The following is a 68,150-nucleotide window of genomic DNA, read 5'->3' as shown; positions in this document are numbered from 1 at the left end:
CTTATGCCTGAGTTAGGCAAATAAGCAATTACTCGCAATAGGACTAATTAAACTGCCGAATGCAGGGGGAGGCCACAAGTAGTGCGACAGGAGTAGCATCTATCAACGCTAGCAAACACACTATCCTCGTCCCCGGGCTCACAGCGCATAATATCCCTAGACGGCCCTTTGCCCCATGGAAGTAATCGTGGATTAACTAGGTAGTTGTAGGCGGATACGCTCTGATCCGTGAACCTGGGGTATTTGGGGGTTTTAAAACTGACCATCCCTCGGCCTTTATTCTTTAGGCAAGGGAGTGCCTTGGCTAGCAGGAAGGGGCCTGTCTAGCTCACGTGTATTGGCGATTTGAGTTTTTGCAGCTAGTCACCTCATCATTTCACGCAGCTCCTGACTAGTAATAGCGGAAGAATACAAGACGCATCATTCTTAAAAATAAAATCAATGAAACCCTAGCTTGTTTCTCCACCCACGCCAAGGGGTGAGCACAAGACCGTCCCGATGTCGTGAACGAGTAAGCTCGGCTCGTTGTCTAGCTTCAGTTATTATGGAATCCTAAGCAAGGAGTACGCATACCTGAGAAGCTAAAGGTTTTTGTCCCTCTCACCTTTGACTGCAGTATTGGAGAATTAAGATAAGGCTTTGCTTATTATTAGTTATTATGCTTCTATCATTCAGCGAATCAAACTTATAAGAAAGTATTTAACATAGGCTTATATAACTAACAGCTATTTTATACTAACCAAGCATATAAAAGAAGATAATAAAAGCCTTATTTTTCTATAAAGGAAAGTAACTAAAGAGCTAGTTTTATAAGCCACTAAGCGCTCTATAATAAGGGCGAGGTATTATATAATAGGTAATAATCTAGTAGCCTATCAATCATATATTCAACGACGGCTCAACTATTGCATATGTGACGGTCGTGTGTATTCCCAAGGGATAAACTGGTCGTACTGGGTTTATGTTGGCAGGGGATTAGGCGCGTTGTCTTGAACAGAGTGTAAGTCACGTCTGGTAATGTGCTCAAGGGTATTGAGTGTAACTAAGTTATATTGATAGCTGAGGTAGCTACTATATAAGAAAGTGCAATGAGTGTGTTTTATATACTTAGGGGTTTTCCTATGATCACTTGTTCCAAGGGGTTGATCAGAGTGATCGCGTAAGTGATCATAGGTGATCATGAAGTGATCACCGTGATCGTTCGGCTCCCAGGGGTGATCACGCCTTGATTGGTAGGTGATAGTGGGTCTTCCCTTGGTCACGTGACGAGTGTTTTGTTAGGTCGTGACAGCATATGCCTCTACCTAGATTATTATAAGAGTGCACCACGAGAGTCAGAGTGGTGTTATAGATCTATTGCAGGTTCGGCAGGTCTGGTATTATAGCCTCGCCTCGTTAAATATAATAAGGACGAGGAAGAAAGAAGACGACGGGATAGAGTTAAATTAATCACTAATTTATTCTCTATCTTAAGATTATTATTTATCTTAACTTACCACCCTCGTATCTGATACTAGCCTGTGCGCCGCATCTAGTTCGTCTGCAAGGCGAAAGATGCCAGTGTTAAATGGTCATATAGACTTATATGGCCACTCTGTATATCCCCCTAGCCTAGCACGCTTATTAGTAAACAGCTTCTGCGCAAGGTGCTTAACGGCATCAGGACTAGCCTATAGGGGAATGCTGCTGGGTAGAGAGCCATGATCGAGGTGGTTGTCGGTGATAATGAGCTATGTGTTGATAAGTCGGGCTTATCCTTGAACCTGTGTGTGTTGCTTATGTTGTTGTTCTTAAGGGAATCCCCTCTTTCCCTTTTGGGCCACGACGTGGCCTTCCTAATTGGGCCTAGTATACTAACGATCCGGAGATTACCCGGCCTAATATTAAAGGCATATAATTACCCTCTGAGCTATTATATAGGGTCTAATCTAATATACCCCTTTAGCATAAGGGCATTGCCCTAATGCTACTAAGGTTATCTTAAAATAGCTTTCTTTATTAAGATAGCCTTTAATTAAAGCCTAGATATCTTTATATATTCTCTTAGGCCTTTATGCTACTTAAGTATAAATAGAATTACCTTTATTTCCTTTATGCCTATAATAACTTATTTATTTTAATCTTTTACTAAGAGCTTAAAATACTTAAGCCTAAGTAGCTTTAATATTATAGGGGTTAGTTTTTAATTAGATATAACCTTTTTTTACTTTTTTCCTTTATTTAAATACTAATACTAACTTTTATTATATTTTTTCTTGCGATATATATTACTAAGCTAGCTTACTTTTCTTATAACCCTAATTATACCTTTATTAATTATATAATTAATAAGGTACTATGGTTTTATTATATTACTTAGGCTTATTAAGATCTTACTTTATTATATATAGTTAATAATAAGCTAAAGACTTATATTCTTTATAATTATAATTATAAGAGGTATAATATAATAAATAACTAAGATCCTTATCTCTCCTTATTCTTATTAATCTCTTATAAATACCCTTAGAGCTTTTAGGTATAGCTTAAGCTTATTAAATAGCTATAAAAAACCTCTAGTAATAATATAATAACTTAAATAGTAATTAGTCTTATTATTAAGTTAAGTAAGTAGCTATTACCTTAGTTAATTATAGTTCTGCCTAGAACTTAATCCTTAAGTGCCTAATTAAGCTAGCTCTAAGTGCCTTTATTAGAGCTACCTTAAAGAATAAGATAATACTCTAAGAGCTTACCTCCTCTTAGTAGTTATTAACCCTCCTTTTTTTATAGTTAATATATATCTTCTTTTCTCTCTTAAGTCTCTATAACTAACTTATATATCTTATAGGTAAGCGCTAAGCTTTCTCTCTCTAAGATCTAGTCTTATATAATAATTATTATACCCTTATATACTTTTAATAGTTTCTTTACTTATACTCTTAAAGAGGCTATTTTATAGCTTAATAATTATAAGAATACCTCTTATCCTAAGGAGGTTAGCGCTAATAAGTTAGCTCTAGGTATTAATACTAATTTTTTATAGCTTTTATTTTCTTATTATAATAACCTAGCCCTTAATTATATTATTTTATATACTAAGAAACCTCTAGTTTATAATACCTATAAGTAAATTACCCTAGGTTTAACTCTTAGAGGCTATTTTTCTTAATAGTAATATATTACTAATAGTAATAATAATTCCTTAAGTAGCGGTTTATCTAATAGTAATTAAGCTATTTATACTTATCTTCTTAACTTTTTCTTTATACTCGCTATTTTCCTCCTCTAGGCCTAGGGTCCTTTAATGCTATAGGCCTTTAGCTTTACTAAGGGGAATTTATTTTATTATTAGCTTTAATTATTATTAGTATAAATAAGCCTTATGCTCTTTTTATAATAAACTTATAGTATATCTTATATCTTTTATTTATTTACCTAATACCTTTTTTCTTAGTAACTTAATTTTAATAGCCCCTTTTAAGCTTTAATTTATTTACTTTTATTAAAGGTATATAATTATATAATTCCTCTTATTAAGGCCTTTAAGGCTAGTAGTCTAATAATTTAACTTTTTATTTCTTTATTTAGGCTTTAATTTAAGGGCTTTAATAGAGGTATTATATAATTATATATCTTTTTCTTTTTATTAGTTAAATAGTTCTTAGTTCCCTTTTTATTATAGCCTCGCTAAGATATCTTCTAGGCTAAGTTAAGTATAAGATTATTTAAACTTATCTAATAAGAGAACCTTTATTAAGCTATTAGCAATAAGCTTATTTAAGGGAATATATTTTACTTTAATTTTTCTTTCTTTAATCTCTTATCTTAGCTAATAATTATATATATCTATATAATAAAGCTTTATATATAATTAAATAAGCTCTACCTTAATAAAGTAAATTATTTATTAGTTATTATATTAAATTATAACTTTAGCTAGTATTACTAGACCTCGCTAGGCTATTAGCCCTATGAAGTTAACTCCTAGGGCAAATAATAATTAGCTTATAAAAATACCTTTCTTAGCGGCTTATAAGAGAGCTAAGAGCTTTACTTCTATAATAAATATAATAACTATATTTTACTTATTTACCCTCTAGGTAATTATTCCTCTAAATAGCCTTATAATAAATACTTAAGAGCTCTTTTAGTCCTTTATATTTATTTATAAAGCTTATATTAATAGCTATAAAGAATATATCCTCCTTAGATCCTTAATTTATTCTAAAGCTAAGGGCATAGTCCCTAGTTTAAAATAAATATTATAGGACCTAGTTAATAGCCTAATAATATTAAAGGCCTAAGTTTTAATTAAATCTTATAAGCTTACTTATAGTAAAGGCAATATCTAGCTAAATTATTACCGCGGTATATATAATTATGCCTATCTTTTTTAGGTATAAATTAATATTTCTTAGGGATATTAATTTATTATAAGAGAGGAATTCTTTTTATATTATTAAGATAATTATCTTAAACTAAGGTAAGGTATTAAGGAGAAGGTAATATATCTTATTAATATAAATAGCTTAAGAGAGTTATAACTAGTAGCTCTCTCGGTCTTATATAACCTTTATCCCTAAGAACTAATAGAGGGGTTTTTCTCCCTTAAGGTAATATAATTCTTATAGATTTTTTATTAGTATTATTACTTTCTTTTACTTATATTTTAGAAAGTAAAGAATATAATTATTTATATAAAAGAATAAGATAATATTATTAATTATTTAGTAATAATTCTTACCTAGTACTTTTTTTATATTATTACTTAAAGGACCTCTCTTAAAATAATATTATTATAATAAGGAGGACTTTCTTAATTTATATAGGGCTTTTTAGAGCTTTAATACTTTACTTAGCTTTTAATACCCCCTTAGTATTTTTATAAAGATATTCTTATTAAGTAAGATATATATAAAGGCATTAATTATATTATATTATAATATCTTATAGTTAAAGTAATTAATAATAACTATTAGGATTCTAAATAATATACCTATAAGTATAGCTATATATATATCTTAGTTATCTCTTATTTATTAGTCTCTATAGACTATAAGGTATACCTTAACCTTAAGGAACTTATTATATTTATCTAGTTTATAGGTATATACTTAATAATACTTTAAGACCTTATAGCCTCTTATTATTAGCCTTAAGACTTTTATCTATAAGTTTAATTACTTATAGCTTTAAAGGTATACTTCTTTAGCCTTATAGATTATATCTTAATATAAATAGCTCTTTATATTTATATATAAGCTAAGAAATTACTTTAATAGCCTCTAATATATATTAATATTAAGCTATTTTTTATTAATAAATATAAGGCTTTTTATATTACTCCTAGGGGCTTCTTATATACTTATATTTAAAGGGTAAGTTATATTTCCTCCTAGTAGTAATAAATTAGGGCTAATTAAGCCTCTAAGTACTTTTTAGCGGGTACTCTTATAATACTTTAGGGACTAAAGGGTCCCTAAGAGGAATATAGTATTAAAGGGGAGGTTTATATATACTTCGCTGGGAATATTTTTACCCTCCTTATATATATCCTCTTTATTATACCCCTTTATATCTAGGCTAATAGCCTAGGCATAGATAAATATTATTAGTAGGGAGTTAAGTAGTATAGGGAGGACTTTAAACTTAATTAATATATATTCTCTTAGTTTAAGAGGTCTTTCTTTATATAGTTTTTTTATTAGTTTTAAAAGGGGGTCTTAAGGCATTTTTCCCTCCTTATTATACTTTAACTTATTAACCTTATTTAGTTTTTTATCTAGGGCTTATATAGCCTATTAGCTTAATGCCTTTTACTTTACTATAAGCTCTTAGATTTACTTCTAGATTACCTTAAGGTCTTCTTTAAAGAGATTATCCCTTAAAGACTTAATTTAGCTATTAAAGAATTACTTCTTATTAAATATAATATCCTAGGTTATAATTACTTCCCTATAAAGTAAATTCTATATATAAAATAAGTTACTTAAGATATAGCTAATAAAGAATCTTATCTATCCCTAGGGAGCCTATCTCTATAAGTAGTTTTATTATAGCTAAGTATTAGCTATAAGGGTATATACCTTATAGCTAAATGCTTATAAATATAAGAAATCTAGTTTTAATATATTCTTAGAGTATTACTAAGAGTAAAGGATTTTATAAAGTAATTTCTTTTCTCTTTAAATTAAAGGCATATAGTTATATAAGTATATTATTACCTTTATTATCTCTAGCTAAAAGTACTTTAAGAGCTTAGCTCTTATTTTTATTACTTTGCTTTTTTAAATAATTATTACTTTAATCTTCTTAGCTTTATTATTTTATACTTAGATATTTAATATAAAGGGCTTATAATATATCTCTCTCTCTTAGAAATAAGTAGTTACTTAGAGGTAAATTTTTATAATCTTATTATTATACTTAAAGACCTTTATTACTAGGGAATATTAAACCTCTAAGAGCTTTAAAAACTCTTTTATTACTAAGAAAATAATACTTATATAATAATTAATAGCATAATAATCCTATAAGTAGCCTAAGGCTCTATCTATAAAGATTTAAATAGAGGTATAGCTATTATAGCCTTAAGTTATTAAGTAGAAATCTATAGTAATATATTCCCTTAGTTTTACTTCCTCTATTAATTCTCTAGGGGCTCTTTAGACTATTTATTAGGCCTTAGCTATATTATATATATTATAATTAATTATAATAATCCTCTTTAGGCCCTAGGGGTTATTTAGCCTTAATCTAATGCCCCTTGAGGTAATTATAAGGTATTAGAGAATATCTAGTCCTAAGTACCCTAGGCGCTAATATTATATAAAAGAGTCTCTCTTAAGTAATCTTTATATTATATAAGTTATATATTTATACCTTGCCCTAGGAGGGAGGGTTATTACCTTATTAACCGCGAGTATAGCTTAATTAGGCTAATTTTATTAGGCTACCTCTTAGTGCTCTAAGACCTATTATTTATAGATTTCCTTTATTTCTCTAAGAGGGCTATTATTTACCTTTCTTAGGTAATTCTTACTTAGCCTTATATCTTACTAAAAGCCTTACCTTTTTAGCTTAATAAAAAAGATAAGATTTATAATAAGATTAATATATAAGGTAATATTCTTAGAGCTTTAGCCTCTTTATTAAGCTATTAGTCCCTCTTAGGGTAATAATAATATCTTTATAGCTATTTATTAATATCTAGTTTATTCTTAATTAAAAGAAATCCCCTATTAAGGCAGCTTATAAGTTTTTAAGCCTTAAGGTATCTCTAAAAATATATAGCATAGCCCTAGAATTAAGTAATATATTATCCCTTAGAGAGTAATACTTAGTAGCTAATAAGGCTACCTCTTAACTATAAGAGCTAATAGGTTATAATTAAGCTAACCTTTCTAGCTTAATCTTTTATATCTAATTAACTAGGCTATTAATATTAAGGAGGATTTTTTTTTTTATTACCTTCTCTTAGAATATATTTAGTTTATATCCTTTATATTACTTCTTAGGGAATATATTATAATAATTAACTAAGAGGTATAAGTAGTTATATGCTAGGCATATTAGTTATATACCCTTATCTTTAGTCTCTTAGGCTTTTTTCTGCCCTCTTAGAGTTTCCTTAAGGTAGCCCTTTTATTATCTAGGTTTAAAAGCCTCCTCTAAGTTATCTCTATTAGCCGCTATAAAGGCGCTATATATTACTTTTCCCCTCTTTAGGGATTTTATTAGAAAAACAAAATATACTAACTATAGCTAAGTTTAAATGCTTTATAACTCTTCTTAGTAATTTTTAAAGAGGGATCTTATATACTTCTTAGTAAGGTAAATATAATATAAAATAATAAAGGCAAATAATTAATTAATAGTAATAAAAACCTAGCTAAAGAAAAAGCCTAAAAGCTACTTATTTCTTATTAATTATTATAAAGATAATAATAATAGTTAGAGGCATCTTAGCCTCTAACCCTTTTTTATATATAGGAAATTACCTAATAGCCTAAAACGACTTAATACCCTTCTCCCCTAACTTATAGCTCCCCACGAGGCTTTAATGCCTATCCTTATGGCTCCTAAGAAGCCTTATAAAAAAAACCCTTTAGTTGCTTCTTATATTACTTCTTACTTAGCTCTTTATTATTCTTATAACTCTTATTTATCTTAAATTAATTAATTAATTATTTTTACTCTTTTATTACTTCCTTATTCTTTTATCTTAGCTCTTCTTTACTATTATAATAGGCATTTATAGCTAGGTAGTAATAGCTAAAATCTTATCTTATTGCGAAGGTCTTACTAGGCTATCTAAAATATAAGTTATATAATTACTAGTTAATAAGTATTATATAGGTTAGCTATATACCTTGCTAAGTTAATCCTTTTCTCCTAGTTTAATTAATATAATCTATATAGCTAGCCTAATTAGCTTCCTTTTTAATATTAACTCTTTATTACTCTTATAATCTAAGTAAATAAAGTTCTTAGCCCTATAAATATTAAGTCCTTCTTTAATAATATAAGGCTACCTATCTCTAGCCTTACCCTAGCTATACTTATCTATTATTTAATTAGGCGCTCTTAATATTTTTTACTCCCTAGTTAGGTTACTTATACCCTCTAAGGAAGAAAGACTTTAAGACTATTAATATTTAGACCTATTATTTAATAAAGGCTATAGTCGCTTTAGAGTCCCTAGGGATAGCTTCTTAAGAGGCCTACTTAAGGTCTAAGGTTAACTTATCTTATTAGGGGGCACTAAGGTAAAAGACTTAGCCCCTTTATTTACTAGCTTTTTTTTCTTATTAGAATTATTTATATCTAATAAAATAATTTCTTCCTCTTAATAAATAAGTATATTATTCTTAACTTTTACTTCTTAGTTATTATATTATTTAATTAATTAGGTAAGTAAATTAAGGAAAGTAATTCTAAAGATTAAAATCATAAAAGGCCTTAAGCCTAATAAGAGCTTTTTTTTATTAATAAGAGTAATTTAAGGGGCTAGAATTAAGTAGTAAGTTTACTAATTACTAATATAGCTAATACCCCTTATATCTACTAATATATATCCTCCTTAGTTAATATAAAGCTAGTTCTTAGGTACTTCTTAAGATATTTTAACTAGCTAGTAATTAATCTTATTTATATATAAGGATTAGCGCTTTAAGGTAAGTTTATTATTTTTATTTTTATATTAAAAAAATCTATTTTTAATTTTAATCTTATTTATAATTATAATTTAATAAATACCTTAAACCCCATCTAGATTATTATTATATATAATATCTCTAGGCCTCCCTCCCTTAGTCTAAGAGTTTAGTAATTAATCTTAAATTAATAGATTAAATAGTTCTAAGGGTACCTCTTTATTCTTATTAATATTTAAGGTTATTAAAAGGCAAATTATAGTAAGCTTATTATTAGTTATTCTTATTAGCCCTCTAAGAGTTTAGAAGAGGTAAAGTATACTAAGGAGGCTATATTCCTAGGTTCTTTGCTATAGGGTTAAAGGGATAGAATAGAAATTAAAGTAGTATAGCTAATTAACTAGAGAGAAATACTCTCGCTAAGCTAGGGATATATTCTTTACCTAGACCTTTTAATTATATAATAAGGTATTAAAATAATATAAATCGCCTTTAATTCTATCTTATATAAAGGTAATAAAGTATTTATTATATATATATTTAAAAAAGCCTATAAAGAATCTTTTCTTATAGTAAGCTTTATATTACTTCTAAGCCCCTTTAAATCCTATATTAATATAAGTTTAGATTTTCTTATAGCTATTAGGGAGGAATAATATAGGCTATTCTTAGTTAGAATTATATTTTAATATCTTTCTTTTAATCTCAATTTTAAAGTAAGTAATAATTATAACCTTCTTAAGTTTATTCCTAAGTATCTATAATATAGCTAAGATTAAGTTATTAAAGAGTATTATATTATCTTTCTCTAGGTCTTAGTATATATACTAGAGGTATTATATATATTTTACTTATATTACTTTATAGGCAGGGTTATTAAAGTAATACCTCTAGAGCCTATTCTTTCTAAGCTTTAATTTAATTAAAAGGTTATTATTTAAAATATTAAGGTATTTAAAGGTTACTAGGTCTTAATAATCCTATTTATCTTATAGCTAAAAGAAAGGTAGCTATTTAGAATTATATAGCTCTTTAATTATATCTAAGAAGTCTTTATATTTCTTAAAGAAACTTCTTATTTCTTTAAAATAATTAACTTAGGCCACTAAGTAAGCTATCTTTCTTTTCTTTATAAATTATATATAATTAATAAGGGCAAAGAAAATAATTAGTTATATAGGTAGAGGTATCTTAAGGGTTTAAGATATACTTAAAGGTATAAAATTATTATTATTTAAAAGTCTTTTATCGCTTAGTATTTAATATTTATAATATATAGCTATAATACTATATTATTTTACTTAATTAAATAAAAAGGGATTAATTACTTTTTATACTTATTAGCTTATAAGAAGAGAAAATTAATTTTAGAAGTAATTATTAATTTATATTAATTAGGCTATTATTAGATAAAGGCTCTTATCTTCTTAAGAAAGAAAGATATATACTTTATAAATAAGTAAAAAGAAGGCTTTATATTTTAATTAAATAATTAGTATAAGTAATTATAGATAATAAGGCTTTATATCTTTATATCTTAAGGGAAATAAGTAAAGAGTTAATTTATATATAAAGTATAAAAGAGAGTAAATTTATTATTTTTCTCTTAAGAAGCTAATTAGCTTCTTTAATATACGCGAGGAATAACTATAAATTATAACCTCTTGCATAGAGGTTACTTAAATATGCTATTTTTCTTTTTTTATATATTTTTGCCTTATATATATATAACTTTTATATACTCCTTATTTTCTTATCTTCCTTTTTTTTAACCTTACCTCTTTCTTTTATACTTTTTAATTAATTAATTTATTATATCTATATAAACTCCCCTTAAGATTTTTATTAATAAGCAATAAAATATCCTCCCTAATATCTAAGCTATTACCTATTCTTAGATTTCTTATATTAACTTCTAGAAAGGTATCTCTTTTTAGTAAAATAACCGCGGCGGGTTTAAAGTAACTCTTATAGATACTTAGACTATTAACCTTCCTAAGGCTTATTCTTATATCCTTTTTACCCTTAAGTCTCTCTCTAATTAAATAATTAAATAAGTCTATAAGTATCTTAAGGTCTAGATTTACTTTTACTTTACCCTTAATCAAAATAGCTTCTTACTATATATTAAGCTCGCTTTTAATAACTTTAATAAGGAAAACCTAAAGGCTATTATAAAGCGCTTTTTTAAGTATTATAGCGCTCTTAATATAATTATAAAAAAGCTTATTTCGCTAATCCTAAGTTATTCTCTTTAGATTATTTATATCTCTATTAATTTTATTTACCCTTATAGGTAATTTTCTAAGTAATTAATTACTTACTTAGAGTATTAAAAAGCCCTTAGAATTACCTTTCTAGGTTTTTATAACCCTATTTTCTATTAATATTACTATTAGTTTTACTTAATTAATATTAGCTAAAATAAAAAATATATCTTTTATTTTTTTTTATCTTATATCTTAATTAAGGATTTTATAAGTAAGAAATATATTAATTATATTTAGTATTAAAAGCCTTATAAGTAAGAGTTTTTATTAGGGTATTAATTAAAGTCTATTAATAAGGGTCCTTTAAATTAGCCTCTATAAGGGAAAGATACCCTAAAGGATTTACTAAGTAAGGTTAAAATTAATTAATTAAACCTAGTGGCTTATCCTTATATTTCTTATTTATATCTTTTTATAGATAGTAATTAAGAGTAGGACTATAAGCTCCTTTAAGAGATATATAAGTTAGCTCTTAATAAGAAGGCTAATTTAAATAGGTTCTAAGAGGGATTAAGTTTTAAGTCTCTTTAATTAAGTAATAGATTTATATATAATAAAATATTTTTATTATTTTTACTTAATTAATAATAAGGTCTAATTTTATATTTATAATTACTTTTAATTAATTATTTACTTCTTATTTATTATTAATTTTCTTATACCTTATTATATTTTCTTTACTTAATTTTTTTATAATTATAAGTCTCTTATATTTTCGCTAATTAGTAATTTCTTAATAAGGTATTAAAATTATTATAAATAATATCGCGGCTATTTTTTATTATATCTTACTTATTTTAGATAATATCTTAGGTATCTTAGGTAAGGTCCTTAATATCTAATTAAATAATCCCTATATCTCTTATAAAATAAGTACCTATATTTATTAAAAATTATAGTAGTTATATTATAACCTAGAAAACTTTCTTTTATTTTCTCTTCCCCTATTAAAAACCTAAGGCTCCTTATAGGTTTTTAGTATTACTTTTTTATACTATTACGCTTAGAAGCTTTTATATTAAGTAGCTTACTTAGTAATTAAGCTAAGGAGCTATACTTCTATATATATTAGAGTTTTTTTTTTTAGGTATAATATCTCGCTTTTCTTATTAAGATCCTCCTTTTTATTATTTTTCTTTTTATTTTTCTTATTACTTTCTTAACTAATTATTTAATTAATTATTACTTTTATACTCCTTATAACTTATATATTCTCTTATTTTTTTTTATCCTTAAGAGCTTTATTTTTTATTTTTAATTTCTTAAGTATTTCTTTTTATTTAATTCTCTTTCTTATTAGCTATTTCTATCTTTTATAAATTTCTTTAAGTAATCCCTATAAACTAACTTTATAATTTTATAGCTATTAAGTATTTTAAGCTTATAATAGTTTACCTCTTTATAGTATTTAAAGATATAAAAAGGGCTATATTATTTATATACTATCTTTATATTTATAAATATATTATTTAATTATAATATATTAAACCTTAATATTAAGTCTTTAATTTTTAGAGGGATCTTTTTTAATCTATAGATATTCTTCTTATTTTACTTTCTTATTACTTTTACTTTAAATACTTTAATTTTCTCTTATATTATTATTATATTTATATTTTTTCTTTTAAGGACCTTAATTCTTATTAAGATAAGGTCTTTAGTTATTAATACTTTATCCTAATTAATTAATTACTAAGTTAGAATTTTAATCTTAAGGGGGTATATTAGCTCTTATTTATAAATAAGGTAAAAAGGAGAGTGCCTATATAGCGCTTTCGCGGTTATTTTATCCGTAAATAAGGCTCTTTCTAAGTTATTATATTACCTTAGTTTCTCTTTTTTTTTTTTTCCTTAGTGCTATAGAAATTAAGTAATATTCCCTTTTATTAATGCTATTAGCTTTAGGGTTATATAGGGATATAATAATATATAATACCTCTAATTCCTTAAGTAAGAGTAAGAATTCCTTTTTAAATTTAGGTCTATTATTTATAATTATTATAGAAATTATATTAAATTAATAGATAAGGTTAATTATAAAGCGCCTTAGTGTATTAGCTATAATCTTTTTTAAAGAAATTACTTTTATTTATCTTATTATATTATACCTTACTTTTATAAGATACTTAAACCCTTTATTTACTAATATATATTAATAATTAAAATAGACCTTAATTATTAGATTAAATAGTTATATATATTAGACGCGCTTTAATAGTCTCTAAGGAGTATAGGCTTAATAAGTAAGATAGTATTATATTACTTTAGAGATCTAGTTTTATATACTATTCTAGAAATATTTCTATTTTATAAGGTTATAAGTAATTTCCTTACCTTTATAACTATTATTAAAGTAATATAATTTAATTAGCTTCTTTTATATTTTATAATTATCTACTATAAGTAAGGGTATATTATAGTCTCTCTTTAGTTATTTTTAAAGGTATTATCTTTAAATAAAAAAAAAAGTATTTTCTTTTTAAATTATTATTATTATAAGTAATTTAGTCTTTTAAGCTTCTAAAAGGTATATAGGTATTTAGTAATATTTTTATACTCCTAAGAATAAACCCTATTAAGAATATTAGGTTTATTATTAATATAAACTATATTAAGGTAAAGATCTATAAAGTCTTTAGTATCTCTTTTAACTTATATATTTAATTAATTAGATAGTCTTATATGCTTTTATAATAATCTATTAGCTATATAATTCTTCTTTCTAGGTATATGCCTAATAGTAAAGTTAAAGAGAAGAAAGTAATTAATTTATCTTAAGATAAGAGATCTAAGTATATTATTTGCCTTATTATTAATTTAGTAAACTAATACTTATAAATTAGTTTTAAGGATAAAGGGAATATTATAAATTATACCCCTAAGGTAGCAAAAGGCATAGAGGATTACTTTATATTCTCTTTTTATTATATTATACTTAGATTTAGCTAGGTTTTATAGTCTAGACTTAAATTAAATTAGTTTTTATTTCTTATTAATTACTTATATTAAAATATACCCTTAGCCTAAGAGGCTTATATTAATTATTAGGATTACCTCCTTAGCCTCTTTTAAGTAATTAAAAGTAATAAGGATTAATAGAGCTATAACTTTTTTTTTTAATATCTCTATAGCCTCCTTTTAATCTAGTCCCTAGATAAACTTAGCGTCTTTTTTTAATAAGTCTATTAAGGCCTTTATAATTTATATAAACTATTTAATCTATTAGTAATAGTATTCTATAATGCTAAGAAAAGACTTTACCTCCCTAATATTAAGATAGACTTCTTACTTTAAAATCTTTATAACTTTTTTTTCTTTTAGCTTTTTCCTATAAGTCTTATAGAGATATTTAATTATTATTATTATCTTTCTATAAAATTAAGACTTTTAGCTTATAACTATATATCTTAATAGCTTAATATTTATTAATACCTTATTAAGGTTAATTAGGTATTTTAAGATAAAGTAATATATTCCTAGGATTATTTCCTTTTTATTATAATCTATTATAGGTCCTTTAATATAGATATTATTTAAGAATAATTAATATATATCTAAGATTAAATCTTTTAGAATTTAAAAAATATTCTAAGTAAACTAGGCGATAGAATTTATAGCTCTTTATAATAATATATATATCCTTAGTAACTTAATTAGTATTATAAAACTTATTAAATCTTTATTAACTTCTATAAGTTTTATTTAGTTATATCTTAAAAAAAAGTCTAAAAATAATAATATCTTATATATTATAAAGTCTATAAAAAACTTATTATAACTAAGAGAGATAAAGCTATCTTAGATTATATACTTATTTATTAATATTACTAAATTAATTAATTAAAACTAATTATCCTTTTTTTAAATAAGAAAAAATAAGTTCCTATAGGGGCTATAACCCTCTTTAAGGATTTCTCTTTCTATCTAGGTTCTTAAGAGTTTAATAACTTCTTTCTTATATCCTTTAGGAATAAATATACTTTTTGCCTATTAGGCCTTATACTTAATTACCTTAATAACCTATAGAGGTATTATTAGTAGGTTAAGTTTTCTATATTCTAAGAATTCTTATATTAATATTACCTCTCTATTATATATAATCTCGAGGAATATATTAAGTTTTTCTTAAGTAAGGGTATTATTTACTTAATTAATTAGTCCTTAGAGTTATTTTTTATAGATTTAAGTCCTTTGCTTAATTTCTAAGAATTTCAGTATAATTTAGTCGCGGTATTTTAAATCTTTTTATAGCTTTTCCTTTACTTTCTCTTATTTCTTTACTTTTTACTTAGGGTTATTTTCTAAGGTAAACCTATCTAATAAGATATTATCTTATAAGTAAATCTTAATTCCTTTTTTTTATAAAAGGTATTAATTATTATTTCTTTTAATTTATTATTATTAGGTAAGTCTTTATTTTTTTATATTTTATATTTCTTTTTTATTTATTTTTTAATTAATTAATTTATATCTTCTAGGGCTATATAGTATTACTTAATTATTTCTATTTTAATAATACTTATTATTTCCTCTTTTAATTCTTAACTTAATTATTATAATAATATTAAGATATTATTTAATTCTAAATTATTCTCTTAGTTAACCTTAGGTTTAGAAAAAAGGTTAATATTTATTTTAATAGTATATTATTATCTATACTATAGGTTAAGGCCTCTTATTTAATAGACTTAATTACTAGAATAATAATATAGGTATTACCTAATTAGCACTAAAAAAGCATAGAATTATCTCTTATTAAATAATTAAATAATATTCTCGCTAAGTAAATAAATAATATATTAAAGATAAAAGGAATTAAGATTCCCTTAGAGGGCACTATATATATCTTTTACTAGATCTATATATTACTAAGATATAATTAAATAATAGTCTAACTTAGTATAGTAATTTAGTCCTAAGAGAAAAATATAATTAAGGTATAGGCTAAGGTAATCTTAAGGCTATAAGCTTTTATAAGTTCTTATGAGATAATATTTCCCTTAGAACTTATATTTATTATAGCCTTAATAACCTTGCCTTTTAGGTTATTAAGTTATATAAGAATATAGGGTAGCTCCTAGGACTAAGTAATTGCCTTCTCTTAGTTCTTAATTATTAATTTAATATTATTAACCTTTTAATTAATTAATTCTCTCTCCTTTATAGTAGATATAGCATTTTCTATAGCTTTAGCCTTATCCTAGTAAACTTCTATAGTTCTTATCTCTTTATCTAAAGTACTTATATTAATTATAATAATATAATTACTAAGCTAAAGGTCTTTTATATTATTATTAGTTTAATTAGTTATAGTTTCTTTATTAATAAGGATTATATTTATATTAGCTCTCTTATTAATTATTGCCTAATAAGCCTTTCCTTAGTCCTATTTACTAACTTAGACTATATTAGTGCTATAGGCCTTTTAATTAGATAATTCTTACTCTTCTCTAGTAATATATAGCGCGGGTTTAATATAAGTAATTTACTTTATATTATTAGTAATATCTTAGTAATCTTTTATTATTTCTTTACTTAGCTAGGGTAATAATATAAATAACTTATTAATTAGAATTAAAATCTTTTTTATTTAATACTTATCTCTTAGCTCTTAGATAATTAAAGCTTATTTTTCTTTTAATATTTAAAACCTTTAGTTCTTTTTCTTATTAATAATAAGTATCTTCTCTATTAAGGTTAACTTCTTAATTAGCTAAGTAGCTTCTTATTTCTTAGTAATATTTTCTATATAAATCTTCTTCCTCGCATTAATATTAATAATAATAATTATAGTAATAAGTATTTAAGGCACTTTTATTTAATTAAATAATATAAAGTCCTTATTAATTAAGATTATATTAATAGAGGTCCTAAGTAATAGGTTTTAATTATTTAAAATATCTTAGTCCCTTTATATAACTTCCTTAGGTAAATAATTAAATCCTTCTAGGGACTTATACTTTAGTTAATAAAGGTCTAAGGCCTTAGGGTTCTTTTAGATAAAATTATTAATAATATTCTTCTTAGGCTAGGTTAATATAAGCCTAAGCCTAGCCTTATTATATTACTTAAGTCGCTTAGCTAATAGGTATAAATTTAATTACGGGAAGTATATTAATTAGTTATAAATAAATTTCTAGACTTTAAATCTTTTAAATTAATATATAAGATTTAATAATAATATTATATTACCTCTTCTAAGTAAGGCTACTTTGCCTTAGGGGTTATAGCTTATAATGCTATTACTTTTATTATAAGCTAGGTTAATATAAGTATTAGGGAAATAGCTTTTTCTTATATAATACTAATATACTAGGTAACTCTAGTAATTACCTCGCCTAGACCTATAGGCTATATTTATATAGAAATTCTTATAGTCTCTAAGTTAATTAAATAATATAGTATTTATTTTAAAGAGTTAAGCTATCCCTATAGCCGCTTACCTATTATTTTCCCTCTAAATAATTTATATAAGTTATAACTAGGTCTCTTATTTCTTTATTAGATTAATTAAGAGCTAAGTAAGCTATGCGGCAAAGTTATTAATCCTTAAATTAGCTACTTTATTAGGCTCTTTCTTAAGGATCTTAAGGGTCTTAGTAGTTTTTATAGAGTGACTAAAGCTTCTTAGGGGGGTTAGGGCCTAAATAACTTTATAAGCTTTATCCTTAGTTCTAGGGCGATAAGTCTTCTAAATTTTAATTTTATTTTTATAATATTATCTAATTATTTAAGTAAGATTATTATAGTTTATAATAGTAACCTCTTTAATACTTTTATTATATCTTTTATAAATACCCTTAATAATTTCCTTAGGTAATACTTTATAAATAGCTTAGGATTAGCTCTAAGAGTCTTTTTATTTTTTATTAATTTACCTAAAAAGGTATTAATACTTATTTAATTACTTAATAATAGCATAGAAATTAGCCTTTAGTTATATTTTATTAAGTATCTTAAGTTTCTTTTTAGCTATTTCTAATTAATTAGAATCCTTATTTATAAAGGACTCTTTTAGTTTCTCTTAAGCTTCTTCTTAGTTAAATTCTTTTATAGCTTATTAGACCTCTCTTTTAACCTTAGGATTAATATATAACTTAAAAAATCTTACCTTTTTTTCCTTAGAGATATTTATAAGCTCTACTTATTAATTAAAGTTTTATAGGTACTTAGTTATATTTTTTCCTTTAAAGGGAGGAAAAAAGTAAAATAAGATAATAAATAAGGGACTAATTAATCCTTTAGCTAAGACCTTTTAAAATAAATTAATAAGGGCTATATTAGCTATAATCTCACTATTACTCTTAGCCTTTATACCTTAGCTAGTTTTATTCTTTAGTATTAAGTTAAATCTTTTATTATTTTAAGCTATTATTATAATATCTATAATATTTATTATCTAATTAATTAATTCTAAGCGGTTAAGGTCTTTATTATTTTTATTTATGCCTTAGGGAGTATAAAAGAGACTTATTATAAGAGTTACCTTAAATATTATAAGGATTAAAATAAGGGTAATAAAGGTCTTATTTTTTATAACTATCTAGATAAGTATTTTAATAGCTAAAATCTTTTATTATTACTTTATTAGACCTCTTTTTAATAGCTTAAATAAGGCTAAACCCTTAGTCTTATTAGGAAAAGGTATCTCTTATAAAAGCTATAAGTTAATAATATCTCCTTTTTCTATATTTATAGTTAATAGATTCTTTTTTTTCCTAGTATTTACTTTTTGCGGGGCATAAGAAGGGTCTATCTTAATCTTAAAGCTTAGGGAGGAATTTAATTAAATAGTTTTATATACTTATGGGTTAAGAGAAAGCGGAATTTATTTATAGCTAGTCTCTCTTATAGCTAGGTAGCTTTTAGGGTCTCCTTAATTACCTACTTCCTTTTCTTATAATAATACTTAATATTTTTATATTATTTAGCCTAGTAGTAGTAATTATATTTATAGTTTATTAATTAATAGCATAAGAATATACTTTCTTATCTAATTAAATAGATTTACCTTTAATAGTATATTTTAGTTATTATTAAAGTAAGAGTATTAAATATCTTATATAGAGGTATTAAATTTATTAGAGAAATAAAATATATTAACTATAGCTAGGTTTAAATACTTTATAACTCTTCTTAGTAATTTTTAAAGAGGGATCTTATATACTTCTTAATAAGGCAAATATAATATAAAATAATAAGGGTAAATAATTAATTAATAGCAATAAAAACCTAGTTAAAAAAAGAGCCTAAAAGCTACTTATTTCTTATTAACTATTATAAAGATAATAATAATAGTTAGAGGTATCTTAGCCTCTAACCCTTTTTATATATAGGAAATTACCTAATAGCCCAAAACGGCTTAGCACCCTTCTCCCCTAACTTAGGATTCTCTAAGGTTACTAAGAGCCTATCTTATATCTATAACTATAAGGGCTATTATAAGTTTATTCTCTCTTATATTATTTCTCTTTATTATATTATAGGCGAGGATCTATAACTTAAGGAGTAATAAATAAAATACTTTAAGAAAGTCTAAGAACTACTAGTCTACCTCCTTAGCTTCCTAGAAGTCTATATCTCTTACCTTATTAATTATATTATACTACCCCATAATCTACTTATTAAGAGCATAATAAGAGGTTAAATAGCTTTAACGAGGCTTTACTAGGTAGTTCTTATATACCTTCTAGGTCTTTTACTTCTTATCTATTATAGCTAAGAAGAATTCCTTATATAAGGATTTTACTTAATCTATAAGTATATTATTAGCTAAGTAATAGTAATAGGCAAGGGGCTTATTAATTATTTTAAGGACTTAATCCTAAACCTTTATAATTCTCTTTTTAAAGTTCTTATATTTAGATAGAAAATACTTATAGAGGGTCTATAAGGAGTTATAAGTCTAGAGATTAATTACTAAGAGGTCTAAGATTTTATTAGCCCTCTAGCTATTATCTATATTAGCCCTAAGGAGGGAATTTTCTTCTTAGAGAGTAATATTTAAGCCTTATATTAAGGGGGTTCCCTCGGTAGTTATTGCCTTAGTCCTTAGGCCTTTCTTTTTTATACTTTATATATTTAGCTTTATAAAAGGATTTAACGCGAGGCTAGGCTTATTCTCGGCTAATAGATTAATATAAACCTATAAATCTTAGTTTTTTATTTTTATCTTAAGGATATTAAATTAGGCGATTTAATTATTACTAGAGGCTAGCTTTATATTTATATTTATTATTATTATTTAAGGAGTAATTAATAAGTACTCTTTTACTTAATATTTTAATTAGTAATTATTAATTTATATATAAGACTCTTAATTATTAATAAGTTAGGCTTATCTTTAAACCTATATATATTACTTATATTATTATTCTTAAGGGAATCCCTTTTTTCCCTTTTAGGCTACGATGTGGCCTTCCTAATTAGGCCTAGTGTGCTAATAATCCAGAGATCACCCGGCCTAATATTAAAGGCACGTGACCACCCTCTGAGCTATTATACAGGGTCTAATCCAACACTATGACTTTCGGATATTATTCGCTGCCTAGCTCTAGAACGATAGGCCCTGCTGGATATAGTCACGTAGCCAATGTCGAGTTTGCTATTGGGTTACGAGCTTAATCTCCTTATGGTGTTTGGTCTTCAAGTGGACCGATAGGGCCTGCTCGCTGACGGAGCGAAGACCATAGTTCTTATAGGCCTAGCCCCGATGTATAATAAGGTGCGGGTGGGGCCGTGAGCCGTCTGGTCGAGGTGGAAGTGTCTCTGGGTTCGGAAGGTTAAAGGAGTAAATTAGAGGCTTTAGGCTATGGCGGGCAGATTTAGGTATATAATACTTATCACCTAGGTGATACAGCGCGCGCGTAGGGTTAATAGTAAAACCGCATTAAGTATAAATTAATGCTAGCTCTAGCGAGTTATAGTATAAGCTAATTAAGCTAATTCGGCTATAATATAGTAATAGCCTCTATGCACATTATAAGGTCTACTATATTAGTGAAGCTATAAAGATATTAGGAGGATAAATTACTTTTTAAGAAATTATGCTTATATAAAGAGGAGAAAGTACCTATTACTCCTTTTATCCCCCTTTCCCTTAATTAATATAACTTAAATTACTACTCGCTATCGCCTATAAGCGCGGACTTCTATATAGTTAGCATAGCCCCTTATGGGAGAAACGCGGCGCGTTTCGCGTTCCTATTTTTCGGGACTGGTTAGAAATGCGGCGCATTTCTGGTCTACATTCTTGAGTATATCCCCCGGGACCGAGGTGTCCTAAGTTCAGTCCCTTCGGTCCTGCTTAGTTAGGCTGTTCTGCCGGGCTTCCCTGCCCGGACCCTATCACGGTCGTGACATCGTCCGTAAAGCTATAAAATTTATCACATTAATAACTACTATATAAAGCTAGTTACTCTAGGACGGCATAAAAGCCTAATAGTTAGGATTTATCTACTCTACTATATCCTCTTATATTAACCTGGAATCCTTTGCCTATGAACCGAGGCTTCAAGGTGGAGCATTGCGCTGTCGGACGTTAACTTTCCCGTCTTTAGAACTCCGTGAGCAATACTATGAAGTAGTAGCTTATGAGTAGACCTGAGCCCTAGCTCACTAAGGGCATGCGCTATTACTATTATTAAGAAACTATTAGCAGTAGTTATACTAATTATCTCTATCTATTCCATTATGTAGATACTAATTTAAATAAGGTTAGTAGTATTCTACGCTGCATTGGTTTACGCTCTTATATATTGTCTGGAGAATTAGACTTTTTTGGACGTTGTGAGGAAGGAGGTAGACCTCCTAAATCTCTTGTAGCAGGTTTGCGTAGTGTTATCATTAAGGGCACCATCTGTGTTAATTTGGCAGCTATAGGCCCTATGCGTATTAGCATTGGCAAGACTGCTAATGGTTAATATCTAGAAAGAACTGATCTTAAGCTATATGTATGTAAAGAGACCGGCGATGATGTAGAAGACGGGGGTGGTATGTATTTTGACTAAGAAGACTCGCTTGGTAGACTGGAAGGATCTTGAGTTGGGTTATAAGAGTGGGCGTTTATATCTGTAAGTAGGTAGGTAGGTTCGGTGGGCATAGGATTAGTTAAGGGATATTAAGTATTAAATAGTTATCTTTTCTTATGGAAGCCATACTGGGCGCGGATAGAGAGGGGAAAAAGGGGGATTGGGGTTAGGGTTAAGCTGGGTTATAAGGCGAGAGCTCTATTAAATTGACCATAGTTCCCGACGCCCGCTTTGAGTTATCCTAACTCTTTTAATACTACCGTAAAGTCTAAGGTTAGGTTAGGGTGGCCTATAAAATCGGAAACCTCTGGAGTTATCGCTTAAATAGTCGGCGAAATGCCTATGCCTATAGCTTTATACTTTCTTAGTGCCTCGTATTAATGCAAGCCAGGGTTGAATCTACTCTAGCTAGGATATCTGATTGGTAGAGGGCGATCCCTACCCTAACCGTTGCTCATAGCTATATCCCTGGATTATCTCCTACTTATGCCTCTTCCTTATATGTCTGCTCGGTCAGACGCCCAGCTAAAAGCTTATATTAATCAGCGGTTAGTTTCGTATCCGAGAGGTGCGGCCAATAGGGTGACTTTCGCTCCGAGAGCAGAAGATAAGGACCCTCATAGGCGTAGCCTGCTACAGGAAGCCTGAGAAAGATATGACGGTTACACTGTAGAATGCAATGCTCAAAGGTGCCTGACAGAGGCTATATCATGCCAATATCGGTTATTGGCGTTAGTAGGGATGAGAAGCGCCTGCTATTTGATTTCTCTTATTATCTTAGTATAGAAGTCTTAGGGCTAATGATTTATATACTCCTCTATATAGTATTACTTAAGGTAAAGAGGATAAGATAACTAGCTAACTTAGACTTCTATTCGGATGAGATAAGAAAGAATAAAGAGGCCAAAGTCTAAAGACTAGAGGGGAGGGGAGAATTTCTAAGGGGGAGGGGGGAATATATACTTAATGAACTATACTAAGTCTATTACAATAACGCAGGCTCATATTTGCTGTATAAATAGGGGACCCCATTCTTTGCTATAACCTACTGCGGCCACTCTTATCCTCTATATCCTCTATATTATTAGTATTATTACCCTCGCATACTAGCTTTTAAGAGTAAGCTTAAAAATAAAGTTCGGTCTCGTACTTGCCTCTATCGCCACGGTTGTATCATATGTTATTAACGTGATATATAAGCGTGGTGACCCTGACTAACCCTGATGATTAGCCCGGTCTTTGCTAGAGGGTATGGCCTTTACGTTTATTAAGTCAGGAGCGATAGCCCAACTAATGACGCTACTACGCAGGCTTGCTGCAGCCGAGTCGGCGCCTAGCTGAGTATGAGGACTCGCCTAATGACTAGTAAAGACATTGTCTAATATGTGAAAGCTTCTTAGCGCCTCCCTGCCAATGGCGGAATTCTCTTCACGGGCTATTATATAAGCTCGTGGCACCTTCCCATGGAGAACTGAATCTAATATAATATTCTATTATAGTGCTAGGGCAATGATATTAGCGGTGATATATTCTATAATTGCTGCCGGAATAATGGCGGCAGAGACTTAACCTGCTCCAAATAGGCTGGGGGAAATAGTCTAGGGTGTTTCATTGTATTCATAGCATGATTGTCGATGGGGTAGCTAGGTATACTTTCCATAGTTCCCGTAAGAGATAGGGAGAGTCTTATTAATTTGGCTTGCTTTTTTTATGATAATGGGTAGAACTTAAAGCATGGTAAGAGGTGTCTGCGTGTTATTGATGCGCTAAATGTCGGAAGTAGTCGGCTGGCTAAAGCCTAATAAGTGGCACGTAGCATTTTAATAGTAGCTATAAAAGTACTAGTTCGAGTGGAGCCAGAAGTGCCAGCTCGAGTAGAGGCAGAAGTAAATAAAGTAACTTGGTTTCCTAGTAATTTATTATCTTGCTAAAGCCTAGGTATTATATAATATAGCCTATCGTATGATGGCTAAGAGTAAGTAGATAAGGCTTAAAAGTATAAAGCTAGCTGCATAAGAGATGCCGGCGGTGCTAAGAGTGCCGTTCCAAACTACGTAGGTACTTACATATCCCAGAGAGGGTGAAATTTAAAATGTCTATACATATATATAGGGAGGGATAGGAAGAGAGGCTAAGAGGAGAAGGAGAAGCAATCCCATAACTTACTCCCACCTGATTACTATCTCATAATACTCTTCTATATTAGTATTAGACTTATCTATAATATTCCTAACCCTGACCCTCTTTTCTTACTATAAAGGGAATTATTTTTATCGCATCCCTTCTTTGGGTTCTTCTGGCCCTCGGTGCCCCAACCGCATTAGATATATCTATGTATATCTACCTAGCTATTTTACTAGGAAAAGGATAATAAGCTAAAGAATATAGTACTGGTCTCGCAACTAGGAACGAGGGCCTATATGACCTTTCGCTTGCAGTTACTGATTAGAATAGCACCTATATTAGCTTTATTTATAGCTACTAGCCTGGCGCCGACTTGTCTGCACTGCGTGTTACAACCCCCGTCACACGAGAACTCGCCACTGCCCTTGCACGTGACCCCCAGGAAAGCAACCAATCACAAAAGGAGCGACCACCCGTTTCGCTCCAACACCCAGGAGCGACTTTCTGATGTCGCTCCCTCGAAGAAGGAGCGACTTTTCAATGTCGCTCCCGTACAAAGAGATGTAGTATATAGAGTCCCTCATTCGCACATTTCCTGTCAATCTAGTTCTCTAGCTTTCAATACAACTTGATTACTCAAGAATACTTCTTGACATTATCAGACGTGATTCGCCACCCTATACTCAGTACGCCACGCCCCGTTGCAACTGCCAACATAAACCCAAGCAGGTTACGGTTTACTACGTTGGGAACCTTGACCGTCACACGTTGAAAGCTCTTGTTCAGTTGCACGCCGCGTCACGCTGAGCAATAACGAAGTTTCGACAACATGCCTGTCAAAGGTACTACCGGAGAATCCTCCAAGGGAATGCAGCCTCAGGACTCCCCACCGAAGGATCATGAAGAAGACATTGTCCGAATGTCCGATTCAGATGAAGACGATGACAAAAGAATCCGAGTCTTACATGAGCGTGTCAAGAGCCTCATGACGGTGGTCGAAAGTCAGCACGGAGCCATTGAAAGAATGAAGGAGATCGAAGAAAGAAACCTCGCCCACTTCGAGCTTAGCAAGGCACAGCAGGCGGAAGAAACCGAAAGGCTCCGGAACAATAACAAGAGCCTGCAGGAACAGGTCGACAAGCTCGTCGGAACCTATGAAGAACGGAACCGACACAGGAACGAACAAATCAACACCATCGAAAGTCTTGCCAACCAGGCCAATGGAGGGAAAGATCTCGGAGAAATCATCAAGCCTCACAAACCAACCAAGTTTGACGGAGACCAGAAGAAGCTCAAAACATTCCTGACGGAGCTACGCACCTATTTTCACTACTATCCCACGCAATTCTTCAAGCACGAAAACCGTGTCAAATTCGCTGGAAGCTGCCTCACCGGAAGCGCGCTAGGATGGTTCGAACCATTCCTGAGTGATTACGTCCGAGGAAGCCCGAATGATGTGACCATGAAAATCTTTCGAGACTACGACACTTTCGAAGATAGGATGAAGAAAGTCTTCGGGGAAGTGGATGAAGTACAGGCGGCCACTGATCGACTGATGAGACTGAAGCAAACAAAGGCTGCATCTGAATATGTCGCCAACTTCCTTCAGATAGCCTCCAGGATACCTTGGGATGAGACATACTTCAAGGATAGGTTCTATCGGGGTCTCAAGGAAGATGTTAAGGACGAACTCTGCAAGATCGACAAGGCTATGATGACATTGGATAACTACATGGAAACGGCAGTCAAGATCGACAATCGAAACTTCGCAAGACGCCAGGAGAAGAAGGGGAACTACAACCACCTTCAAGACAAGGCTAAGAACCAGTCCAACCAGGGACAAAAGAGACAGCCTGACACCTCTCACGGCACCGAACCAGGACCCATGAACATGGGGAACGTTCAGAAAGGTAGAGAGAGGAAACCGAGAGACATCAGCAAGATCAAATGCTACAATTGCGACGAGTATGGGCATTATTCGTCTAACTGCGAACGGTCGAAGAAGCCAAGGAATCAAGGTAAGAAACAGGTTAACATAGTCCAGAACCAGGACAACGAAGAGGAACCTCGAGCAATCAGAACGACCAAGCCTAACCACAAGAGTCTCGGGTGGATACATTGCTATGACGACAAATGCATCGACCACTTGGACGAAAAAGTAGTCAATGCTATCTTCCCGAAACCTACCAAGGAACTCGGTTCTTCACGAACGCGTACGGTAGCCATGGCACGAAAGACTCCAGTGGAAAAATATCTTGAAACTAGTGACGAAGAAAACGACCCTGATCTCTACGAGCAACGACTACCGTGGAGGAGCCAGGAATGCGAACAAGGATACCCCGAAAACGACTCCAAGGGACAGTCCGAACAAGATTCAGAATATCTGTCGGACACGGAAGGAGTCACAAGTAAAGAATTCCGATTCTTGATGGAACGAACCCTTCAAGGAGAGAGCAGGAAGTCTCGACAGGAACGACGACGACTATCGAGAGACAATGCAACACTCGGGAACCCAAACGACGAACGCCACCTGTAGGAGGGCCGCAGGGGGGCGGAATCAGGGGAGAACTCCCTACAAAGGCACTCAGAAGTGCAGAAAAACCCGGACGACGACAGAAGTCATTCAACCTCTCAGTACGAATACGCGGAAGGGAGTATAACGCTTTGGTAGACAGCGGTGCAGAAGAGAACTACATGGACCCCGAAGTGGTCAACGAACTTGGACTCAGATGGAAGTACAAGAAGAAACCGTATAGGGCCGAGAACCTGGAAGGACAACCGTTTACCTCGAATGGAGGACGAGTAGACCGAGAGATTGATCACCTCAAAGTCCAAATCGATGAAAGAAATCAAGGAATCACGTTTGATGTGATTGCCATGAGCCACGATTTGGTCCTAGGTTACAAATGGCTGCACAAGTACAACCCATGGATCGATTGGAGAACTGGCCAGGTGCGACAGTGGGACGACGCACTCTCCAACGATGACGACGAGTCAAACGATGAATTGAGATCTCAACCTTCTACCGACGACGACGGAGAAGAATGGCATGAGGAAAGAACCTCCTCACCACCCAAAGGGACACGACATATCAGTGCGAGAAAGGAAGCAAACCGCACTAGAAGAACCATTGCTTTCGTCAAACGCAAACTCAAGCAAATGGATAAAGTCCTCGAGCTTCAGAAGAAAGCTTTCGAAGAAGGACACACACCAACCGACAAACAAGAAAGGCTCAAGCACATACCCTTGCAGTACCGAATCTATCGGAAGCTGTTCGAAGAAGAACTGGAAACCGGACTACCAGAACACAGCGAATGGGACCTCGAAATAGAGCTAAAGGTTGGAACAAAACCAAAGTTCTACCCCATCTACAACCTCAACGAAGTGGAACTACGAACGCTGAAGGAATACCTCCAAGACATGCTGAGAAAGGGATACATCCGAATCTCCAAGTCCTCGGCAGGATACCCAGTCATGTTTGTACCCAAGAAGAATGGAAAACTCAGACTCGTTATCGACTATCGGCAACTCAACGACATCACCCTCAAGGATCGAACGCCGTTGCCTCTAGTCACGGAACTACGAGACAGACTACACAACAAGAAATGGTTTACAGCTCTAGATCTCAAGGGAGCTTACAACCTTATCCGTATCAAGGAAGGAGATGAATGGAAAACAGCATTTCGAACGAAATTCGGACTGTTCGAATACGCAGTCATGCCCTTTGGCTTGACGAACGCACCAGCGGCATTTCAACGAATGATCAACCACGTGCTGAGGGAACATCTCGACGACTTTGTGGTATGCTATCTGGACGACATCCTAATCTTTTCGGAAACAGAAGAAGAACACACGGAACACGTCCATAAAGTGCTCAAGGCACTCCAAGACGCAAACCTACTCGTCGAACCCGAGAAAAGCACATTCCACACGCACGAAGTAGAATTCTTGGGACACATCATCAGCCCGAACGAAATCCGAATGGACCCCAAGAAGATAGCGGCCGTCAGAGATTGGCCACGGCCGAAGAACCTCAAGGAAGTGCAATCCTTCATAGGATTCGCAAACTACTACCGAAGGTTTATACGCAACTTTGGGAAAATCGCAATACCATTGACTGAACTCACAAAGAAGGAGACAAGATTCATCTGGACCCCAAAGGCAGAAGAAGCGTTCCAAGCACTCAAGGACGCAATCCTGAAAGAACCTGTTCTAGCCACATTCGACCCCACCAAAGAAGTCGAACTAGAAACTGATGCTTCAGACTATGCATTAGGGGCCCAAGTTGGACAACGAGATGAGAACGGCAAGCTACATCCAATAGCCTTCTATTCACGAAAACTACATGGAGCCGAGCTCAACTACCCTATCTACGACAAAGAATTTCTTGCAATTGTCAATGCTTTCAAAGAATTTCGACATTACCTCCTAGGAAGTCAGTACAAGGTCAAGGTCTACACAGACCACAAGAATATATCCCATTTTGCAACGACACAAAAACTCAGCGGAAGACAACTCAGATACGCTGAATACCTCTCTGAATTCGACTATGTCATCATCCACAGGAAAGGATCAGAGAACGGACGAGCTGATGCTATCAGCCGACGAAGTGATTTCAAGACAGAACAAGTTATTGTGCAAGATCAAATCTTGCATCAGACACCAGAAGGTCACTATGAACAACGACAAGTAACCTACATCCAGCAGGCAAAACTCATGGAAACTCGAAGAATCGCCTTCATCGACAAGATCACGGAAGGAGAACTATTCCATGGGATCTACGAACACAACCAGGACATCCCAGAAGAAGACAAAACGGGGAAAATGCAAGTACCAACGCACCTTCAAGAAGCTCTGGTCAAACACATCCATGAACACAGATTGCACGGACATCCCGGAGTAGCCAAGATGATGGAACGACTCCAACGAACCTATGAATTCCCGAAAATGAAAAACGTGGTAAGAACGGTACTACAACGATGTGACTTGTGTGCACGCACCAAAGCACGACGACACAAACCTTACGGCAAGCTCAAGCCATTGGAAGTCGCAGAGCGACCTTGGCAGTCGATCACTATGGATTTCATTACCAAATTACCGATATCAGAAGACCCCGCTACAGGAGTACACTACGACAGCATACTCGTAATCGTTGACCGATTAACGAAGTTTTCCTATTTTCTACCATTCAACGAACAGACGGATTCCGAACAACTTGCCTACATATTCATGCGAAATATCGTTAGCATACACGGAATGCCTGACGAAATCATCTCTGACAGAGGATCAACATTGGATTCTAAGTTCTGGAAAGGCCTCATGGCTCAACTAGGACTGCACCCACGAATGTCAACGGCCTACCGACCCCAGGTAGACGGACAGACGGAACGAGTCAACCAGATTGTGGAGACATACCTACGATGTTACATCAACTACGAGCAGAACAATTGGGCGAAACTGCTGCCTATGGCTCAGTTCGCTTACAACACCTCGCTGCAAGAAAGCACCAAGACCACACCAGCTTACGCATTATTTGGTTACACACCGGACCCGTATAAAGACTCATACAATGGAATCCAAAACGTCAAAGCAATCGTCGAAGCGGACAAATTGAGAGAACTACACGCGGAACTGAGGGCAGAACTCGAGTTCGTGCGAGAACGGATGAAGCGCTACTACGACCAGAAAAGATCGGAAGGACCGACTTTTTCGGAGGGAGACATGGTCTACCTATCCACAAAAAACATCGAAACAAAGCGCCCAAGCAAAAAACTCGACTTCAAATACCTCGGACCATTCAAAATTCTCAAGAAGCTCTCAGACAACACCTACAAATTGGACTTGCCACCGAAGGTCAAGCTCCATCCAGTCTTTAACATTTCATTACTTGAATCAGCAGAAGGAACAATCAAGGTCGATACAGGCTACGACGACGACATGGAAGTTGAAGACGAACGAGAATACGAGCCAGAAAAAATCCTCAATGCACGAAAAAACGAGGAAAAGGGAAATCGATTGGAATACCTGATCAAGTGGAAAGGGTACACCGACGCCGAAAACACCTGGGAGCCAGCCAAACACCTCATCAATGCCCAACGTTTGCTGAAGAACTTTCACCAACCACCGCGTCGAAACCAGCGGAAAAGCCCAAAGAATTCCAATCGATAGTATCCAACACATCCGGTGGAAGCTGAGCAGCATCCAGGGAACCCGCCTCAGCACCCTGACGCTCCTCCGTCTCAAGACGCTCCAATTCATCTAAATCTTCCGCCTCCTGCATCCCGCGACGGAACAATTCGGAGCTACGCTCCTTCACCTTATTCCGCATACGCCGAATCCGAGCCAACCGGCTCACCGCCTCAGATACTTGCGTCTGCAACACAGACAACTGAGCTTGAAGACCGATCAACGCATTCCCGGCCGCCTCCTCGTCTGCCTCTAGCTTTTTCTGCTGTTCCAGCAGCCGCGTCACTAAGAAACAATTGAGCATCAGAAGACGCAAAACGGCGCGAAGGCTGACAGGAACTCGCCACCAAGACCCCGTCACATGCTTTCCGTTGACGAATGCATTCTTTGCAACGATGGGAATCGTCTTCCGTCATCAGACAAGGGATTTTCGCGCGGAAGCAACGAGTGCAAGGCATATCAGCAGAAACCCCGTTCAAATCAATAAAAGCGCAAAGCGCCGAGTTTTCACTTTCCTTGCGATCGGAAACAGCGGTGCGCTGTCTGCTACGACGTTTCGAGGTACTATCTGTCATCCTGTTATAATCACGGAAAGGAGGGAAGATAAAAGGACGAGGCACCAACCAACAAGGGAAACAAAACCGAATAACAGGCCTTGAGGACAAGACCATGGGAGAGGGGACATCGTGTTACAACCCCCGTCACACGAGAACTCGCCACTGCCCTTGCACGTGACCCCCAGGAAAGCAACCAATCACAAAAGGAGCGACCACCCGTTTCGCTCCAACACCCAGGAGCGACTTTCTGATGTCGCTCCCTCGAAGAAGGAGCGACTTTTCAATGTCGCTCCCGTACAAAGAGATGTAGTATATAGAGTCCCTCATTCGCACATTTCCTGTCAATCTAGTTCTCTAGCTTTCAATACAACTTGATTACTCAAGAATACTTCTTGACATTATCAGACGTGATTCGCCACCCTATACTCAGTACGCCACGCCCCGTTGCAACTGCCAACATAAACCCAAGCAGGTTACGGTTTACTACGTTGGGAACCTTGACCGTCACACTGCGTCGTTCGATAGATAGCCTAGCCTTACTGCCCAGAGCCTAAATTAACTGGCCTAGATGAAATAAGCGAGTTAGTGTTGCACTTACATATGCTAAGGTCACTATTATTAGGTTGGCCTTTAATTTAATCAAGGTTATCATTGATAACTTGACTTAGTAAGCTATTAATGTCTCTATCGACTGGAACTCTGGAGATATTAACAATAGGGTCCCCGCTAGTGCTATATCTTCTATTATATAGAATATTCACTAGGGTACCTCTTTAACTTTAGATATTACGGCCTATCTTGCGTAGCGCTCTAAATGCTAATGCCTATTCCACGACTAGCACCTTCTTAACCCCCCCTTTTGGACTAGAGCCCGGGGCTTATCCCCTCCTTAATGACCTGAAGTCACTGTAAATAGTCATGCCCTTTCACCTAATGTGCTGTCTTGTTTGCCTGCTAGCTTAAGTACTGTTACTCGAGCGACTATTTTGTTCGAGGATTGCGTATCCTTCTCTTTCCCCCTTTATTCCTTTATTCTTGCATTTTGCTCTATTAGATATATCTTATATAAATAGACTGTCGCATATCACCGCTAGGTTCGTGCGACTGGATATGAGACGCGGCTCATACTTTGGGGTCATATATCCGGTTTCATATCTAACTTGTCGCATCAAGGATTCTAATCCTGACGATATGAGCTCAAATAGCTCTGCCTGAACACATGGCTGTTCAATTTCCTTTGTTCTTCAGATAATTCTCATCAATCGATTGGTGCCATTAATGATCCCTATGGAGCCAGTTGTCTGATATTCTCTTACCAACATGTCACAGACAGAGAAGCCAGCGAATAAGAGCTTCGTAGAACCCATATCCTCCGCAGCATTTCTCTCCCACTCCGCAATGGCCAAGTTCCGAAACACACTAGTTCCGAGCATCCTTGTTCCCCGCAATCGGAAGCGTCGATCTGTTGATAACTACGTCATCATAATGTAGGTACAGTGGGGTGCAATAAGTTTGAAGCTTTTTTCCTGTACCGACCCCACCTAGCTCAGCCTAGGCTAGCCCTTTTTGGCCGATTTTTTCAGCGCCGCTTTCACAATCGCTTTTCCTCCTTTCAACACCACATATCACGATGCCTCGCGGCAAGGAATTATCGCCGTCTTTACGGTCGCGCATTTGCGAGCTATGAAAGCAAGGTTAGAAATTTCGTCAGATTTACAAAGCCCTCCCAGAAGTCCCCCTTGGAACGATCAAAACGACGGTTTATCGCGAAGAAAAACGCGGTGCCGAAAACCGCACCCTGCCGCGGCAAGGAGCCCCACGAAAGCTCACAGAAGAGCAGCGCGATTAAATATACGATGCCGCCACAACTAACCCTAACCTTACGCACCGAGACCTCCTCGAATCCGTCGATAACGCCGTTAAAGAACGTTCCCTTTAGTACCTTCTTCGCGATATGAATAAGAGGAAGTAGTTGAGGCGAAAACGCGTCGCTTTGACGCCTCTCCAGGCCCAGAAGCGACTCCAGTGGGCAGAGCACTATAAGGAACTAGACTGGAGCCGTGTCAAATAGAGCGATGAATGTATGGTTCGTCGAGACTAAGGTATTCGGCCTAAATGGAGCTTTTTGCGCCCTTCTGAACAGATTAAACAGGGAGATATCATGGAATCTAGGAGACAAGGCGCCGTACGGCAGATGTTTTGGGCCGCCTTTGGTCAAAGGTCTCGTACGCCTCTCGTGCCTCTCGTCGGCAACGTCAACTCAGAAGGCATCTACGACCTATATAACTGTGTGTTGCCGTGGTTCGTCCAACAAGGCGATATCTTCATGCCTGACAACGCCTCTGTCCATACCGCCCGGATCGTCAAGAGTCTCCTCGAGGACCTAGGCATCGAGGTTATAAAATGGCCGCCCTTCTCGCCGGACCTGAACCCCATCGAGAACCTGTGGGCCCTGATGAAGGCAGAGATCTATCGGTTACACCCTAAACTTAACTACGCAGATACTACGGTTGAAACCAAATACGCCTTAGTACGGGCCGCGATGGAAGCTTGGGATGAGATTGAGCCACGGGTCTTAAGAAACCTCTCTGATATAATGCCAAACAGGGTCACCGCAGTAATCAAGGCAAAAGGCTAGTACACCAAGTATTAGATGTGTTTAATTGATGACCAAGGTGACTGAAATCGCAAGCTTAAAGCAGCCAGACGACCATAGCTAATTTGGGTTAGGTTATGTGGATCGGGACAGGAAAAACGCTTCAAACTTATTGCACCCCACTGTAACTAAATCATGGCGGCCTGGCACTATTCCTTCCCAGCGAATGACAGCCCAGAAAAACCGCGGCTGCCTTCTGCCGAGGTATCATTAGTGGTGGTTAAATTCTTTGCAGTGTCGGCCCCAAATTTCACGACACCAATTGCGTGTCACGCTTTCTATTATATTCTTGCCCAGGCTATCAAACTACGATCTCCAGCGACAAACAGGCCCTGTGGATCTCTGCCACCCGCGGCTACTGTGGAGCCAGCATGCTATCCCCTGAGGCCGGCTGGACCGGTGAGGCAGACAGCCTCTCCCAGCCAGTTAAACAACGGAGTCGAGGCAGGAAGCGCTTTTCACAAGCCTGCATTCAATGCCGCTCCATGAAGACTCGATGTGTCCGCCGTCTTGGCCCCGACCACCCATGCCTCAATTGTAGCATGAGTGGGAGAGACTGCACCACTAGCATTGTTGTCACACCATTGTGAGTTCGACATCATACATCAGGAGAAGCCGTGACCCTCACGTCCTTACCAACGATGCTTCAGACCCGCGATACCCCGGCCGAATCCGACACTGAATAGTCGGGCAATGCCTTGTCCATCTTTTCAACCCTCTGTTCATATCCATAATGTCGTACCTGAAAGCATGGCTCTACTCATGCATCACGGCTGTTTCGATGTTCCCAACCGCGCTACCCTAGGGGCCTTCTTCCAACGATTTTTCTTGTATATCCACCCATTCATGCCTATTCTCAACGAAGCCCATTTCTGGGACACGTTTACATCAAGTTCGGGCATAGAACTTGTAGAGAGAGGAGAATTGCCACTGGTCCTTCTCTTCAGTATGCTATACACAGCGGCTGGTGTAAGTTGAATACACCGTCATCGCACATCGCGCACACTGACTGACTCACAGTTTGTGCCTCCAACCCTCGTTGAATCCCTTGGCTTCAAGGATATCCACCACGCAAAGTCTACCTTTTATCAGCGTGCTGAGGTGAGATGGCTATCTGTACCCACCAAAGCGTCTTGTTCTGATGATCGGCCACAGCTTCTATATGCCTGTAACACTGAGGAGTCCTCCATCGTCAAAGCACAGGCTGCCTTGCTCCTCTCGCACTCCTACTTCTCTCAGCCACCCAGATCCCCCAGCAACTTGGCAACTATGTGGCTCAGTAGAGCAATTCGCCACGCTGAGTTATCAGGCGCTCAACACTATGACACCCTCCATCCTCCGGGACACTCAACTTGCCCCGAAGAACGAATGCAGCCAGGCACCCTCAAGCGCCTGTGGTGGTGCTGCATTATTCGAGATCGCGTCATGCCCCTCGCCTCGCGTCGAGGCATGCAAATCAAGGGTACTAGGTTCGATTTCAAGACCAAGCCGCGTCTTGGAAGAGCCGATCTATCCGACGAGATTGACCGTCCAAGTGTATATGACCGGGATACCAAGCTAGTCCTGGTCGAACTTTTGGAAAGACTTGTCGCATTTTGTGTATTACTTACTGACGTTTTAGAAATGAGCCACTCGAACCCCGTGGAAGGGTTTGCTGGTCTGACGTCGATTGAGAGTTATGAACGTTTCATACAGGACTACAGAAGACGTCTACGAGGTATACGAAAAGCGGCGATAGGTTGTCAACCCGGGTATACGCACGACGTAGACAACGATGGTGCATCATCTAGAACTGCCGAATGTTCCATCGGTCTCTTTGCCAACCTATCCATATTGTACACTTGGTTCGTGCCCTCGAGTTGTCACGACTATTACGCGACGCGCTAATAATCTATGAAGCGCTGCAGAAACAGTTCTCGGCCATTGTCGGATGCTCATCACGGACTCCTGTTTCATTGAGGGGAATGATAGCATTGTTTCTATGCAGAGGCACACGAGTTGCGAAAAAGTCCAAGCAGCGACTCATGAGACTATGGAATGCCTCGAGCATCTAATACACTCGCGACTCGCACATCTACTGCCACTTAGCGCGTTAGTTGGGACCTCCCGTTTCTTGAGAAACCTTGAAAGCTAACAAATAAATATTCAAGTGTTGGATGCACCGTGTTTCCTCTCCTGCTCCAGATTTTGAACGTTCGGCTCCGAAGCCTGTCAACTCGGCTTGGTCCTGACAAGGATGCAAATTTCAACGACGAGAATCAGACGCAGCAGAAGTTTATGCTCCTCATTGAAGCTATGCAGGTCTATCGACTTCGCCACTCAGCCGTCGACTGGATTCTTGACGCAGTCCGTATTATCATCACGAGATTCTGCCAGTCCTTTCCTGCAATTGCCATTTCCGGTTTGACCAGCTCTAATCGCTGTCCAGCAACCTCCTGGGGTGACATACTCCAGTATCAACCGAAAGTTTACTTGTCTCTTTCCATGATGTTGGATCTATGTGTGTCGAGTGGGAGAATACCCCATGATAATGACTTACCTCTACACTTACGGTTAATGACTTCTCCGGATCTTCCCTCCGCTGCCGAGTTATTCCACTATGGGATACCAGAGTCACTCAATTCGGACGATTTTGCAATTCTCAGTAATACACACAGCTACTCATTAAGACTTCAGTCTCACGGGATAATTGATGAAGGAGAAGCAGGTGACCAAGACACTGGTCAACGGGAGGGATGGTGCAGTACTAGATAGACACGCGTGCTATTTTATTCTGTTTCATATGAAACTAAAATAGTCCCTAGACCCGGGTTTATATAAAACTATAACTCTCCCGGTTTTATATATTTTAGTCGGTTTTATATATTTTATATACCCTTAATAAGTCCTAAATATCTTAATATATAACTAGGAAATTTTCTTAAATTAAATACCTTTAATATAGCTAAAAGCTTATTAATAGTAAATATATTATTAGCTTTGCTTGCTCCCTTATTATTAGAGCCTTCTAATAAGCTCTTAAGACCCGCTTCGCTTAACTCTTTTATCCCCTCGAAGAATGCTTTAGATAGCTCTCCCTCTAATTAGGCTAATAAGCGTGCTAAAGGCTATATAAATAAAAGCACTTAGAATGAGGCGCGTGGCCCTTATAAAGACAGAGGGAAAAAAGCTCGCGATACCTTATACTATGAAATTTAATACTATAAGCACTATAACTTTATAAAAAAGCCTAATTTAGTAATAATAAACCTAAGTTAAGCCTGTAAGTACTTATGGGACTTTTATAGTATCTAGGTAATAAAGTATATAAAAAGGTTAAATCTAAAGAAGTAGTAATATAGCATTATTATAGACTTATTTAAAAGGCAGGAGAAATGCTAAGCTAGTTAAGACCTTAATAAAAAAAATTTAGTAAATGCTATTAATATTCTTATATTTAAGGAAGCACTTACTAGGCTTCTTATAGTTTATAATATTACTTATATATTTATCTAGTACCCCGAGTTTTATATTATTATACTCTTCTATAACTATATAACCCGGGATATCCTCTTATGTAACGGCAGAGTAATGCTAAAGCTTCTTAAAAAGACTTTTACTTAATATAAATAAGGCCTTATTAAGAAGCTTTATAATTCTCTCTTATTTATAGTTTACTTTACTATTAATATATAGACCTTAGCTTTTTTAATATTTATATCTTTTATCTTATTTATTATATTATATTATTTTATAATATATTTATTAAGAGCTTAATAAGAGATTAAATAGCTTTAATAAGGCTTTATTAAGTAATTCTTATATACTTTTAAGCTTTTTATTTATTATTTATTTTAATTAAAGAAATTCTTTTATATAAATATATTATTTAATTTATAAGTATATTATTAAGTAATATATATAATAAATATATATTATATATAAGTATATATTATATTTTTTTTATATCCTTAAGATAAAAATTATATTAAAAATATTATAAATTATTTTATAAATTAAAATTATATATTATATTCTTTCTTAAATATCTTAATTATTACTTAATATATTTTTATATTATAACTAAGCTTATTATAAATATTATTATATTAAACTCTTAGTTATATTAACTTTTTTTAATTATTATTTCTTAATAATTTAATTATTACTTATATATTAATATTTATTTAATTAATTACTTATTTTTCTTTTTTTATTATTATTACCCCTTTTTTTATAATTAAGTCCTTTTTGCCTTTTAGCGTTAATTTAATATCTTATTTACTTATTTAAGTTTTTTAATCTTAGCCTTAAGTAAGGTAACCTTATATATAATTATTTTTATTCCCTTAAAAGAAAATTATATAATTTCTAAAATTAATTCTAGGGAATTATTTTTATATCTTTTTATTTATTTCTTAAGGTAATTTAATTAAAATTAAGCTTTAAGTCTAATATTTAAGGTCTTTAAGACCTAAGGGGTTAATAATTTAATTATCTCTTTAAGTAATATTAAAGTTTATAGCTATATATTAAGCTTTAAGATTATATTTTCTAGGTTAAGAAAAATAAGCTTAGTTTTATTAAAGATTAATTAAATATTTTCTTTTATTATAATAACTTAAAATATAATATATAAAATAAAAAAAAAACTTAGTTTTTTAAAATATAAGTTATAAAATATTTAATTAAAAGCTTTATTTTTTAATTATAAGTATTTTTAAGTATATTAAAATATATAATATTAAGTAATTAAAATAAATAAGGTAATATATAAAACTTAATAATTTTATTTTTTTTATAATATCTCTTAAAGTTAATATAATAATAATTTTTATAATTATTAAGAATTAAAAAATAATAATAATTATTTAATTACTTAGTTATATATTAATTAAAATATTTAAGTTACTTAAGCTTAGTCTTATTATTAATTTAATTATTTTAAGTTATTATAATAACTTAATTACTTAAGAGGTTATTTTTTTAATATTAATTAATAAAATAATCTTAACTTATATAAATAATAAATAATAAGATTATTTAGCTATTTATATTAATTACTTAGATAATTATAATTTATTCTTAGTTTTTAAGCTATATTAATTTTAGCTTTTTATATTTATTTATATTTATAATAATTATTTTACTTTAAATTATATATATTATAAAATTAGTCTTATTAATCTTATAAATATTATTTAATTAGATATTATATTTTATAATTATATTTATTATAAGTATAAACTAGTTATAAATAATAGCTAGATCTTTATACTTAGCTCTTTAGTAATTATATTTCTAAAAGAGTATATCTTAAGGTCTAGGTATTACTTAATAAAATTTAAAGCTTAATATATATTAATTAATTATATATTATAATTAAATATTATTTTATTAATAATATAGCCTATACTTAGAGATCTTATAGAGGTTTATAATATATTAAATACTTAGTTTTAAGTTATTTTAAAGTATTTAATAAGTAAAAAGAGTTTTAGCCTTAGTATTTATATCTAATATATTTAATAATTAAAGAATTAATTAATTAAATAAAAAGTTAAGTATAAAAGGAAAAAGTATAATATATACTTATATATAATATATATTTATTATATATATTAAGTAATACTAATAAATAAAAGGCTTATTAATTATCTTAAGAATTTATTTTTAAACCCTTATTTTTTTTTTCTTAAAGTTTTTATACTTAGATAAGAGATATTTATAATAGATTTATAAAGAATTATAAGTTTAAAGATTAATTACTAAGAGGTCTAAGATATTATTAGCCTTTTAGTTATTTTTTATATTAGTCTTAAATAAAAGATTTTTTTCTTAGAGGGTATTACTTAAGTCTTATATTAATAGGGTTCCCTTAGTAATTATTACTTTAATTTTTAAGCCTTTTTTTTTTATAATTTATATATTTAGCTTTATAAGAGGGTTTAATAAAAGTCTAGGCTTATCTTTAACTAAAGGATTAATATAGACTTATAGATCTTAGTTTTTTATTTTTACTTTAAGGATATTAAGTTAAGTAACTTAATTATTATTAAAGGCTAATATTATAATTATATTTATTTTTATTACTTAAGGAATAATTAATAAATATTGTTTAGCTTAATACTTTAATTAATAATAATTAATTAATATAAAAGACTTTTAATTATTTATAAATTAAGCTTATTTTTAAACCTATATATATTACTTATATTATTATTTTTATAAGAATCCCTTTTTTCTTTTTTAGGCTATAATATAGCCTTCTTAATTAGGCCTAATTAGCTAATTATTTAGAGATTACCTAGCCCGCTATTAAAGGCATATTACTACCCTTAGAGCTATTATATAGGGCCTAATCTAATAATTACTCTATCTTACTAAAGTTATTTTTTCTTATTTTATATATTTTACTAAGGTGCTATTATAATACCTCCGTGCCACTTCTAGCGTTTTTCATATCAACGCGCAGGGCGAAGTCAATTTAGAAGCTATTTATAGGACTTATTTAGAACCAATTAGTAGGCTCCTCCTCGACCATTAAGTAATCTTAAGTCACGACCCGTACCCAGGTTATAGCTATGATGACGAGGAAATAACCACCGTGGTCATATGGGCCATTTGACGCCCGCCTGACTATGAATTTTTCGTGCCATCTGCCGAGCCCCCCTCATCTGATTGCTGATCAAGTCCAAATCGTTGACGTCAAGGCGACCCATCCGACCCATATCGCAGTGTGCAAAAACACGAGGCCGAGGAACTCCATCTCCACCAGACGAACCAAAAACGCCGCAATCGCAAAACTGGGCCGTCAAAGAAAATCCTGCACCACGTCAAGATCTATGGGGTTTTCTCGGATCTTCCAGCCGGAGTTGGCCCAACTTGGCCCACTATGGAGACGGTGCTGGCCCAGCGACCCAGTCAGCGACCCAGTCCAACATATACCAGCGATCGATACGCAGGAAGCCGACTTTGGCGGGTTGACCCACGTTTTTATGGACCCTCTACTCTGTAGGCAATGACAAACGGTTGTTCGGTGCTTTGACGAACTAACATCGTGATGCTTACCCTAAGCGACAGTCCACTCGGGGAATGATCATGGAGCGCATCCACCTCGGCTATAAGTTACGCTTTGCGATTACCTGAGGACTGAGGTGATTTCGACGTCAAGATCGAGGGCGATTGCTCTTGGAAAGCTAGAAAGCAGCCTTCACGACCGTACATATCATGGGTAGCGAAAACTATCTAGCAGATGGAGTTCCTATTTATCGCTAGACCACTAGACGAAGTCCACCCTGGCCCCCAGGAAAGACTTGATGAGATCTATTAAGTTCTGACTAACCTTGCCAGGCTTCAAAGAGAAAGTTGTCAACCAGGTGTCTCGAAGGCGAGATGCTACGTACCTTGAACCCATCCGCATACAATTCTGTGGTCATTCATCCCCTCAATTGGTCCGGCGGCCTGGAACAAACTGGTGAAATCATCTCGCCCGCCGAGACTGTCCACCCGCAACCAGGGTGTCGGTAGGGAGGGCCTTGGCATGGCACCATAATTCACTGAGATGAATGCCTAAGAGCTTGGCAAGCAGCTTTCAAAATCGCCGATTCCTACCGCTCTGCTACCTTCCGTCTCCTAGATCTTGATACCAGACATTCAACCTTGGTGGGCCTAATAACGGGTGTTTGATTTTAGGTGTGCGTTGAGGTGGATCAACTAACTGTCATCGGCCGTAGGTATCAAGGTACAAAGCAAGAGAGGAGATATATCTATTAGCTCTGGATACACTTTTCTATAGAAAAGGAGGCCCATAAATGGGCAGGGCCTTTCCTTGGCTCTGGCAAGCCCTAGGCTGCCAGCGTCTCTATTTGTTTCCCCTTGACACTAATCCATTCCAGACCTAGACAACCAAGTATCATAGCAGCACTGAGACCTGTGCACATCTGAAATGTCCTGACTAGTGCTTCGTTATAGGCCGACACAATACCAGGGATCATATCGGAAGCAACGACCTTGCGGAATCCAGTGGCACCGGCAGCCACCACGATCTCGGGGTCCAGTCCCGGTACTTTGGCTGCAAGGTCTTCCACGAGCTTATTGGAGAAGAGATTCTCGCCCACAGCTATAAAGACTGCACCCCCCAAGTTGAGCAGGAACGTGATAAGAGATGCTCCAATAGGTATGTCCTGAATCGACAACACCGTCTGAATCACCAGCAGAGCCTGCTGCAGAGAACAGCCTACTCCCGCGCCAATAATGGCCTGATAGCCTATCCATTCTGAGCTGGGCGACCCTGGAGTCCACGTCGTGATGAGCCCAGCGCCTATGGACGTGAGGATCGCCCCCACGATCATGAAGGGGGCCGAGTAGCCGATAACCGTGACCAGGAATCCCGCGATGAGAGAAAATGTCATGGATCCAAGAAGCATGGGCAAATTTCGGATCCCTGACTCGACAGCAGACGTGCCCTTGACGGCTTGGAACCAGAAGGGGATGAAATAGATCAGAGGAAAGAATGCGGCTCCGACACAGAGGGCGAACAAGCACGATGACCAGACAGTTCGGCTGATCCTGAAAAGACGTGGTGGTACTGTCGCCAGATCGCCCATCCAGATTTGAGTGGCGATAAAGACGCCAAGTAATACGCCGAACATGACTAGCAGTACGATGATGCGACCGTCATTCCAAGGGTATGTCTTGCCGGCCCACTGCAGCGCGAGAAGCAAGCAGATGACCATGGGCATGAAAAACAGCGTCCCGAGAGGATCAAAGTACCAGAATTTCTCGCGCCACCCGCCGAGGCTGGCAAGAGTCTTGGTGCGCGGTGTATCGTGAAAGAAAAACACAATGGCAAAGACTGTGATGGCTCCAATCGGGAGGTTGATGTAGAAGCACCAGCGCCAGGTCACCTTGTCGGTGAAGAGGCCGCCAAGCAGCGGTCCCGCCACGGACGAGATTCCAAACATCGAGCCGGCTATGCCTGTGTATATCGGTCTGGTTCGTAGGGGTGTTGAGTGCGACATGATGATGAGGCTGCCGGAGAAGATACCAGCGGACCCCATACCGGCAACGGCCCGGCCGAGAATCAGGGCGATCGAGTTTGGGGCCACGCCGCAGATCAGACTGCCGACTTCGAAGAGGAAGATGGCGAAGAGGTAGACCAGCTTGATGGAGAAGATTCCGTACATCTTCCCGAAGAGAAGCTGCAGGGAGGCCGTGGTTAAGAAGTATGCTACGGGGTATTAGCTTCTCACGCAGAGGGGAGAATCAACCGGGTACTTGCCGCTTCCGTACCATCCTATTTCCCCAAGGCTAGAAAAGTCATCCGTGATCTTGGGGATTGCAGTGGCAATGATGGCGTTATCCTGGAGCAGCGGCTTTTAGTATTCAACGTGCCGAAACCCACACCCCATCATCATGTTTCTTACCAGTCCCATGATAAAAATACTCAGGCACAGGCCGACAATGATGAGAAAGAAGCGTATCCCAGTAGGATATTCGACTGTGTCTTCTGCTGCTTGACAAGACTCGGCCCCGTCTGTTGAAGTGCTGCTGTTGCCATTATTTCCAGGCGTTTTTTCTCGTTTTTGCTGTCCAGGCCCAGGGCCGTCACTCCAGGACCCTTGGACTGTCTGACTGTCACTTGGGTCGTCCTGCATCTGTATCGCAGCAGCGTCGCCGGTGGCCTCGGTCAGGGGTTCACCTGCTTTTCCAGCCCACATCTTGGATTCAAGAAAAGCTTCACAGAAGGTGAAAAGAGGAAAGAAACAAACGAGATCTAATGTCAAGTCTGCTCGGCGAAAGGTGATGCTGGAAAGGATCCGGTTATTCAACCTGGCGCTTTTTCTATGCCAAAGTGGATTCTAAACCCGTTCGATGATTGGAAAATGGACCACAATGGCTCGCGTCGCGACAATCAACCCGAAGCGCGAGTTAAGATCCTCATCTTAGAAGTCCGAGCCGTGCTGGCCCTGCTCCGTAACCCCGAGAAATTCGGAGCCAGGGGGAAGATGAGATGTCGAATCGTGTTTATTTTGTCCAATCGGAGTAAGTCTGTCACTATTCGCTCAAGATTTGCTTTCAAGCGCTGGTTGACACGTGAAGCATGGCACTTCAAAGAAATCCACTGACAACATAAGCTACTCATGCCAGCCGGGAGCTTCCACCGTGTCACCAGTGGATTGGGAGGCAAGCTCACACCGGATGCATAGTGAAGTCTACCCGGGCTTAAGCCTTGGAGATATTTATACAATCCAACGTTGGTTCTGAGGCCTTTGAGTTGATCGAACCTGGGAGATGAGATGTTTTCTGGTGAACACGGGGCTGCCTCACGGACTTTTACAGCAAGAGGCAATATGTTACTCTAACATGTATGGACCAAAGAACATTGAAGCCACCAGTGGCCAATTCCAGCACATTCGCACCTCTTTCGTCCCAGCTCTCTCGTGTCTTGCCTGCCGCCACCTGTGAGAAGATCACATCATCAACCCATAGCTATTGCAGCCCTGCTATTGTGCTATTAAAACCTAAGCATAAAACGACATCTCCACGCTCTTGACCCATCGCCAACTTGGTGGTTGAAACAAGGGTGAACTCCGATGTCCGATGTCCGATGTCCGTGATCCCACTGTCCCCACTCCGAGGAATAGTACGAGGTGATTGGTTAGACTGCCACAACCCCGAGACTGCTTGCTTCCTCCGGCTGAATCGGGGTCAGCCAAGCCAGCATTCTTCTTCCCCTCGATGCCAGTGCGCCCAATTTCCTTAAGCCCGTCTTTCAGATCAAACAATTCTGCACCCACAATGGAATCCACGGCTCCTCAGGGCCGAAACCGGAAGCGAAAGGCCCTCGCATGCGAGCCCTGCCGGCACCGCAAAGTCCGCTGCGACCGAACCCACCCCTGCAGCAACTGCCGTCGTTCCAAGAGCGATGAGGTCTGCCGATATGTGACGGGGCAGCCAATCGACCCAGAGACAAACACAGGGCAGCCCGTGACCGTCACAGAAACGGGAAACAGCATTGATGCATCTGACGCAACCGCCTCGACACCGGGCGTGTGGCAGTCTTCCGAGTTTGGAAGCATCTTTGTCTTGAACAGCTTGCCCACGCAGGGCCGGAGCGCTGGAGATGTCGTGCAAAGTGTCGAGTCGAGAACTGAGGGAGCAACTCAGGAGGCGCACCTTAACACTCGGCCATCCACCCCAGGCCATAGCTCTTGGATCTTGTCATTACGCAAGTCGGCGGTTCCAATTCGGGGCATCGTGTCCAAGAATAGGTACATTGGGCAAAGTCACTGGATGAATGCTTCAGCCCTGGTACGTCCTAGAACTAGACAATTAGTCGTAACTGACCGAACACCTGACTACAACCTGACCAGATCCCATTCTCGGTGCATTTCCTTGATGCCGAATTTCGAAACCGCTCAACCTGCTGGGACATTATCCAAGAATGCAAAACACTCGCAAGGGTCATCAAGGCACAGCGAATGCCAAATAGCACGGTCCTACATGGCGAGCCTACTTCGAGTTTACCAGCCAAACACCTGGCCGACCAGCTCGTAGATGCGTACTTGCGAACATTCGAGGCCATCTATCGCATCCTCCATGTCCCATCCTTCAAGAAACGTTACGAGAGGATCTGGCTCGACGGCCCCAACGCAGCAGGTCCTGCATATCTAACACAACTAGGGCTGTGCATGGCCATAGGCGCCTGCTTCCACGATGATTCATTCTCTCCGCGCCCAGTGCACCCAGTGGATCTACAACGCGCTCGCCTGGCTCACTCCCGCCGCCGAGAAATCCAACATGACCTTGTTCGGCCTGCAGATGATGTGCCTGCTGCACCTGGCGCGCCTGGCAACGGGACTATGTGATGAGGTGGTGTGGATATCTACAGGCTCGCTGTTACACACGGCAGTATGCATGGGTCTCCATGTTGATCCGACGAAGCTACCAAAGATGTCTACCCTCGAGAAGGAAATGAGACGTCGGCTCTGGACGACGATTCTTGAACTCGTGCTTCAGTCGAGCCTTGAGGCAGGGGCTCCGCCGATGATTGCTCTTGACGAGTTTAGCTGCAGACTCCCGTCCAACTACAACGACGACCAGCTCGAAGATGTCGAGCATACATCTCCGCTTCCGGTGGATGTGTACACCGATGCATCTCTGCAGATTGCTCTTGGTCAATCATTCAACTTACGGCTCAAAATCGCCCGAGTTGCCAACGGCATTGGTGACAATCTCGACCACAAGGATACCTCCCGGCTCAGTTCGGATCTCGCAGCAGCGCACCTTGAGCTGCAGACTTGCTTGAGCCGGGCCGACGGGGCGTCTCTGTTCCAGAAACGCTTCTGCGAAATGGTGCTTCTGCGATATTTCCTGGTCCTCCATCTCCCATTCGCCTCTCTCGACGTATCGCACCCTCCTTGCTCTCTGTCCCGCAGAATATGCATTGATACCGCCCTGCAAGTATCGTATTTTGCGCTGAACCATTCGTCTCCGGCTGTCCAGGAGTCTCCCTTGTCATCCCTATTTACAACCGCCAAGGTACCGGGTCAATGCCACGACTACGTCCGCCTCCTTCTTTGCGGCTCAGGGCCTGTCCACTCGATGCACGTGCAATGCCTCATGATCACCGCTTCAGCCTTGTCGGAAGAGACACTCAACCCATCGGCTCCCGCCGGAACGGGCGGCATCGCCCGGGACCTCGAGCTGCAGATGCTGCTCCGTTATGGCGTCGAGTGGACAGAGCGGCGCATTTACGCAGGCCAGACGAACGTCAAGGACCATCTTTTCGCAGTCATAATGTTGGCGCACACTGAGGCACCTGCGTCGGCTGTGGCTCGGGATGTGTTTATGCAGGAACGGAGCGTCTCTGCGCTGAGGTCTTGTGAGAGAATACTAAGGGAGCTGGCCGGCCCCGACATGTCGGCTTCGGGTATCGAGACAGAGGCGGAACATGGAGGATTTGGTGGGGTTGATGGGTTTTTGATGAACGAGTTGTCGGATATTCATTGGGATATATCAGTAAGCCTTAGGTGCTTGAGATCTCTTGTGACGTGTAATGAACTGACACTCGAGCTCACAGATGGACAGTTGGCTAGTGAATCTACCCTGAATAGCCTCCAAGGCGATAGTACCGTACCCATCGACACTTAGTCTTAACCCTCTTGTACCCTCAAGCTATAGGCTAAGCTAGCCAACCACAATAATCCTAATACCGAATGGCGCGTTCAAATATTTGGATGGGGATCCCAAATCAAAGGTCAACCGTTGTTATTACCGCCCAGTCAACCTGGCCACGAGGCTAAATCTCCAACACCAACGGACTCACCCATCTATCTCCTCAATCAAACACGTCAGATATAGGCAACCTCGAGGTCGATAAACTGCGGTGTTCCCACACAGACGACATTGGCGTTCACCTCTTTCACCCTGAGCACTCCATCACAGATCCAGAACGCGCAGTCGACGCCGTTAAAACTACAACTGAGTTTGGGGGATGGTCCACCACCCACAATCCTCCAGTCCACCTTTTGAAGGCCAGCTGCTAAAGCCTTAGGAGCGGCAATCACAGGCGAATCCAACTCGCCGTTCTATGCTTAATTATATACTTTTAATTTAAAAAAAGAATTATTTAATAAGATCTTTTACTCTTAATAATACTTTAAGAATATATTAAAATTAGAACTCTTATATTTATAAGTATTTAGCTATAAGGTATATACCTTTTAAATTACCTTAAGAGATAAGTTATAATATATTAAAATAACTCCTTAGAATTAATTTTAAAAGCTATAAAATTTTTTTCTAAGGGAATAAAAATAATTATATATAAGATACCCTTAGTTAAGGCTTAGATTAAAGACCTTAAAGAAGTAAATAAGATATTAAGTTAGCGCTAAAGAGTAAAAGAGATTTATTTATAGAAAAAAGAGGTAATAATAATAGAGGAAGAATAATAAGGAATTAATTAAATATATATTAATATATAAATACTAATAAAATTATTAATAAGTAATAATTAAGAAAAGTTAATATAATTAAGTATTTAATATTATAATATCTATAATAAGCTTAATTATAATATAAGGACTTATTAAGTAATAATTAAGATATCTAAGGAAAAATATAATAAATAGCTTTAATTAATAAAATAATTAATAATATTTTTATTATAGCTTTTATTTTATAGGTATAAGAAAAGTAATATATATATATATTTAATATATATACTTATTATATATATTAATTCTTATAGCTTATAAAAAAAGATACTTTTAGTAATATATATTAGTAAAGATATAATAAATAAATTATATTATATTATTATATAAAAAAATAAAAATAATAAATTATTATATAATTTATTATTAAAGAATTTAAAAAACTTATTATTAAGTATATAAACTAAGTAAAATAATAATAAGGTATAATTATATATTAAGAATATATTTTATATCTTAATAATATATAAAAGATATTATTAAGTATTATTATTAAATTTATTAAGTATAATAAAAAGCTAAATATTAAAGACTTCTAAGAAATAATATATAAATACTTATTACTTTATTACCTCCTTAGAGCTAATTATAGTAATTAAAGTTACTAGCTAAGATAATATCTATTGTTTTTCCTTATATTATTTTAAAAACTTATAATTATTATATATAATTATCTTATAGTAATATATAAAATATTTTTATTTTTTCTTATTATATATATTAATATTACTAAGACTTCTTAGTTAGGCTATTTAAGTATCGCCCTAGTTAGGTTAATTAAAGAAATAAGTATTTACTTAATCTCTAAATTATTATATATCTAAATTATACCTTAAATTAATTATTATATCTTATATCTCTTTAATATTATAAATTTTATTTAATTCTTAAAATAAATAAGTTATATTATTAATATGATAATTATATATATTCCCAAGGGATAAACCAGTCATGCTAGGTTTATATTAGCAGGGGATTAGGCGCGTTATCTCAAACAGGGTATAAGTCACATCTAGTAATATGCTTAAGGGTATTAAGTATAACTAAGTTATATTAATAGCTAAGGTAGCTCCTATATAAGAAAGTGCAATAAGTATATTCTATATACTTTAGGGATTTTACTATGATTACTTATTCTAAGAGGTTAATTAGAGTGATTATATAAGTAATTATAGGTAATTACGAAGTGATTACTATGATTATTTGGCTCCTAGGGGTGACCGCGTCTTAATTAGTAGGTAATAGTGGATCCCCTATTAGTTACGTGACGAGTGTTTTATTAGGTTATGATAATTAATATCTTATTAATATTTAATATATATAACTTAGCTATTATTAATATTATATAATTATATAAGTCCTTATTATTTATTATACTTAGCTATATTATATCTCTTTTTTATATATTAAGTTATAAGATTTAAAGATTAATAGCTTATCCCTATATATTTAATATATTTTTATGCCTTATTATATATAAAAGCTTTATAGCTAATCTCTTAATAGTTATAATACTAAGCTAAGCCTTAGCGCTACTTAAAGATATTAGTATTAATATCACGACCTAATAAAACACTCATCACATAACCAAGGGAAGACCCACTATTACCTACTAATCAAGGCATAATTACCCCTAAGAGCTAAATAATTATAGTAATTACTTTATAATTACCTATAATTACTTATATAATTACTTTAATTAACCCCTTAGAATAAGTAATTATAAGAAAACCCCTAAGTATATAAAATATACTTATTATACTTTCTTATATAATAGCTACCTTAGCTATTAATATAACTTAGTTATACTTAATACCCTTAAGTATATTACTAGACGTGACTTATACCCTATTTAAGATAACGCGCCTAATCCCCTACTAATATAAACCTAGTACGACTAGTTTATCCCTTAGGAATATATATAACCGTCATAAAATTACTATTAAGTTATATATCTTTTTATTTACCTTAATACTAAGCTAATTTATCTTAGTAATTATTACCTTATTTTTCTTTTTAATGCCTTTATTATACTTAATAATATATTACTTAATAAATCTAATACTATAATCTTATTTATGCTATTAACCTTAACTAAGTATAGCTAGTCTCTAAGTACTTTAGCACCCTTAACTATTATCTTCTTCGCTGCTTTTTTAATAAGTTATATCTCTACTTCGTTTTAATATATTACCTTAATACGGTCTATATTCCTCGCGTCTTTTATTATAGCTATATACCGCTAGCTCTATTAGCCTTCCCTAGCCCATACCTTTTCTTTAATTACTAAATAACCTTCTTTAACTTATGCCTTGCCTCTATCTTTTTCGCTAACCCGCGAGGTATTAATAATATAGAATAAGGTATCTGTGAATAAAGATGGGGTTATATGTATGGATAATAGTGTTGAATTGGCAGCATAGTAGGCAATAAGGGAAGCACCACTAACTAGAGTGGCGCGCCATGCTTTTTGGCATAGTGGTTACTTTCCGACAAATAGTGTGCGGATATTGCTTAGCTGGCTCGGAGGCGGGGTGCGGGCTATGTCCGCCGATGGCTATGGGCTCGTCTGAGCACTGCTGGAGATGCTGTCGGCTATCGTGTTTAGCTGTTCCTTCACTTGTTTCATTTCTTCTTTCACTTATTAACAACACCAAGAGGAAGAGGAAGAGGAGGCCAAAGGTATGTAGTCAGACCACTTGGGGATGCCGTATTTTGGGATGTACCAATTTATAAAAGCTGGCATTGTTGGAACTTCTATCACCACCTAATTTAGCGGAAGAATTATGTACCGTTAATTTGACGCATTTTAATTGGCTACAACCCCCCATCGTGACCGGAATGGAGGGCTTCACGCACTCAGGAGATAGGGATGTGCGAAGTGTTGCGATCGTGGTTTCGGGCTGGGGTGATCGATGACCTGGACGAGTTGTTTCTTCCTGTCGAGGAGAGTAGTGATACTGGGGCGGAAGAAACATCGTGGGTATCGATGGGATGTGAAGACAAGGAGATGGAAGAGCCAGGGTGGAAATAGCTTGGCCTGGAGGTCAACGACTTCAACCAGTGGATATTCAACTCAATTTGACTCGCAATTGATCAACTGCACCGGACATTATGGTTGATCAGGTCAACTCAACGCAACTGAGCGATTCGGTTGATTCAATTGAATGGCTCGCATCCCTGATTCCAACACACTGTGTCTTCTGAGATCTAGGGCTCGACGAGTTAGCCCTTCGCACTATCTCTATTAGTGATCTCGGCTTCTTCCGTGCGCGGGGGACTGACATGTCATCTTGGCCGCCAACGCGTGCTTCCGAGCTTTGGCGCAACGCCAAAATTCCAAGGGGTTCGAGGGTTACCAATGGTACCGCTGTGGGAGGCGAGGACTGTGCGAGCGCTTTCAATGAATGCTGGCCGACAATCGGCTTTATCCGTCTGTATCTCGGCACTGTAGCAATTTCACGTTTTACGTACCGCCACTGCTCCTATTTGCAGTTAATGAGTTTGAGATAAGTCTATACCCCTGACTCTTCATATGTGTGTGTCTCGCTGATTTGACGACTCATGATCGCTCTACACAGAGATACTCTGTGCTCTAATGTGGCTGACATTGGAAAGCCACAAAAGCTTAGTGGACCACAAGATGAACCGACAGTTGAACCGATAGGGTTTCTTCCAGGAAACTCTGCTCGTTTATCCCCTGGTCTAGGTTTGCAGATTCGCAGCCACCTTTCAAAGACTCTTCGGGCTGCGCACGGTCCCCGCACTACTATCCCCTTACCCAATTTAAGAACAGCTTTTCTCCCATCAGGGAAAGGCGAGGGAATACGACCCATTCTCATCGTCGACTTTCAGGAACCGAGTGATAGATACAACACCAACTCACAAGGTCTTCCCCGGTTGCCATGCCTCTACTAGGGCCGCCAGGTTCGGTCGTCTTGGTATGTTCCTTGTTGAAGGCCTCCAATATCACACATCAGTGACTCAACCATCAAGGCCGTAATCTTCATTCTTATCGGCGTCGCCGCCTTTGCCATCGCCGCCCGCACCTACCTGCGCCTCAAGATCCAGAAGCGGAGGCTGATCATGAGCGATTTCCTCGTGATTGCGGCCTGGCTCTGTGCTTGCACGGGAGCCTCGTTTGACATCGTGTTGGTTGTCAAGGGCGTTCTGAAGCCCGAGAATGACTGGTTCCTAACAAACTTAAAAGTCGACGCGCAAACGTATGAACTCTTGTTGAGGGTAAGACCATCTACCCCTTTGCCTAGACGTCAACCAAAGTGCGAACATTCATACACACTCCCCCCAAAAAGAAAAAAAAAACCCCTTTGTGCACCAGAAAGCGCTGATGGTTTGTTCCAGATCATGTGGGGAGGCATGATCCCATACTACACCACGTTTTACCTCTGCAAGGCTTCTTTGTTGTCTATCTACCTGCAGCTTTTCCCCTGCTTTATGAAGAAGCGAAGGATACTGCTGTGGGTAACCATTGCGTACTGCTCTCTAGCATACGTGGTGACCATCTCACTGCAGCTATTCCTCTGCTTTCCAGTCGAGAGAAACTGGCAAGCAATGACTTGTTCCCTTCCAATCCCCTTCACAACTGACCCCTATTCCCAAGGTCCGTCACAGAACCAGAGCATCTGTGCGACCCGGCTGTGATAGCCACCGGGTTCCGGATCGCCTGGGTGTTGCACATTTTAGGGAGCATCATGCGTAAGTTCCATCTTCTCAAGTTGGGCACTTGTCATGTCTTTGCCTTCGATATTTGCAACTTTTCATGCTCAATTGGCTCACATCTATTTGACTCAGTGTTTGTCCTGCCATTTTCAATCCTCCACAACCTGCAGATGCCCTGGCGTCTGAAGATCAGCGTCTGCAGCATCTTCCTTCTCGGTCTAATTGACATTGCGTTCTCGTTCACGCGCTTCTTCATGATTCAGCTGAGTCATGTCGGCGAATTCCGGTCCATGACGTTACTTGGCAAGTATCCAGCCATTTCTCGTCCACATCCTTGACTAATGTATATGATATACTAACGCGCTATAGAACTCTGGGGTGCCCTGGATGCATACATCGGCCTGGTTGTCGCCTGCCTCCCCTCCCTGCGGCCCTACTTCCGCCCTAACTTCGGAACATCTAGCTACGATCAGTCAAAAAAGCCATCCGAATCGGTACCTCCGCGCATCAGGGGGAGAGTGGCTTCTGGGAAATTAATGATGGGCTATACACCGGGGCGGGAGTTGTAGGTGGGCAAGAAACCTGTGGATCGCCGGATTCGCCAGACTTTGCAGATGACGCATGGAACGATGATAGGAAGAGCAACCGGAGTGACATCGAACTCGTCCAGATCGCTGCGAGGCCATCCACGAAAGCGCTCACGCCGGTGTGAACTTGTGAGATAGACCTGTCGCGAATGATGCAAACCCAAAAGCCTTAGTTTTTTGCTAATAATAAAGCTCCCGAGATTTTGCTACAGTTGAGACGTAGCAGACGCAGGAAGGAATGCCGTCGCAGTTGAGTGCGGAAGACCGTTTGGAGGGTCACCTTGGACCTCGTTGACAATTGCAAATGAGCTGCTCTGGCCCTATCATCTATTAAAAACGTCGGCTGAGCTACCGACGTTTTTTTTATATGGGGGAAATTTTTTACGCTAGCAGACCATGGGGCAGCCGACGTTTTTTTTCTCGACCAGCCGACGTTTTCTAGAAAAGAGGGTTCCTATAGGGTTAAGGCTCTATAAAAGAGATATATATAACTTTAAGCTATAAGGATTTTAGAAATAAAGTTCTTTTTCTTATATCTTACTTCTTAATTTTTTTTAGAATTATTTAAAGATAAAAAAGAGGAATTTTGATGGGGTGGTCAGTGCAATTAGCGCTACGCTAAAATTTCCTAACCACCGCCACAACTTAGCTATCTAGCCACACTAACTACCTCGCTAGCTATAATTAAGGCAATTCCTTAGCTAATAAGCTTTAACCTCTATATTCTTTCTTTTTTTTACCTCTTTATAAAGACTTTAATTCTTCCTAGCTATTTACTTCTAATTTTTATCTTTATTTCTATCTTTATTATCTAAAAGCCTTATCTATTTATATCTTAGTTATCTATAAGTCTTATAATTATAGATTATTTTACTTATATCCCGGCTTTTTCCCTTCTAATTTGCAAGACTTATAAAACCGTAGTTCTTTTTAACCAAATTCAATAACACCTCCGCCAATAGCCTCATTAGCTTTCCCTCCAAGAGATTAAGCCTACCCTAGAGCAGGCTACTAAGCTTAATCTTCTTCAGGGCCAGAAGGACCTTATAAGACTACCTAAGCCTATTCCTCTAGGCCCTCCTATCTCACAACTTAGAGAGCCTATGCAACAGGGCTTCCGCTGTACCTTTGAGCCTAGCTGCTTCTATATTGGCTCCCAGCTACGCCGAATTAGAGAGCACTTACGGGTCTTTCACAAGGTCAAACAGAAGGGTCAAAAGGGCCGGCCTTCTAAGGCAGCAGCCTCGCAGCCTTCTATAGCTACTGAAAGCTATTGGCGAGCCGGCGTAGCCTATCAGCAACTCTTCAAGCAAGGGCCTCGCAGTGAATACTTTGAGGTCTTGCTAGAAAGTGACAGCTCTAAAGCTCTCTCTCTTCTAGAAGCCAAGGCTGCCTTTGAGGCCCAAGCCCTAGCTATTAGAAGCAAGGAGGCCAGGGCTATAGAGCAGCTAAATGACTTTACTGCTCCTAACCCTTGGCTTCGAAGGCTAGGATCAGCAAGGCACCTAGCTGACTTTAGTGGGGAAAAGGACTTCCTAAGAGAGCTACTTTCTCTTGACCTTACCCTAACTAAAGAGTCTCTAGAAGAGACCTCTGAGCTAGATTACTTTTTCCTCTTGTGGGCTTTTGAGGAGCTTATTTAAGAAGCTATAGGCCTTATAGCTTCTAATGAGATTCCTCTAAATGCTCTCTTTGAGGTTAACCGGCAAGATGCCTCGCAGCCAGCAAAGAAGCCCTTTAGCTATAGGTATAAGAAGGCTACGCAAGACCGCTATGCCATAGTGGCAAAGCAGCTTCTAGTCTATACCTTCCGCTGCCTTAACCTAGAGCCCGCAGAGAGGCCACCTTTCAAAGCAAGCTAGTAGCAGCTAGCTAGCTATGAGGCTCTATCTGATAACCTTAATGACTTAGAAGAGGCCTGGCTCTTAGCTAAAGGCAACTTCTCTAGCCATAAGGTTATAGAGCTTTATAAGGGGGTAAAAGAAAGGACCTTGGCGCTTTTCATCTCGATCCTAGATCATCAGACTAAGGATAGTGAATTTGATAGCGTTATAGTCTCCTTTCTTACTATGCTTAGTATATCCCTTGATAGCTCTTAGCTAGGCTTTGAGACCTTTACCCCTTTTCTCTCTGCCTTGGTATCTATTTCTAGGCTGCTTATCTTGCGGGAAGCAGCTAGAAAGAGAGATAAGGCTATCTAGTAGTATGCCGAGCTTAGAAGCTCTCTTCTAGAAGCTCAAGAGGCAAGCCCTGGTTATTTTGAGCTCGTGTAAGAGCTCGTAACTAGGTATATGCTAAATAGCCCGGCTGGGGCTGATATAACCCCTATGCAGTTTATCCTTCGGCTGCGTAGCTATGGAATAGCTGCCAAGGCTAATACGGCCCAGCCCGGCTATATCAGCTGGGAAGGGGAGACTATCCTCTATAGAGGCAACCGGCTTAGCCTTCCTAGCCTACAGCATATACTACAAGCTGCCCTAGACGAAGCCTGGCTTCTTCTCTTCCAGGGGCTTCTTATGCAAGAGAGCTATACCTTAGAGGATAGCCAGCCAGCCCTAGTGCCTTCTATCCCTTGGGATTCTATCCAAGATAACCCTACTAATAATTTAGTGGGGTATTCTTTTTTAGATAGCCTCTATGAGGTAGCTAGGGGAGGCACTAAGAGCTGGCTTTTTTCTTTTCTCTAGGAAGACCCTATTCTTAAGGCCCGCTAGTTTAGAAGCTCTAGTAGCTCTTCTATAACCCTAGAAGCTAGGGCTATGTCTTCTTATAGCCAAAGCATTGAGAAGCTACTTGAGCTGCTAGCCTTCTTGATCCACTTAAGCAGCGGTCTTCCAGCTAGGTCAAATAAGCTCTTAACTCTTCGGCACCGCAATACCGCCGCAGGGGGTATCCGTAATATCTTCCTAGACCAAGGGCTAATTATGCTAGTTACTGGTATTCATAAGGGCTTTTCTAGGTTAGAGAGACTCAAGGTTATTCACCGCTTTCTTCCCCAGGAGGTTAGCACCCTTTTAGTCTATTATCTCTGGCTTATCTTGCCCTTCTAGGAAGCTATATAGGCCAACTTTGACCCTAGCTCTCAGGGCTCTTTTTCCCCCTTTCTCTAGAAGACCTCTGGCCTAGATAGCGATGAGGCTTCTAGCAAGAAGGTAGAGGCCCTAGGGGATAACCCCCAGCTATAGCAGCTGCAGGCCGAGCTAGGCTTCTATAGCCCTAGAAACTCTTCCTTTGGGGCCCTAAGAGGCAGCCAGGCTAATAGCCCTAGGCTGCATATAGGGCTTACAGCAGGCTCTTGGAATTCGGCTAGGCTTAGCCGGGTCCTTAAGCGCTGGGGCAAGTTGGCCGGCATCGAGTCTCTTATTATCAGCAGCTAGCGGCATATAGCCATCGCCCTAGGCCGCCGCTATATCCGTGATATAGCTATTACTAGCCAGGGGCTATATAGCGAAGTCGACCACGGAGATAGCGAAAGCAGCTCTAATAAAGAGGGCCCTAGAGAAAGAGATACTATTCTCCATAGGCAGACCGGCCATAGCAGCATAACTTCCAACCTAGTCTATGGCCGGCAGCTTATAGAAGCCCACTTTGAGACCTATTAGCGCAGGTAGAGCTTCTAGCTTCTTAGTAAAGAGTGGCACTTATTGCTTGGTTTCCCCTCTGCCCCTGGCTTCTCAAGGGCAACTATCCCCTCGGGCTTAAAGAGAGGCCTAGCTGCCGTTGACCTTAAGCATTTCCAGGAGCTTCAAGCAGCCCGCTAGAAGCAGCTACGCAAGGTTAACCTTGACCTTAAGCTATAGAGGCTACTCGGCTCTAACGCTACCTTCCGGCAAGGCCAGAAGCTGATTCTAGAGGCCATTATAGGTAATAGGAATCTAATCCTAGCTATTATGCCCACTAGCGGCGGCAAGAGCCTTCTATTTCAGTTACCGGCTACCAGCTGCCCAGATAGCATAACTATAGTAGTTATGCCGCTAGTCTCGCTGCTAGGTAACCTCCTAGACCGCTGCTAAGTTATAGATATCCCCGCTGCTCAATAGTAGGCCAATAGGGCACCGAGGGGGGCTTCTATTATCTTTATGACGCCCGAGTCAGCTATAACAAAGCGGTTCTAGGCCTATCTAGATAGCCTTTAAGCCCTAGCCCGCCTTAACCGCATAGTTATAGATAAGTATCACACGATTCTAGAAGGCAGCCCCTAGTTTAGGCCTAAGCTAAGGCAGCTAGGCCTATTAGCCTTACGAGGCATATAGATAGTATACCTAACTGCAACGTTGCCTATAGCTAAAGAGCGTGAATTCCTGGGCCTAGTTTACACTAAGGCTAAGAATGCTACTATCTTCCGGGCTCCCACAACCCGGCCTAATATCAGCTATAAGGTAATTAAGTTCCCTCTGCTTCCCAAAGCGGGCTATCTATAGTCTACTAAGAATGCCCTGAGGCAGCTGCTTAATAATAAGCTTGCCTTTTACCCTCGCCTAGCTAAAGCTATAGTCTATTATAAGACTATAGCTATAACTGAAGCCCTAGCCCAGGCCCTAGGGTGTGATGCCTAGCCACTATTGCTCGACGACCTTTCAGTGAAAGGTCAGACCCCGGTCAGGTTCGTAGGTACCCTCGCAGAGCGTAATTTGCGTGGGAAATGACATGGCTTGATAGCGTGCGGTCGTTGAGTGAAGTGAAAGGTGATTTAAGTGAAAGGGCATAAGCTGATTGGACCAAAACTGGTGCCAGGGTCGCAATGAACAAAAGCAAAAACCAATACGAAACGCCGAGCCACTATAACGACGACGAGGATGAGGATATGATATGCATATACTTGTAGAATAATGAATTTGAAGTATAATTCTAAAAAACGAAGGGTGAAAAGAGATATCCGTCAGAAGGAGAAGAGTGTATTCCTACCCTTGTGAGTTATCTAACTTAAAAGCCTCACCGTTAGCCTTGTGTTTGCTTACGTATAGAGCGAAGGAGGGTGAATAACTAGCCTTTGCGCTTCTGGAGGGTTTGTGAAAAAAGGGGGTAAGGTCTCTAGATTGTAAAATGAAGAACTGGCGTTCCCTTCCCTCCTTCTTTACTCTTTGCATCCTCATCATCCTTATCATCCTCGTCAAATATTTATATACTATTTATGATTATTATATATATATATATTCATGCCGCGTATTTATAGCATGGGGTTAGATATTCTCCGCTATGACCCTGATCACCGGGTTGTTGTCTGCCGGCTATGCCGGATGTGTCTAGTCCCCAAGGCGGCAAGCTGGAGGAGCCACCTGCGGGCTGAGCCGCACCGAATGAGGGGTGAGGAGCTAAGGACGACTATTGAGCTCTTATCGAGTTATGACCTGCGCCTAGTAGAGGAGCTCCGTTAGTGGAGGCTAGATAGGACGAGACCTTGCCGGCCGATTGAAGGCCTCGCTATCTTTACCGGGTATTACTGCTGCACGCGTGATGGCTGCAACTACTGCACACGGAGGCTCGCCAAGATGCACCAGCACATGCCAGCACATGGTATGAAGGCCTCGCAGCACCGAGAGGCCGTCCCCCTCTGGAGAGGCTGTATGCTCCAGACGTATTTCACGGCAAAGGGACGCATCGATTACTTCATCGTTGAAGAACCCTTGTTATCGTTATCGCTATCGGGGGAGGTATTGGCCCTTAGACTCCTTCTGCCGCCGTCATAGGAGGAGGGGAAGCTATTTAATGAGCTAAAAGCGGATCTGGCCTAGGCATCCCGCGACCTAGAGGAGCAGGCCGGGGTTGTGTAGGACGTCGGGGAGTCACGAGCGGACCGAGTCCCGTGGCTCGTCTATACCGGGTTCCCTGCCCATATGCGGGGGCTCCGGGATGCCGAGATCCAGTCGTCGTACTCGCTGCCGCCGAAGAAGCTCCTAGGCGGGGACTGTGGCGGCGAAGGGGAGGACAACTCGGACCTCATCTGCATCCTTGTCGCGGCCGAGACCGTCCTCAGGGACGCCTATAAGCTCTGCAGCGATAAGTTACTCGAGCGGAAGATGACGCAGCAGCGGGCTAAGAGGTTGAATGAGTTCCGTGATGCCGGCGGCTCGAGCAGCGGCAAGCCCGGCGGGTTCCGCAGTTTTAAGAATGAATCCTCGCTGACCTCGTACTTCCGAAGGATGAAGCAGCTTCTCGTGTACTATTATCGGGTCGTATTCTGCGAGGATGGTCACTTCATGAGGGAGAATGAGGACTAAGTGTTGCCGCGGGACGTCATTGAACTAATACCTTAGTAGTAGCGAGCTATGGAAGGCATTATCGATGCCCTGCGGGAATAAGACGAGATGGCGAAGGAAAAATCAGCTGATGAGGAAGATGACGACGAGCGCGACGCTGAGCTGAAGCATGCCATTCGCAACTTCTACGTATCCCTGATCTGCCAGACAGTCGGGAGCAGGCCGTTCCGGTCCGCGGTACTAAGCTTTTGCGCCATGCTTAGCCGGAAGAAGGCCTTTACACGGCGAGAGGCGAATGATGATGAGCAGCGCAAACGGTGCGTCTGGAACGAACTAGGCAACTTTAATAGTAACTTATCCGCACTCACGTGGACTGCTTAGCTCATCCTGTTCGACTTCGTGTGCTTCCATAAGTAGGATGACGAGGACGGGATACCTGAACTGCTGGAGAAGATGTGCAAAAAGTACTTCCAGCAGATGGCAGAGACACCCTTCGGTTATATCCTGTAGTGGCGGCTCTACCTTTTCGTAGCATCTCGAACGGCTTTCGCTAAGAACCAGGCACGCTGGTCTCTCGACGGCCAGACGATCGACTACATGGGAACTAAGCTACACATGGAACAGGTGTCGCAGCTGGTCGTATCAGAGTTTCGCCAGGCGCATTCGCTTCTGTATGATGAGCTGTTGTTCGGTGTGAATGATATTGCACCAATCGAAGCGTGGAGACTATAGGACGACCTGGACCTCGACGACTACGGCGGCTCGTGGCTGACGGACGAGAGGAATGCCGAGATCCTAAAGGGAACGCAGGACGCCCTGCTCCGGCAGATCGAGCATAGGGCTGAGCTGCGAGGGGTCTATGTGCGGACCGATCAGGCCGGCGGGTTGAGCCTATGTCCGAAGGCAATGGCCTGCTACGAGGCGCACGTGTAAGAGTTCCTGAAGCGGATGGTGACGCTCATCTATGTTCCGCCGGCTCCTCCGTTGCGGGCGCCGGAGCTGCTTTCCGTCACCTATACTAACACAGGTCGTCGTCGATGCATATTAATCTGGGAGAAGATGGTCATGGTGTACGTGCGGTATCACAAGAGCTAGGAATAGGTTGGTGCCGAGACGGAGAATATCCGCTTCTTGCCCCGCGCGATTGGAGATCTGCTCTTGATATATCTGGCTCTGGTGCCGCCGCTGCGCTAGGTCTTCCTTCGTCAGAGAAAGCCCGGCGCCTTGCTGTCGCCGTACCTGTGGTCGAGCCTGGACGGCGAGGTCTGGAGGGACACCGCGATCTCTTCTTGCCTTCGCAGGGCCTGCGCACGCGCCGAGGTACCGCAGTTCCAGGTGGCGTGGTGGCGCCAGGCTGCTGCTTCCATCACCAAGGAGAAGTTCAGCGCCAAGGAGCGGGCCAACTTTGACCTAGAGGAGATCGCGGCAGCTGAGGAAGTCGAGGATGAGGCGGCCCTCGCGGACCTGGCCGGAATGAGCAACCACAGCTACCGCACGTTCAACCATGCCTATGCTGGCAGCACGACGCTGACGATGAGCACGCTGCTCCATCGCGCCTACCGTGCATCGCAGAGCTGGCGCTCCCTGTTCCGGGTCGATTAACTTCTCCAGGGGAAGCGGCCGCATACGGTATCAGGGACGCAGGCGCAGGGGTTGCTCAATGCTTGCAAGAAGGCGCGGTTTCGCACAAGGCCGGCCCAGAAGGAGGACGGCCTGCTGAAGGTGGCTCGCAGGCTATACAACGACCCGGGGCTGCAATTACGTCGCCCAGGTCAGCGAGATGGCATGCTGGCGACATTGGGCCCGCGACCAGCCGAGCAGGTCATCGTTATCCTTGCGACCGGATCAGGCAAGACACTAATAGTGATAGTTAGTGCTGCGCTCGAAGGCGCTGCGACGACTATCTTGATATTACCTACGGTGGCCCTCCGCGGTAATATGCTCGTTCGCCTCGGCAAGGTGGCGTTGAAACACTACGTGTGGTCGCCAGGGTCGTCCAAGTCGGCGCCGCTGGTCATCATGTCGGCCGAGGCCGCCTGCACAGAAAGCTTCCTGGAGTATGCCAACCGACTTGCGGACCGATAGCGGCTGGACCGGATCGTGATTAACGAGTGCCACCTGACCATCACGGCGAACGATTATCGGCGGTGTATGTCGCAGCTGGGCTGGTACGTGCGGCGGGTTCAGACGCAGACAGTCTGGCTGACGGCGACGCTCCCGCCAGACTACCAAGAGCTCTTTATAGAGCATAATAAGCTCGTTCGGCCGCATATAGTCAGGGAGTCGACGAATCGGCCGAACATCCGGTACATCATACGGCGTGAGCGAGGCTTAGGCACCTTATGCCAGAGGGCGGCTCGTCTTGTCCAAACCTGCTGGACCCGGAAGGACCTCTTCGAGAGCGAACGGGATAAGATCATCTTATACTGTCAGACGAAAGAGCTCGTGGCGGAGCTCGCTGACCTGCTGGGGTGCCCGTCATACACGGCTGACTCTGGTACAGAGGAGGAGAGGAGGGCGGTCATCGAGCAGTGGCTCAGTACTACGGACCCGCCTGCTATTATAGCCACATCTGCGCTGGGCCCTGGCTTCGACCATCCGCACGTCCGGTGGGTCATCCACGTCGGCGCCCCAAATCTAATAATAGAATTCTCGCAGGAGTCAGGCAGAGCCGGTCGGGATAGCAAAGTAGCAGAATCCATCGTCTTACTTAGCGCGGCCTAGCAACCGCAGCTAGACCGGCAGCTAGGGGCAGACCAGGAGGCCATGCAGCTATACCTCACGCAGCAACAGTGTTCGCGCGGCATCATAAGCCAATTCCTCGATATGCGGTCGGACTGGAGGTAGTGCATGGAAGGCGATAAGCTTTGCGGCGTCTATCCCAACCACCACATCAAACGCCGGCCGACCGATCTTAAGTTCCATCTACCGCAGCCCCAGGCGGAAGAAGTAGCGAGCGGGGGTGAGGGTAAGGGTAAATAGTGCTCTATGGCCAGCGAGATGGTTTTTACTGGGCCCAGTAAGGTTCTTCACTAGGCCCGAGTTTACAATAAGGTGCTAAGCTGATACGAGAGGGATCTTAAGATAATGATGGGCTGCTATCTATATTGTCGGGTGGAGGGGAAGCCATTTAAGCATACAGCGGCAGCGTGCACGCGACGCCATGATTAGATATAAGCGAAGCAGAAGGCACTTCGGGACTACAAAAGCCGGGGTAAGGAGTAGATAGATCTATATGCTATCTATTAGATGTGCTATTAGCCATAGGAGATCTGTCGGGCGGCGGACCCGGACTATGACGGAGATGGTTCATATCGATTCCCAGATATGGTTATACCTCTATGTTTTGGGGCTTATAGCTAGCCATGCCATACCGATTAGTTCCTAAAGCATTTTAACCAGACATTTAGGACGTATTAAGAGTATATGTTATGGCTTAGTAAAAGTGCCTCGCTGGGAGATAGTAGATATACGCAGGCGAACTACGTAGCAGCGCTTTTATTGGCCGAGCTTGGGTGAAACCCGCCGCTAATAATAAATAAATAGTAGTTAGTTATAGAGCCTCTAGTTAAAATTTAAGAAAAAATAAAGAAAGGGATAGAAAAGATAAAAACGTAATATATAGGGGTAAGTTAAGGTCTAGGGTAGGACTAACCTATATTAATATAATTAAGGGGGAAAAATAAGGCTCTATATGGTAAAGAATAAAACCTATAAAGGCTATACTAGGAATTAAATCTTAATTATCTGGTTTATAAGTTAGAAATTCTATTATTAAACTATATAGCTTATTTCTCTCGACTAGGTTACCTAGTCTAATATTCATAATAATTAAGCAAGTCTCTAACGCGATACTTATAACTATACCTCCTTACTATAATAATTGCCTTTCTAATAATAGAGATAGAAATATATATAGATTACTATATAAAAAGTTAAGCTCTGCAGCAGAATTTAGCTATATATAAGGTAGTAAAGAAAGAATATATCATAGACCTAACCCCACTTGCAGAGGTATAAAAGTGGGTAGGAAACTAACTGCTGGTGTCTAGGAGAGTTAGTAGTAATAATTATTAACCGCTAATATAGGAGTTAGTAAGAGTAAGTAGTAGGGAGAGTTAGAAGTAGTAATTATTAACCGCTAATATTTAGGGTAATATAAAGCGCTATTTAGGTTAAGTACTATTTAGGTTAAGCACTATTGAGGTTAAGCGCTATTTAGGTTAAGCATAGTTTAAGGTTAGGGTTAAGTAATTAAGATAATAATTAAGGATATATAGTTATATTAATTATTAAGAGCAGCAACTAAGTTAATAATTAGGGCGAATATAGGTATAAAAGTAAAAGTAGTAAGAAAGAAAAAAAATTAGTAAAAAAAAAGAAAGGAGAAGTAAAAAGAGGTAAAAAAAAAAAAAAAGTAACATATAATAGGGGAAAGGAAAGGAAATATAAGTAAAAAAAAAAAAGGGAGGTAAGAGGGAGAGGGATTTAAGAGAGTAAAAGATTATAAGAAGGGGGGGGGGGGTTATAAGTATTAAGAAGAAGAAAAGTAAAAAGAAGATTAAGGTAAAGAAAAGAGTAAAAGAAAAGCAGTTTAGAAAGAGTAAAAAGAGAAAAGGGAAAAATAAAGAGGGAAAAGAGAGTAATAGAGAGGAGGTAATAAGAGAGGTATTAGAGAGGTTTATAGAGAGGATATAGTAAGAGTAGTTTTAATAAGGTTAATAGAGATAAGGTAGTATAAGTAATTTTAGAGACATAAATTAATTATAAGAAGGTAAGGGGAATAATAAGTAAAAGAGTAAGTATTAAGTTAAGGGAAAAGGATAATAAAAGTTAGCGTATATAAGTAAGAGTAATTAAGTTAGGTTAAAGAAAGAGGTAGAATAAAATATATAGACTTAAAGAGAGAGTAAAATAATAAGAAAAGAAAGAGGGTTATAGAAGAGGAATAAGAGTTTAGTGGGTGAGTATATAGGAGAAGAAAAGGGGAGAATAGGAGAAAGGAAAGAGGGGAGGAGAGAAGGGGAAGTATATATAGAGGAAGAAAAGAGGAAGAGGAGGGAAGAGAGAGAGTAAGGAAAGAGGGAAGAAAGAGGAGGAAAAGAGGAAGAAGAGTGAAGATAAGGGGGGAAAAAGAGAAAGAGAAGTAAAGAGAAAGAGGAAGGAAGAGAAGGGGATATAAAAAAGGCATATAAGAGAGAGAGAGGAGAGGAAGAGAAGAGAGGAGAAAGAGTAAAAAAAAAAAGAATAAGAGGGAAGGAAAGATAAAAATGTTAAGAGAAAAGAGAGGGAAGAGAAGGAAGAAGAAAGAGGAAGGGGAGTTAAAAATATGGGAAGTTAGGAGAGGTAAAGGTTAAGAGGAGTAATTAAATTAATAATTAGGGGGAGATATTAAGATTATAATTAGGGTTAATAGGTTATAGTAGAGGTTAGGGGGGGTAATTAAATTAATAATAAGGGGGAGTTATTAAGGTAATAGTTAGGGTTAATAAATTATAATAAAGGTTAAGGAGAGTAATTAAAGTAATAATTAGGGTGAGTAATAGAGAGAGAGAGAGTTAAGTAGAGTAGAGGGAAAAGTTAAAGAAAAGTAAAAGAAAGAAAGGTAGTAAGTAAGAGAGTAAAGAGGTAAGATAAGTTATATTAGTTTAGGAGAGAGGGAAAGTATAGAGTAAAGTAGGAGGAAGAATTAAAAAGATAAGTAAGAAATTAAAATAGGGGAGAAAAGAGATAAAGAAGAAAGGTAATTAGGTAAGGTAGAGAGAAGGTAATAAGTAATAAGTAAAGGAAGAGTAAAAGGTAATTAAAAGAAGTAAAAGAAGAGAAGGAATAAAGAGTAATTAAAAAAGGGAAAGTAAAAGAAAAAAGAAAGAGTTAATTAAGGATAAATAAGGAGGAGAGGAAAGATAGAGGGAGAAAGGAGAAGTAAAAAAAAAAAAAAAAAAGAGCAAGAGGTAAAAATAGAGGAATAAAAAGTAAAAGAGAGAGAAAAAGAGAAAAAGAGAGGTAATAAATAGAGAGGAAAATAAAGAAAAGAAGGAAATATAGTAAGTAAGTATAAGGTAGTTAAAGGTTAAGTAGAGTTAGAAGTAAGAGTAATAGAAAAAGAAAGAGTAAGATATATAGAGAGAAATAAGGATAGGTAAAAGGTAAAAGGGTAAGGGTAGTTTAAAGAAGAAGAAAAGTAAAAGAAAGAAGAAGAGAAAAAGGAAAAAGAAGAAAAAAGAATAGAAGTAAAGAGAGAGGGTTATATAAAGAAGAGAAAATAAATAAGAGTTAAATAAAGAAAAAAGAGAAAGTAATAGAAGAAAGAGTATATAGTAAGAGTAAATAGAAGGAATAAGGGGAGGAGAGAGGAAGAGGAGTAAGGAGTAAGAGAGGAGAGGAAGAAGGGGTAAAAGGAGGGGGGAGAAATAAGAGTAAAAAGAAAGGAAGAAAGAGTATAAATATAAGATAGGTAGTATAAATTAAGGAGAGAAAAAAAAGTATAAAATAAAGGAAAAGAAAAAGTAATAGGGATAAAAGAAAGAAAAAAGATTAAGGTTAAGAGGGGAGGGAGGTAATTATAGTAAGAAGTTATAATAAGAGGTGAAAAAAAAAAAAAGGTATAAAAGAGTAATTAGTAAGTTAAGGTAAAGTAAGAGAAAGAGTAAAGGTAAAAGGAAGGTAAAAGGAGAAATAGGAAGGAAGTTAAAATAAGAAAGAAGATAAAAAATAAGTAATTTAAAGAGAAATAAAAGAAAAGAAATAATAAAAAGTAATTAAAAAGAAAGATTAAAAATAAAGAGAAATAAAAAAAGAGAGGAAAGTAAAAAGAAAGTAATAAGAATAGTTTTAAAAGAAATAAGTTAATTAGAAATAAATAAAAAAAAAGAGAGAAAAGAAGAGATAAAAGGAAGGTTAATTATAAGAAAAGAAAAGAAAAAGTAAAAAGAAAGATAATAAAAAAGGAAAAATTAATTAAAAAGAAATAAATAAAGGTAAAAGTAAAAATTAAGATAAAAATAAAGGTAAAGATATAAGAAAAAATAAAAATAAGGATATAAGTAAAAGTAAAAATAAGAATTATAATAGGATAAAGTAAGTAAAGGATAGGGAAGATAAAATAAGAGAAGTAGAAAAGAGGGAAAAAAATAGAAATAAGTAAAAGTAAGGATATAGGTGATTTAGAAGTATTTTTTAGGGTTAGGGTAAAAGAGTTTAAGAAAGGAAGAAAAAAAGAGAAGAAAAAAGAAAGAGGGGGAAAGAAAAAAGAGAGAAAAAAAAGAGGGGAGTAATTAAGGTAAAGGTTAGGGGGGATAATTAAGTAGAGGGTTAGGGTTAGGGTTAAGTAAGTAAGTAAGTTAATTTAAAAAAGAAAAGAAAGGGTTAAGTAAAGAGGTAAAGGTTAGAGGAGAAATAAGAGGTAAAAAAAAAAAAGAGTAATTAAAGAAAAAATGAATATAAAATTTAAAGTATATTTAAGTAGAAAGTAAGAGATAAAAAATAAAAATAATAAAATAAGAATAAGTAAGGGTATTAAGTTATTATATTTAAAAAAAATAAAAAAATAAAAGAAGTTATTAATTAGAAAGATATAGATAGTAATAAATAAGAAAATAGGTATAAGAGTAGAAGTAATAATAAAATAAAAAGTAATAATAAAAAAGTAAAAAAAGAAAAGAAAAAAAAATAAGATAAAGGATAAATAAAATGAAAAAGAAAGAAAAAAAAAGGGTTAAGTAAAAAGGTAAAGTTAAGAGAGTTATAAGAGAGATTATAATAAAGATTAAATAAATTAGGAGGGTTTTATAAATATTAAGTAAAAAAAGGAATAAAAAATAGGTTAAGGGAGGGTTAAAAAAAAAAAAAAAAAAAGTAATAAAAGAAAAGATTTAAGGTAAAAGTAAATAAAAAAAGAGAGGAAAAATAATAAGTAAAAAGATTAATAAGGGTTATAATATAGGTTATTTTAAAAAAAAGGGTTATTATTAAAGTGAATAAGAGAGGGGGAGAATAAAATATATAAGTAAAAATAAATAAGTTAAGTAAAGAAAAAAGAAAGATAAGTTATATAGAGATAAGGTTAAAAAAATAAAAGAGAAAATGAGAATTAAAAGTAATAAAAGGTAATTAGGGAAGATAAATTATTATAAAGGAAAAGTAATTTAGAGAAAGGGAGAGAGTTTTAAGAGTTAAAAAAGGAGAGAGTTTAAGTTAAGAGAAAAAAAGAAGGAAAAAGAAAAAGGGGGAAAAAGGAGAAAAAGAGTAAGGAAAGAAAATTAATTAAGAAGTTAGTAAAAAAATAAAGAATTAAGGTAAATAATATTAATTTAAGGGTTATGGTAAAGGTTAGGGGAAGTAGTTATGGTAAAGGTTAGGAGAAATAATTAAGTTAAGAGTTAGGGTTAAGTGTTTGTGGTGAGGGTTAGGGGGAGTGGTTAAGTTGAGGGTTAGGGGGAGTGGTTATGGTGAGGGATTGGGTGAGGGATTGGGTGAGGGATTGGGTGAGGGTTAGGGGGAGTGGTTAAGTTGAGGGTTAGGGGGAGTGGTTATGGTGAGGGATTGGGTGAGGGATTGGGTTAGGGTTAGGGTTAGGGTTAGGGTTAGGGTTAGGGTTAGGGTTAGGGTTAGGGTTAGGGTTAGGGTTAGGGTTAGGGTTAGGGTTAGGGTTAGGGTTAGGGTTAGGGTTAGGGTTAGGGTTAGGGTTAGGGTTAGGGTTAGGGTTAGGGTTAGGGTTAGCAATACGTAACTGAACGAAG

At 37.3% G+C, this 68,150-nt stretch overlaps 9 protein-coding genes across 9 annotated transcripts; 8 read left to right on the top strand and 1 right to left on the bottom strand.

Moving 5' to 3' along the window:
* Positions 1 to 25,390: 25,390 nt before the first annotated feature.
* On the top strand, positions 25,391 to 30,729 carry MRS44_016042 (uncharacterized protein; the record flags this gene model as incomplete). Its single annotated transcript, XM_065617857.1, has 2 exons — positions 25,391 to 27,093; positions 27,150 to 30,729. The coding sequence occupies 2 exons, from the start codon at positions 25,391 to 25,393 to the stop codon at positions 30,727 to 30,729; spliced, it is 5,283 nt and encodes a 1,760-aa protein (XP_065473929.1).
* A 2,736-nt stretch (positions 30,730 to 33,465) lies between these two features.
* Positions 33,466 to 33,942, top strand: MRS44_016041 (uncharacterized protein; the record flags this gene model as incomplete). Its single annotated transcript, XM_065617856.1, has 1 exon — positions 33,466 to 33,942. The coding sequence occupies one exon, from the start codon at positions 33,466 to 33,468 to the stop codon at positions 33,940 to 33,942; it is 477 nt and encodes a 158-aa protein (XP_065473928.1).
* A 768-nt stretch (positions 33,943 to 34,710) lies between these two features.
* On the top strand, positions 34,711 to 36,488 carry MRS44_016040 (uncharacterized protein; the record flags this gene model as incomplete). The annotated part of the gene is made up of 5 exons (XM_065617855.1): positions 34,711 to 34,929; positions 34,981 to 35,804; positions 35,860 to 36,051; positions 36,111 to 36,361; positions 36,415 to 36,488. The coding sequence occupies 5 exons, from the start codon at positions 34,711 to 34,713 to the stop codon at positions 36,486 to 36,488; spliced, it is 1,560 nt and encodes a 519-aa protein (XP_065473927.1).
* A 5,298-nt stretch (positions 36,489 to 41,786) lies between these two features.
* MRS44_016039 (uncharacterized protein) lies at positions 41,787 to 43,661 on the bottom strand (the record flags this gene model as incomplete). Its single annotated transcript, XM_065617854.1, has 3 exons — positions 41,787 to 43,142; positions 43,194 to 43,304; positions 43,368 to 43,661. The coding sequence occupies 3 exons, from the start codon at positions 43,659 to 43,661 to the stop codon at positions 41,787 to 41,789; spliced, it is 1,761 nt and encodes a 586-aa protein (XP_065473926.1).
* Positions 43,662 to 44,742: 1,081 nt separating this feature from the next.
* MRS44_016038 (uncharacterized protein) lies at positions 44,743 to 45,812 on the top strand (the record flags this gene model as incomplete). Its single annotated transcript, XM_065617853.1, has 2 exons — positions 44,743 to 45,255; positions 45,318 to 45,812. The coding sequence occupies 2 exons, from the start codon at positions 44,743 to 44,745 to the stop codon at positions 45,810 to 45,812; spliced, it is 1,008 nt and encodes a 335-aa protein (XP_065473925.1).
* Positions 45,813 to 45,897: 85 nt separating this feature from the next.
* Positions 45,898 to 47,097, top strand: MRS44_016037 (uncharacterized protein; the record flags this gene model as incomplete). Its single annotated transcript, XM_065617852.1, has 1 exon — positions 45,898 to 47,097. One exon carries the CDS (start codon positions 45,898 to 45,900, stop codon positions 47,095 to 47,097), a length of 1,200 nt encoding a protein of 399 aa, XP_065473924.1.
* Positions 47,098 to 51,850: 4,753 nt separating this feature from the next.
* On the top strand, positions 51,851 to 54,855 carry MRS44_016036 (uncharacterized protein; the record flags this gene model as incomplete). Its single annotated transcript, XM_065617851.1, has 6 exons — positions 51,851 to 51,886; positions 51,942 to 52,187; positions 52,308 to 52,423; positions 52,567 to 52,661; positions 52,995 to 53,119; positions 54,244 to 54,855. The coding sequence occupies 6 exons, from the start codon at positions 51,851 to 51,853 to the stop codon at positions 54,853 to 54,855; spliced, it is 1,230 nt and encodes a 409-aa protein (XP_065473923.1).
* A 4,191-nt stretch (positions 54,856 to 59,046) lies between these two features.
* MRS44_016035 (uncharacterized protein) lies at positions 59,047 to 59,430 on the top strand (the record flags this gene model as incomplete). Its single annotated transcript, XM_065617850.1, has 1 exon — positions 59,047 to 59,430. The coding sequence occupies one exon, from the start codon at positions 59,047 to 59,049 to the stop codon at positions 59,428 to 59,430; it is 384 nt and encodes a 127-aa protein (XP_065473922.1).
* Positions 59,431 to 59,517: 87 nt separating this feature from the next.
* Positions 59,518 to 62,133, top strand: MRS44_016034 (uncharacterized protein; the record flags this gene model as incomplete). Its single annotated transcript, XM_065617849.1, has 6 exons — positions 59,518 to 59,758; positions 60,034 to 60,080; positions 60,142 to 60,338; positions 60,711 to 61,002; positions 61,054 to 61,466; positions 61,689 to 62,133. 6 exons carry the CDS (start codon positions 59,518 to 59,520, stop codon positions 62,131 to 62,133), a joined length of 1,635 nt encoding a protein of 544 aa, XP_065473921.1.
* Positions 62,134 to 68,150: the final 6,017 nt, after the last annotated feature.

Source organism: Fusarium solani (assembly GCF_023522795.1).
Source record: "Fusarium solani strain SB1 chromosome Unknown bctg00000012, whole genome shotgun sequence".
In the NCBI taxonomy this organism is placed as follows: Eukaryota; Fungi; Ascomycota; class Sordariomycetes; order Hypocreales; family Nectriaceae; genus Fusarium; species Fusarium solani.
Note: the sequence above shows the minus strand (reverse complement) of the source record. Positions and strands in the feature narration are given on the sequence as shown.